This window comes from Haliaeetus leucocephalus, unplaced genomic scaffold, assembly GCF_000737465.1.
Source record: "Haliaeetus leucocephalus isolate CR32 unplaced genomic scaffold, Haliaeetus_leucocephalus-4.0 Scaffold577, whole genome shotgun sequence".
Classification (NCBI taxonomy): Eukaryota; Metazoa; Chordata; class Aves; order Accipitriformes; family Accipitridae; genus Haliaeetus; species Haliaeetus leucocephalus.
In genome coordinates, this window is record NW_010973013.1 from 2080377 (window position 1) to 2151666 (window position 71290).

Genomic DNA, 71290 nt, shown 5'->3' on the forward strand with positions numbered 1-71290 from the left:
CAATTTTAAACTGGAACTAGGGGTTTTGATATCTTGTTCATGAAACAAACACATCATATCTAGGGACAATTCTGTGACAACTTTGGAAGAAAAACCGTGAAGACCTAAACAATGCAAAATGTACAGTTGTGTAATGGAGAAACCAGAAAAAAACACCAGCAAGGAAATGGAAGACAAAAAATTCTTCAAAGAATTTGCTTTCCTCTGTGTTTCACTGGCAACATGTGCCTAAGATCTGGCATGTGAGGATTAGGCCAAAAAAGGTAAGCTTAAATGCTTTAAGAGCCTAGTTAAAACATTATGGTCTTAGCCCAGCACCTCTTTTGAGGTGCTGGATGAGAGCATCAGTTCTCTAGAACTGCTTTTATCTGAACAAATACATATCTGTTTAAATTATGTCCTTGCAGGTGGAGGGTACTATAGCTTTAAAACTGTAAGGAAAGATAGTGAAATAATCTTGCAGTCAGTCTACTAGCTGATGTGCATGTATCGAGGAGTTTTTAAATAAGCAGGTGCTCTCGTTAGAGACCTCTGTGTGGTGAATGCCAGGTGGATGGCTATGCACAGAGCAAGGGAAACAGATTTTTCTTGTCAATATTCGGTGAGGGATAGCTGGGAGAACCCCCCCACCCCCACCCCCCCGAGTTTGCGTTGTATTGCAAAATACTGTGAATTCCTGGCAGCCGTTGCAGTGGCACACTCCGAGTGCCCCAAGCCTGGCAGTATAATCTAAAGGGAATGCAGCTGAATTGTGATCTATTGCTATATAAAAGGGGGCGGGTCACTCTGCTCGTTCCAGCTCCTTTTCTGTCATTACTGCTGCAGAAGCACCAACCAAACGCAGCTGGCACGCCTCTTCGTTGGCTCTTATATAATATGGGGTTTCACAGGGCACTGATGTAGAAATAAAGTCAAACATTTTTGAGGCAGACTCGTATTACTTGTCGTATCACTGGTGCTCACTTCGCTGTGGGGTATAGGGCTGCTCTCAGAAGGGTTATCTGTGGCCCTATTTGAGTGAATTTTAGAAGGTGTGCAGGATGGCTCCAAACAAGACAGGGGATGAACTTGTTTTCTTTGTGAATGGTAAAAAGGTAAGGAAGATTCCAGCTTTCTGTCCAGCTTGCTCCTGGATTGTGGCTTGATTACTTATTTTTCTAGTCATCTTTTTTCTCCTCTGAAGTTTTCTAATACCAGCACAATTGCCATGACTTTTAAATATTAAATTGTGAGGACTATTTATTGCTTTGCTAAGTGGCTTTTTCTCTTCTTTGACTTTACCTTGTGAATTATTCAAAGAGTAACACAACTATATAATGTTCCTTTTACATTTTAGATTTGTTGGCAATAATTTACTGCAATTCTGAGGTAACTACTCTTAAGTAAAGGTGCACTGATTTTATACAGGCATTTCTACTAGAAATAGTTTCAGTAATTACAACAGATCTGGAAAATATAACTCAAATGTAAGCATCCATATATAATTCATATGTTCAGTAAGTAATTCTGACATTTGATTTTTAAAAGGGATTTAAGTAAAATGTTAATTCCATTTCCATTTAAGAAGCTAGAAAACTCTTTAAAATCAAAGCCTATTAGCTGATACTGTTTCCTAGATCAATTGCTGACAATTACCTAAGAAGTGACTGTGCCTCACAGGAGGCTGGGGTGGTCCTTGCACATGCTGGACACCTATGAACAGTTTGTTCCAGAGCCCTCTTTCTCAGTTTGGACTTCCCCTGGCTAGCATTGCAACAAAAGCTTTTAACAAGTCAAGGCTGCCTCTTTTTTTGAACGACGAGTACCAAGTTAGTTCTATTTCTGAGCTCAGCTCAACACTAATCTTGCCCCACCACTTTCCCCTTGCTTAGGTACTTGGGCAGGGAAACTTGTGCCAAAGCAGCGTCCAGCTGGGAAACTTGGGAGGGGAGAGGTTTGCATATCCACTGTGTACTGTGGAGCCGAGAGTTTGTGGACCTTCCCTGTGTGCTGCTTAGAGGTAAATCACATGCAGCCCTAAGTTTGGGCTAGAGAATTATTTTTTTAATTCCTTGAGGGATCGCACAATATTTTTAGTTAAAAAGCTCTGTGCCCTGCCCTACAGACTGGCACAGGATTACTATCAATTTTGCTTTTGTTGATCTTTCGTGCTAATTTAATCAAGTGTAAATGTGGATAAGATTGTTGCTACAATTAGGGTGCTTTAGTTACGAGTTTGGATCCCAAACTGGATTGGAATTTGAACTTTCCAAGGTACTAGAGCATTTGATATCAAAGTTTTGTTTTATCTAAGTATCAATAGTTAGGTGAAGAATGAAGTTTATCTAGGATGGATAAGTTAGTAAAAGAGCTCTCTTGAATCTAATACCGATGTGGAACCCAGCCCTGGTTCTGAGGTTTTTTAAAGAAGGATGACAACTGAAGCTTTGCTCACACAGATCAGTTATGGTTCGTATGTCAACATTAATTGACATATCAGGCATTCATTGTCTCTAGAGGGAGGTGAAAACTTGAAGCTCCAAGTTAATCATGACTAGCTAGTTGAGTCTGGTAATAGAGATCATGAAGCAGTGGCACAGGATGATCTGTGAATTTAATCTGATGAATTTTCTGCTATGATGGGCACAGGTGGTATACCATTAACTTGTCTTCTTGATCTGTGAAGGTTTTAGTGACTTCAGATCCCCTAGTGAACTCCAATTTTTAGAGGGTGAACTGGGAGCTTTTTGAGTCTTGCAGTAGGAGGTTGCCCCAAACGTGTTGGGCAATCAAGACCCTGATACAGGCCTAGTGTACTGTCTTGTTTTCTTTTTCTGGTATGCTCTAATGAAAGAGAATTGTAGTTCTGGTGCCAGACCAGCTAAGGTTCAAAACCAATATGCCACTCATGGTAGGTATGAAGAGTTTATAAACAAATTCCTATACATGTTTACAACTGGTGCTTCAGCATTGGTTGGTGCTCTGTGTAAATTGGTAGAAAAGCCCTTTCTCCTGGAGGAGACTCTTGGCTAACATATGAAAATGTGTATTAGTCAAAGCAAAAGAGAAGAGACTAAGCTGCACAGAACTGGCTCTGTGGGACTCTTTTATGCATGTAGGGTGAGGCGGAGAAGGGGAGAAAGCGCAGCCTAGACCCTGAAGGCTAGCAGCAGAAGACAACCAGTTCCTTTTGTATCTGCTGTCTGTTCTTGCTATGTCCTAGAGCTAACAAACATGCTGTGAATGGCATTGCCTTTGGTGCATTTCAGCAATTTTTATGGAACTGCAGTTCCTGTTTACAAAAGCCACATCTCACAGCTGACCTTGTGCTTGTGCATGTGTAAAGGTGTTTATCACAGTGTGATCTTGGCAGTTGTTGGCTAAAAAAACCCCCACACCAAGGAACGATTAATACTACCAATGGTACCAACTCATTCCACGTGTCAAGGCTGTCTTGGCATTCTTCCCTGCTGGCTCATGGAACCAGCAGTGCTAGCAAAGGAGCAGGTTCGACTTGATCAGAGAGGAGAGGGCTTCCTGGATTGTGCTCTACCCAGACCCTCCAGTGATATTTTTTTTTCTATTCCCTTTTTGGGTGTGCTGCCAAAGTGGCTTGAGTTACACCCCCACCAAATGCAGGTTTAAGAGTGATAATTGGACTCATGGGGCAATCCAATCTGTGGCAACAAATGTGGAGTTTGTTGGGACATTTCTGCACATGAGCAGTTACATGATGGAAGGGGTGGTGGGAAGTGCCTGGGCAATGCTGCTGAAACAGCAGGTAGCATGTTAGGATATGGCTCCATCCATCTGGAGACCTGACTAAATATTTCAGTTGATTAGCTGCAAAGAATGTGATAGCATGGCCAGTGGGAAAAGTTACTGCTGTGTGAATTCGTGACAGCTTGACATTGCTAATGGGCTGCTGATATTTTGTCATAGTACAAAACCGTGTGATAAGAGGTGATTGATAAGATGGGGACTTTCATGGCAGCAAATACTTCTCTCTTGCATTAGCCCAGTCTGCAATGTTGTTAAGAAAAAGTCTCCTCAGAACAGCTGAGCATACTTCACATTCAGGATTGTTTATTTTAAGCCCCTGTTTACTTCACTGGGCATAAAGTTTGGCACACAGCTAGCACAAAGTTAGCTTGATAGTCTGCCTAGACTAGAATGGAAAACAACACACACAATTTAAAGCTAATAGTGGCAATTTCGTTGTCCATAGCTGACAAGTCTGTCTCATGCATATGTAGCACGTAATTTTAGTTCAAACACGTGGAGTCAATGTTTCTATTTCTATCCTGAATGTTAAGAGGGGGTCTATGCTGGAAGCCACATTAGACCTCTTCCAAAGCCTGTGGATGTTTGATTGCAAATGGGACCAACCAAAATACAGTATTTTTTTGAGCTTTGGGACCCTCTGGGTCCTACATAAACAGTGAATTACAAGTTTTCAGTGTGCTGGTTTAAAGCAGAACAAAATGTTCTCATGACCAATAGCAGATTTACATTGTGTGGTTATATTCAGTTTGTTCATCTGTGTTCTAATCCTTTTCCCTAGTAAATGAATTTGAAATCTCTCACTGACTTTAGGAATACACATTCACAGACTTTAAGGTCCTAGGGGACCTTTGCTGTTGACTAGTCTGACTTGCTGCATAGCAGTCTGGCTAAAACCTTTCACCTTCTCTTCTTGCAACTAATTGAGTGACTAGGGACTAGTGACTGAATGGGAGCTTGTCATTCAGAAAAGCATCTGTTTCTCATTTAAAGATGCTAGCTGATGGAAAGCTTAGCATGTTGTTTGGTAAACCAGGAAAGTTTCTATTTTCTTTCCTTTTTGTTCCTCTATTTATCTTGCTCAACTACTGTTCTTTTAAATGGAAAAATCCTTTCTTTAACTTTCTGGGAATACTAATTTAAATAAGATGCTTTATGTTTTAAAGGCAAAGTTATCTGAGTTAGTGAAAGGCAGGTAAAGACAGCAAAAAAATATTCGTTGAGATCCAAGTTTTGTATGTGAAATCATGGGGAAGTGAGCTCAACACCTCTCTGGACCAGCCCACAGGCTCTAAGAGTACAGAGTACTGCTTAGGAATTTGTTCTGTGGAGGACTTAAAGCTTGAAGAACTGTAGGGCCAGGTTGGGCTCCCTGCTGAGATGATCTGAGTATTTAAGATTCCTAGAATCAGTAGACAAATAAATGTGTAGTACAAACACGGCAGTACAAAGCAATTTTGTTGAGAGTCATTTGATTGTCAGTGCCATCCTAACATTTCCAACAAAGTTTCTTTCTGCATTTGATTAATATTTAAGCTACCACATGCAGAAAAATCCACAGTTTTGAATCTGTCAAAATGTAGCCATCAATCTGATGTATCTGGCAATATGACATTTGGTTTAAAAAAAAACCCCAAACGTAAAAACCAGTAACTGAGCAAAAAGGAAATATTTCTTTAATTACAGTATCTAGGTAGGCTGATCCTACTCCCACTGAAGGCAATGGATATAGTTCTGTTTCCTTCTGTACAAGAACACTGGGGGAGGTGAGCAAGAATTGTTTTGATGGGTAAGATATTGAGCTGTGAATCATATTGTTCTGGGCATCAGACAAGAGAAGATGTTATCCCCACCCACAGGGTTTTAAAATATTTTAAGAACAAATCACAGCAGGTGACTGTAACAAACCACCGGAGGAATGACATGTTGGAGGACAAAACCAGCATCAATGGCAATGAACAAAAGGCAGGAATAGTAAAAAGTTTTTACTCTGTGGCCAGCAAGAGAGACTCATAAACAAGCATCCCCCCACCAGGAATCTGAGTGCAAAGAAACGACTCCTTGCTCTCTGACATGTGAGGTTTGGTTTAATCCAGAATGTCCTCCAAACTCTTACCCCTTATCTCCGCCTGATCCCAAGTCTCTGTCTGCCAGCAGATACATAGTTACAGTGGAGTAGTTTTGAAGTGACTGAAGTAGGAATCCTGGGCTATTGGTTTGAACAGGATAAGAGTGCGGATTGTTCAGGACAGGTTCTACTGCACAGTGAGAGCCACTTATGATGAAGTTGAGCAAAGGTTTGACTTTGGGACTTAATACATGCTTAAGTACTTCACTAAAAGTGTGTAGAGCTGAGTGGCTAAATGCTTTGCTGAATGAAGGTTGAGGCCTGCGTTTTATTCCTTAACCTCCTGAAAAGCAGCCATTGGGCCAAACTTTTAATTGCTTGGTTTCAGTCCATAATGCAGTGCTTCTTGGATTCTTTCAAGAAAACTTCCTGAGACATTTTCTTTGATCTAAGCATAGAAAAATCTCAATAGTATTTAACCATCTGGAAAACTATTCTGAAGCTTTTTGTCTGTGCCTGGCTATCTTGGAAGCTGCTTCGGAAGGGTTTGCAATGGCCATTGGCACAGCCCTGAGGAAGAAACTCAGCTTGACAGTGAGGGTACGAGTTGCTGGGAAAGGGTCTTTGCATGTGAAATGGCCGTGAAAGGCCTTTTGTCCACAGGACACTTGTGGTCATAGGCATTTTTGGAATTATCTGCTCATGTCTATTTACAAAACTACCACAGAGAGATATATGTGCTTACTCTGAACCAACTGGTCATGAGTGTGCCAGTGTATGCTTTTACTTGTTTCTATGCATCCAGAAGGTGAGGGAACAGGAGCACTCTGCTCTGATGAATAGCTTATGAATAGAATATGAGTGCTGCATGATTTACAATAAGACATCCCCAAACTAGAAGAATGAACTCTGTTTCCTTGTAGATTATCCCCAATGCAGGAACGAGATGCATAAAAAATGACCAGTTGCGTTTTGTAGCAGCAACTTTATCGGATGGTTCTAAAAACATGGACTCAAATAGGAGGTGTGAACCTTGTCGTTTTAGAATAACCTTGTCACATGTCAAAGGCATAAAATTGAAGCAGTACAGAGGTTGTGAAGGTTTCTTATCAGTAAGAAAAAAGGCTTACACAAATGACCTCTGTTTCAATTTGCCCTTCAAACTGGGAGTGATTAATTTAAATAAACTGTAACTATCGTACTTAGAACTTGCACAATGTAAGAGCCAAGAACACATGATTATGTTCTGGCACGCAGTGCATTTGGAAAAGTTTCTTGACATTCTATTAATAACAGAAAAAGGGGAAGACAAGCTCTGCTGCCATTTGGAGGCAAGGGCAGAACTTTGGTTTCTGACCATCAGGCAGAGGTTGAAGTCAAATCTAATTTTATGTCTAATAGATAACCGCTAATAATGTTGTTCACTAATAGGAAGGAGCTGACTCAAAATGTGCAGAGAAAATTTCTCCTTGGCTGGAATTTCACATTCCTACGTTTAGGATGGCTACTAATGTAATATTGATTGATTTTATGTTAGCAGGGAAGAAAGAGAAACTTCAGGATGATTGGTACTTGCTGTCTGTCCTGCAGCACCTGTATTGGTCATGTTAGGGCTTCCACTGTTGTTTTTTTTTTCTCTGCAATGTCTATTACTGATGCTGTTTCTGTCATTCCGTTTATCTGCTCATTTTCTTTGTGTCTTCTAATAGTAAGAAGGAGAGGGGACAGAGGTTAGTTATGCATGGTCAATAAAGATGAGATGCAATTTGGGGAGATGTCAGGAATTCAAAACTCAAGTGCAAACCACTGTTCTTTCTCTCTCTGCTCACTGCTAATTCTGTTTGCAATTTTTGATGAAGCATTTTTCAAGATTTGCCTGTGTGCCATGGCTGAAAAGCTCTGAGGTATGTAACACATATACTTTTCTCTGTCACAATAAATTCAAGGAAATGTTGTGTCTGGATACGCGACCAACACTGCTGAACCTAGTAAGGGAAGTTAATCAGTGGTTCTGCTCCCTGCTTTGGAAAAGAAGTTGCAGAAAGGCTTTCTCTTTCCAACTAACATGTCTGTGTTGTAAAGCATTCTGTGTAACAGTACCTTTCCCTTCTTGCAGGTGGTGGAAAAAGATGTGGACCCAGAAACAACTCTGCTAACCTATCTACGAAGAAAATGTATCCAGTGTCAGAAGAAACTGCAGAAGGCTTTAAATGCCTACAGCATTTCATAATTGTTTACTCTTCTGCCTGTCACTTGAGTGCTAGGCAGAGCTTGTGCACAGAGTATAAGAGGGAGTGCTTTGCATGGTGTGGTATTTCTTGGCAAAGATTACAGCTGGTATTCCAAACTTAAACAATAGCAAATTTTAAATAATATACTTTAAATAAACTTTAAATCATTTATTAATACTTTAAAGGGAAAACTCTCAGAATTGCTAGGAAATTGAATATGATGGAAAGAAAGCAAAATTGAGATGACAATAAAATTGAAGGAAATTTATGTTTGTTGCACACAAATTGTAAAGAATTTTCTGGCCAAAACGTTAGAGCCACTGGAGCTGCTTGCCTTATCATCCAATAATTTGGATGTTACTGGATAGTTAATATCCAATAACTTGATTATACTGTGGCCTGTTTATCAGATGACCCAGGGATGCAAACTCAGAGGCAGGGGTTCCCACCACATACTTTGGGCATGTCTACATGAGCAGATGAAAGCAGTCACATTTCACTCCTGTTAGAAACTAGTCAACACATGAGTCAGATTAGCTTCAGGAGCTGGGTAGTTATTACTGTGATGACCAGGCTGGCTATACTAGGTCTGGTTCAGTAGGTAGTGTCATTCCATGTTTTCTGAGTTTTTGTCTGACCAGCTGGGTGTGTACATATGCCAAACTGTTCACATCTGTGTTGGTGTATTCCTTAAAAAGAATCATGCATACTTACTTCACCATGCTGCCATGTTCTATTTGACTGGGATCTGAAAGAAGTGCGGGGATATAAATCACACTCCTCTTTGGGGTTTCCAGCAGAACTATCAACAGCCTTATTTTGTCTGACTGTACCTTGGGTAGAAAAGGTTCAAGAGGAAGAATAAGTGGCATGACTCTTCTGCCTGTCTGCACTTACTCATGCTAGACCTTTTGTGTCTAAGCTTGTTAATATCTAATGCAAATAGCTTTGTAAAGACATAATCAGAGCTCTTCAAAACCTTCTGATCTTCTGACAGAACATTCTGGTGAACTTATTTTGTAGATGTCTGGTTAGGGTCAGACAAATACTTTGAGAAACATGTTTTATCAAGCCAGATTAACACTGTCATCAAGAGAAACATTGGATGGCATAGAAAAATTGTATTTCTGCTGAAGCAGGCACATGATTGTATGAAAAGTAGACAGAGTGGTTAGGGACATGGTTTAGTGGTGCACTTGGCAGTGTTAGGTTTATGGTTGGACTTGATGATCTTAAAGGTCTTTTCCCATGTAAATGATTCTATGATTTCTATGTTTCTATGAAAACAGTTCCAGAATCTTTGCAGTGAAGGCAAAGATGATTTGAATTCCCTATATCCTGATGCCTGTTGCTTTTACACAGGCATAATAGGCCTTTTCCACAGGGTTAGTATCTCAGCACAGGCATGTGTTCATTGCCAATGAAAGCAGCTATTCTTTTCCCACCAAAAGTCTCTCAGCATTGGCCAACCTCTTCACAATGAGTAACAATGTCTAAATACTTTCTAATGAATGAAGGAATCAAAAGCAAAAGTGACTTGAGGAATTCTCTCCTGAAATCCCTTTGCAGAACATTTGAAGTAATGCCTCATTGTAAAGTACAGACATGAGCTCTGCAGCCTGTGGAGTAATCTACTTAGGCCAGTCCATGCACTTTGTGAGTTCCCAAGTGTCTGTGCAGTGGTTCTGTGCACCTCTGCTAGTTCTGGCACTCAGTGTCTCCCTCCTGTGGTTTTATGGGAACCAGGTTACTGGGGAGTGTGCTTGGCTGGTTTTGTGCCTAGCAATGGAGAAGTCATCATAAATGGGGCCGAAAGAGAAGCTAGAGTAGCCAGACCATATCTCTTGAGATGCAGGTAGTTTGTGAGCAGTTCAAGTGCAGCTCCCATGTCAGTGCTAAACTGTGTGACTTGTAGCACTGCATGACTGCCCTGCCTGGGTGCCTTCTAGGTGGTACGAATCACTAGGTATAGGATGAAGTCAACCACCACTGGTGAGAGGTGCTGAAGGAGATGTCACCATGCATCTCAGGGATATATCCAGCTCAGCAATTATCAAGTGCTTTGTCTCCCTAATGTAATATCCTTTTCTGAGTCTAATGGAAAGTGGGAACTATTGAAGTTCAGAAATTTTTTGTTTATTCTAAGAGTCTGTTGGAATGTGAACTGCCTCCTTATTAGGGCTCTGGGTGTTGATCTCAAAGCTCACATGCCAGCATTTGAAACTTTGCTTATGTTAAATTAAGTTATTAAGCAGAAAAAATGAGTACTTGGTTTCCAGCAAGAACTTGTTGCTAAGCCTTGATTGACAACTGTTTGAGCAAGCTTCTGCCAACACTCTTCATGTTTTCCTTGATTCCTGTTCTCTCAGTGGGCCTATGTGGAACCAAACTAGGCTGTGGAGAAGGTGGATGTGGTGCTTGCACTGTTATGATATCCAAGTATGATCCCTTTCGGAAGAAAATCCTGTATCCTTTGCAATCTGAACTCTTCAACAGAGAAATGAAATGGGGACAGATCCAGGTTCTTGACATTCCAGATGTGGCACTACTTAAAAAAAAAAAAGTTATATAATGTATGTTTCTGCCAAAACATAATTTTTCACTTTCAGAACATTAACTCAGAAGGCTAACAGAAGAAGCTATCTTTTCCTACAGCATTGCACAGTGCTGATAATTCATTGTGCCCTGAAATATCTTCACTGACTCTAGCACACAGGCTATCTGCCTCTTCCCAATTCAGAAAACCTTTATGTTCCTTTCTTGCGATGTAATGTAACTTTTTGCTGTGATGATGCAAATGATGATTACTGTGATAAAATCTTTATTGCTATTGTATTACTACAATAATCTGGTTTCTGTATGCCGGCAGATACTCACTTTTTCACTACTTCTATTGTAACCTTCAGAATGACTCTTATTTTCTGAGACATAAACTTTCCTCCTGCTCTCTCTTTAGTTAATTGAAGACTGAAGCAATGGAATCAAACAAAAAGGGGAACGGAGAGAGAGGATGAGGCAGAGGGACAGGCCCCAGTTTATTTTTACTGTGAGGAATGGAAAGCACTGAAATCTTGGATGTATTTGGAATAATGCTTGGAGATACTTTAACTTGGGTTCATCTAACTTAGTGGTTCTGCTTAGTAATGTGGCCTTGAATAGGATATCTTTAGGGTCATTATTCTGTCTTGATAGAAATTAAATAAAGTAGCTAGTTCCTATAAGAATTTTGGCAATGTTATTCTATATTACCTTCAGCCTGGACTTTTTCCTCATGTGTACCATCTAGAAATGGTTTCCTAGGTAAAAGGCCAAGAACTCCATGCTCTTAGGTAACTTTGCAAGTGGGCTAGGCCAGCTGTATAACATCTTGGTATTTGTAGTCTGCCCCTATAAATTACTTACATGGGTTCTATAGCTTAACATGGAACGAGGTTGTTTAAAGTTGTTATTTCTCGGTCAAATCCTATGCTGCATACTCAGTTTAAACTTCAAGTGAAGTTGATGAGAACTTTGGCCGAGTAGATGTTGTAGGATTTGGCTTGTAACTAATACCTGTAATCACATCTATTTAAGTTCTCCTATTGTGTCTACTACTACAGTTTCTGAGTACTCTTCAGTCCTTCTGTTCCCTTTTTCCTTTGTTGAGCAGCACTGTCAAATGAAATGACCTTAATTTATTATTTTAGCCACCATACTGCCAATGCTTGCCTCTTCCCTCTCTGTGCCCTGCATCATGTAGCTGTAACTACCGTTGAAGGCATAGGAAACACAAAATCCAGGCTGCACCCAGCCCAGGTGAGCTATTGATATTGGTAACTTAAAAACCCTCTATCCATGTTTTCTTCTTATGTTAATTGATTCTATTCCAGGGTGTTGGAACCTCCATCATAATGTTAAAGCTGGGAGTTTGACTTTCCACATGAGTAGTCTTTACTTGCAGGAGTGGCTAAGTGATGAAATAAAATTCCCGGGTCAGTGCTGCAGCTCTGTTATGCCCTAACAAGTTAACTGGTGCTATACTGGCTAAATTGCTAATACCTTTTTTCTAGGCCTGTGTGGCTGTATCTGGTTCTGGACCAAATCCCAGGAACTGGGAAGACCGATGTTGTGGTGAAAGCCTATATAATGACTTGGAGCCAGGAAATCTGAGTTAGGTTTTGGCTCTCTATGGCCTTCCATGAATGACCTTGGTTTCTCATCCTGCATAGTTAGGAACCTTCCCTGCAGTGGTGCAGTAAGGTTTGGGTCAGCAATGTTTCTGGAGCCCCAGAATATTCTTGGTGGGGAGGAGTGACAGCAATGTGAAACCTTGCTCTTCTAGCAAGGCATTATAACTCGCTTTTTATGGAAACAGACTTGTCTCACCTTCGTCAGAGATACTGCTCCTTTAAGGGAAGCTATGATTCATCTCAGTTTGTACAGTGGGTAGGACTTGTGCCAATATCTATCTGAGACAGTAAACAACAAAGTGAAAAATAAGTTAGACACGCATGAATGGGTGGCAGCTAGTTTGACCTTTGTTTGCTTCTTTTCCCTATGTCCCCTGAAGATTCTAATAGCTAAGCTTTGAAATTCAAACTTGGGTCTATACAGGTAGCCCCAACCTTTCTAGCATGGCAAGTCTAAAGAACTGATCTCATTGGAGGCTTCTAGTCGCCTTCAGTTACACTGGGAGTTCAAAGCCTAGATGCAAACTTTTCAGAGTGTTCTCTTCTTTGAAGTCTGCTTCACAGATTAATTGACCATCTCATCAGAGAACATCTGATGATAGTCTTAGCTCCTCTGATGAGACTGTTGGGGGTTTTTTTTTGACAGAGATGTTACAGAAACAAGCACAACAATGAACTCACCTTGATATTATGAACTGATGGTTGTTGTTACTTTTTCTCAGGAGAGAATAGCAAAAAGTCATGGGTCCCAATGTGGCTTTTGCACTCCAGGCATTGTCATGTCCATGTACACATTGCTTCGGAACAAACCCGAGCCCCAAATGGAGGACATAGAAGATGCTTTCCAAGGTAATACCCATATCCCTGCAGAGATGCAATCTGTTCTGCTTTCATTACATCTGCTTCATCAAATGGGATGGAGGTGCACCTCTGTTTAATGTATTTCGTTACAGATAGCCTATTGTTATGAGGTTAAGAACTAACTTTTCCGCTAGGAGACTGGCCAGGTGCTATGAAGTGAACAAAAATGGTCTCATTGTCCTGAAGCAGGGGCAAGTGGCTTCAGTCTTGGATTAGGACCCCACTAAACTTAACAGAGAACAAAAGGTGGCCTGTCCCTGTGGGGCTTATAAAAGCATCCACATCTCCTTGTTTCTTCATTGCTGTCATGAGAGCCTGCAGAGGTGACAGGGAGCACCTGGGCCAGCCAACCTCAAGGACCAAGACAGCAATATACAATGATGGAGTGGGGCAGAATCCAACTGTCTAAATCATCTGAGACGCTGCTGTTATTGCTGGGGTTATTGCTATTACCATGCTTCTGGCAGTGATCTGAGAGGAAATCAGATGCAGGAGAAAGCAACCTGTTTGTAACTCGGAAGACTGGATAGTTGGTATGCTGATTAGACTTACACAGCTGAGGTAAATGAATACTGAATAAGGCAGATTGAATTTTTTCTAAATTAATTTAAATTTGAAATTTCAACAAAAAGGGATAGTAGGATTGTTGCAAGAATACTAATGAAATTTTCCTCCTCCCAGTTTTTTCATTAGCTTTATCTAGATTTGACAAGCTTTTGTGAGAAACAATAACATGTTCGAAAAGAACAGAAGTTCTCAGCCAAATGACACTAAATCTTTATTCTTTTGCTCTGGCAATGCAGGGAACTTGTGTCGGTGTACAGGGTACAGACCCATTCTGGAAGGATACAGGACATTTGCTAAAGTAAGTGGATTCAGATAATGTTTAAAAAAATCTGGAAGGCTGGCTGTCTTTCTGTTACTAAAATACACCATGAGATGAAATGGGGAGGAAGGAAATATTCATGCTACAACAACCCAGCTCCAACTCTTGACCCCTTTGTACGTGCTTTAGGTGTTCAAAAAGCGTGTAGACGAGGTACTCCATAACATGGTTTAGTGGGCATGGATGATGGTTGGACTCGATGACCTTGAAGGTCTTTTCCAACCTAAATGATTCTATGATTCTATAAGATCATCTTCCTGCTACCACGCTGGAAGATGATCTTGGAGGTGTGGTAGACAGTTCCACAGAAGCATCAACTCAGTGCTCACTGGCAGTCAAAACAACACTTCAAGGCATAGAGAGCAAAACAGAAAACACTGCCATGCCACTTCTGCATCATGGCTTATCCCACACTTGAATACTCTGTGCAGTTCTGGTCGTCTCATCTCTAACAGGGTATAGCAGAATAGGAAAAGATTTAGAGAAGTGGAATAAGGATCACATATGTGGTAATCTGGCTTCCATACAAGGGAGCACTGAGTAGGCTGGGATGCTTCAGCCTGGAAAAAAGATGTCAGGGAGGGGAAGGGGATCTACATAGCCCATGTGGTGGTTTGTGTTGACCTCTGATAGAGACCTACAAAATTGTGACTGGCAGGTAGAATGTGGACAGGCATTGGCTGCTTGCTGCATCTTCCAATACAAGAGCAAGATGTCCAGAAATGAAACTAGTAGGAGTCAGGTGGAAAACAAAGGCAGGTGGTCTGCCACGTACAAGGTAGCTGACCTGCAGAACTCACCAAAGGGTGTTGTGGCACCAAAACTTACACAGGCTTCAGGGGAGACTGAGCAGGTACTTGGATGGAAAGATACTGAGAGTTACTAAAGAGACAGAAAGCACACTGGGCTAAGATAGTCCTCTGAGCTGAATGCAGTCGGATGCTGGTAGAGTACTAGGTTTTCTATGTGCTTGTCCCTTTTACTCTTCTCCGGGTATCTCCTCACAGCTGCACCTGGACCAGAGACACTGGCTGAATGGTCAGAGTAGTTCTAAACCAGAACAAGAGGTTTATCAGTAGACTGGACATGACCTAGCCATCACACTGCAGGATACTACCTTCCAATTGGCAAGGGAAACACCTACTTGTTTGGCACCTTCCATCTCCCATTTCTGATTTGGGTATAATAATTGTGGGATTAATTTCTCTCAAAAGGGAATCAAGCCTACTTAATTTCCTTGGAATCTGCACATTTTTCTCAGAATAGTTTTTGTCCCCACAGGACTTGAACTGCTGTGGCAGAGTAGCCAATGGCACTGGATGCTGTCGTAGTGAGAGGGAAAATAGCATGGTAAGCTGAATTTTAAAAAACATAACCTCAATTTGCAATATGGTATTAGAGTTTTGATGTATTAGTAACCTCTCTGGCTCTACTGTGGAGCAGATATTCAGAGCCCTCTGAGCTGGTTTGAATATCTGTCTCTTGGAAAACACTGTGCTTGCATATGTCCTGGTTAGCATGACTAGCCATCATGACACAGGTTTTACAATAGCGATCTAGATATGTTCCTTCTGAATCTGTGAGGTGCAACAGTTTTGTGAAATAGCAAGGTGACAAATGTCAGCAATGTGTTACCAGCTTCTGGTACACTGAAGCAATCCATCTTTCTTTGAAAACAGATCTAAACCCCAGTTAATTCCCCAGTATGATCTTTCCCAAACTTTGCAGTCCAATAATGAATGAAGTAATTTAATCACCATTCCAATAAATTGTACAGTTGGAACCTTTTGGAACATCTGGAGGAAAAAAGTTTATCACATTTTATGTACCAGTTGAGGTACAAACAATGGAAGGATGAAAACAAGGAATTAGAGCATAAGGTAGTGTGAGTATAAAATGAATTTAGGAAAGAAAGAATATAATGAAATTCTTTGCCGGGAAATTCCAGTGGATTCTTTGCTAGGAAGCATTCAGTGTTGCATGCTCCAGCAATTAAGACTTCTCGGAGTTCTTTTGTCAAAGTAAAGTAGTTTATTAATCAAAAATGTTACTGCAAATTTCTGTGATCCAGGGATTGATAAAAGGCAAGGAATATATCCTGTAAAAGTTGGAATGTTCTGACTTTCTGTAGAATAGCTGAAGCATGCTTGTTTCTTTTTCAGAATGGGGGCTGCTGTGGAGGAAAAACCAATGGTCCAGATTGCTGCATGAATGGAAGAGAAGACAATGTGGTAAGGTGCCTCTCAACTATTAGTTTTTGCTGTTTCTGATGTTTTGAAGTCTTAGCTCTGGCTTGTTCTGTGCCAAAGCCCAATGCTTTTAATTTAGCTGTATTTATGCAAACCAGTTTAGACTAACATATTTTATGCTGGTCTCTACCTCAGAAAAGGTACCTTTGATGTAATTTAACATGCCAGTGTGAAAGTGATGTCACTTTTGATTGGCAAAAACCTGTTAGTGTGTTCAGGGTTCATGTTTCTGACCAGCCATGCATTGTGATCAGAAAAATATGACTGAAGAATCTAAAACGATGGATCAGGTGACATCTTTTTTGCTGTGTTTGCCATTCTTTGCTCCATGAAATAGTAATAGCGATTTGACTGGAAAGAGGAATGAGTTAAGATTATATGTGGATAGCTTTCTCCTCTGCTGCCCAGCCATTTGCATTTTCTCTGTCATAGGCAATGATGTCCTCCAGCCTGTTCAATTCTTCTGAGTTCCAGCCATTGGACCCTACACAGGAGCCAATCTTCCCACCAGAGTTAATGGTAAGTTCATTCAAAAAGAAATAGTATGTGGTTCATTGGTTTCATTGTTCTGCCCAGGGTTTGGGTGTCCACAGTGTCTCTGCCCTGAGGAAACGGCAATGCAAAAGATGGCTGCTGGTAAAAGAAGATGCATGGGCATGAATGCTTCCCTGTTTTATAAAAGGGAAGGCTTTTAAGCCAGGCTGTGTTAAAAGATACGCAGGCCAAGTGCCTGCCCCAGCTGGCTTTCCTCTCTGTTTCTCACCATACATGCCTGCTCTTGGGTTGCCTTCCTTTCTGGTCACTGCCTACCCAGGGGTGGAACAGTTGCTGACATCCAGATTTCAATTTACTAGGTCAGATGTGAACTTCTATATTAAATACGGCTGTATCTGAGCTAATAGGCCTGTGCTCCCTTTATAGTGTAGGAAGACAAATAGGAGCTATGTGATCTAGCTAAATATATGTTTCAACTAGATGGCTTACTGAAAACACCAACTTCTCTCTACTCAGTGTAGCAAGAGTAGAAGCTGGCTGCTCACATTGACATCAAAAGTTAGGTAAGATTAGTTTCTCTCCACGTTTCATTCCTGTCTTTTTCAGGGTAGTTTTCCCCTAAGCAAATGTGTCCCAGCCAGGAATCTAGTCCAGCACATGGCATGTTTACAGCTTCTTTCACAATTAACAAACAACTGAAATTCAGTCATTAGTTCTGCTGCTGCACCCAGACTAAATGTGTCATGAGCTACAGCATGAGTAGGTTCTTGTAGACCATAGCATAATATATATTTAGCTTGAGAAAGGTCCCTTCTGTTTCTTCTCTAAGGTGTTCTCCTGCCTAAGGATTGATCTGATGTTGTTGAGAGGCAGCCATGTTAGTCTGTTTTCTTCAGTCACTGGATGAAGGAATTAAAAAGGGAACCAAAATCTGGCCTTACAGCTGGTAACTGAAATTCAGCAGTGCTAAAGACTGACATTTTTGCAGTGAGATGAGAATGGAAAACCCATTACTTCTAAGACAGCTGGAGCCACAGGCATCTGCCAGAACTTTGGTCAGAAGGAGCTTGCTGGCAGAGGTCTTGCTAGGGAGATGTGGCAGCAGAATGCACCTGGCAATACCAGGAAGGCAAACTTTTGGCAGCATGAAAAAGACTCTAGTCACTGCTAGCAGAAGCATGGGGGATGGCTTACTGCCAACTGTGTGGATATCACAGCCACTTGTCAGTAACTTGACTGAGATGGAGCCTGGCATAGGCATGGGCAGCATGTGCGCAGGGATTCTTGGCTTGATGTAGGATCTGAGCTCTATCTGAATTAACTTTTGCAGACTCAGAATAACAAACAGCAGAAACAGCTGTGTTTCAAAGGTGAGCGTGTGATGTGGATCCAGCCTACAACTCTCAAGGAATTGGTGGCTCTCAAATCCCAGTATCCCAGTGCCAAGCTCGTTGTGGGGAACACAGAAGTGGGTAAGAGGAAGAGCTGATGCTCATTATGAGCAGTCAGAAAACCTCCTACAGAGTATTCTATGAGAACAGTGCAAATGTAAACCTCCTTCATGCTGTTGCTGTTAAATAGCTGTTTAATCTTCAGGTTGTATGTAGGAACAAATTTTCTTCTCAGGTAGAGCAATCTCACAGTGAATGTTTTCCCTATTGTTTGCTGTGTCAGGCAAAAAAAAAAAAATAAAGCTTATTTAGACCTCTGAGCTTTTGTGCTAGTTTTGTGGAATTTTGAGAAGAGGAGAGTGGCACAGTGTAAAGTGTCCTTATAATCAAACGAATTCAGTTGTGAAACCTGCGTTTTGAAAGACTTTTCAGTGAGTAAACCCTCAAGAGTTGAAATCTTACTGTTTTTTCCCCCCAAATATATTCTTCTGCAAATGTTAGTGCTGAGGAAGAGAGTTCAGACATATTTAGTAATTCTGTTATCGTGAGCAACTGGTTCAGGAGATAATCCCCAAACTTTGTATGGTTCGTTGTATACATTGTTCTTTCCTGAAGGATTATGTGCAATAATAGACAGGTTACACAAGTACTAAACAGTGCATTTAAGGTTATTGTAAGCCTAGAAAAGAGTCTCTAAAACTTCCCTACATGAATTCTGGTATTAGTGGAAAACAGCTTTTAGACTAAGTGACCTTATGTAATCTGTGTAACAGATGGTCAATGAACTGACTGTTTATTAAGCCTACTGCCATTTCATTGGGAAATGGCTAACTTAGGCTCTCTGTCACCTGTGTGTAACTGAAGGAGTCTTACTTTTTCTTAAGGTATTGAGATGAGGTTAAAGAACATGTTGTATCCAGTGATAATAGCACCAGCATGGATCTCTGAAATGAACGCTGTTCAGCACACTGAAACAGGTGAGCAAAAAAGAGGCAGAATGCTTGTGAAGTGAGTGAAGACTCCATGAAATAATAAAGAAGACATCAAGGAAAATCCCCAGATTAAAAACTGCTTTATGTATGCATTAATGCCACTCCCATGCCGGGAATCAACTGAGTGATATGTAAAAATCATTTGAGAATCAAAGAGGGCTTTCACTAGAAGATATATTGGACATTTTATCTGTTTGATGCATGGTGTTTTACGTCTATTAACTGGGTTAATAATGGGTTTCAATGGGCAGTCTTTTTATTTAGAAAGATTTTAAAGTTAGTAACTGGGGGAAAGATGTTGGATTTGACAGTCTAAGTGACTAAGTGAAGTATTGCATTTATCTTCGTGGTAGAAACAGATCAACCTTACAAATAGTTAGATCTAATTAGGACAATGTACTGCATGTGGCCCAATGCCTGGTAGCATGTTTAAGGTGTGGAAACTGTAGAGGACTTGGAGTTCACTTCTCAAAGGACAAACCATATACCTAAATACCTACAGGAGGGCAATATCATTCATAATACACTGAGGGAAAAGGGCAGTGGGTTGCTGTCATGTGAGAGGCAATATCACTATGAGCTGTGATTTAAAGGTAAATTTTGTTCCAAGGATCTGATGTTTACATGCAGTGCATACAGAATAGCCTACTGTGACTGAATGTCTTCTCTAAACCCTGCTGTCTAATTAAACTCAGTAGCATCTAAGCTTTGTAGACACAGTTATAACCGTCCTCCTGTACCTTGATGTCTGGGAGAACAACAGTTCTTTTCATTTGTTTGTTTACAGGGGTCACCTTCGGCGCTGCCTGTACCCTCAGCTCGGTAGAGGAGGTGCTGAGAAAAGCGGTGGCACAGCTTCCTCCTTACAAAACAGAGGTCTTCCAGGCTGTCCTTGAACAGCTGCGGTGGTTTGCAGGGCCACAGATTAGGAACGTTGCTGTAAGTGGCTCAGGAGCATCAGGGACTGGAATTGAAAGCTCTGTCTGAGGAGCTGGCCTCCCTTATCCATTGTTGGTGTGCCTTGTGCTTCTCACACAAGAACATTTGCAAACCTAGGCAAAGAAGCAGGTACACATAAACCAGCCCCAGGAACTGATAGCGACGTGGATCTCAGCTGGTGTCTGTGCTACACTGATATCACAGATTTAGCAAGCTAGGGAAATATGGCAGTTGTCCAGGTCTTCCATTGCTGTTATCAATATAAGTGGGGGAAACTGTAGTGAGATTTGACTAATTTAGCAAAAATGTATTTAGAGTGCTTCAAAGAAGCAGGTGTGTAGATTTTTGCCAGCACAACTATGGTAGTCATAGTGTTAATGCATCAGATCTGGCTAATTTTCCTCTAGTTTTAAAGGGAAAGAGAATTTGGGTTCAGTGTGTTCAAACTCCATATACTAAAAGAAAAAAATATCAAGCAAGTAGATGAATCAACCTACCAAACAGAAAATTTTGTTCCACAAGATACCGTGCCATACATTTGTATTGCAGCCAAAAACTTGGGTTCCTGGATATTACTGAAAAAATGCTCTATACTTTCAGGGATCTTCCCTTAATTGCAGCTACAGTGATTGAATTTTGGCATTGTTGGGCACATGTGGTTTGAACATAAGGTAGTTTTGATGCATTACCAAAGACTTCCTAAAACTGTTTCAGGCAAACATTAGTATTAGCAATGGATTTCATGGCTTTTATGTCTTCCCTCTTCATTAAAGGCCTACAATTGCTGAGTGAGCAAAAAAGAATTGATCAAAGCAAACTCAAGCAGAGCTAACCTCTAGTGTATGGTGTATGGACAAATGCAGGATTACAAGATGCTATGGCTGTATCTTCAGTTTTTTTAGTATTTGATGCATATATTATCACTCTAGGCTCTTGGTGGGAACATAATGACAGCAAGCCCAATTTCTGACTTAAATCCTGTGTTAATGGCAAGTGGAAGCAAACTGACTCTGGTGTCAAATGGTAAGTTACTTACATTTCCCTGTGGCACTGAGGGCAGTGGGATAGTCAACAGTCCTCTGCCATGGTTTGTTAGGCCAGGTCAGAACTCGAAAGTGGAAGTTGGCATTATGTAAAACAGGCTTAGTGTGAGTCTTCAGGGGTTTTGCCCTTTTTGAGGCTGAAGTCCTAAGGCTAGGTCTAAGGTTGGCTTCCTAAAGAGTTTTGAACTTCTGTGCCAGAATGAATTTCTGGTACTGTATATGTACTTACAGACACGTCCTTGTGAAGAGCTGGTTGAAGATGCCTGTTCATGAAAAATAATAGGCATGAAATTGTTTCTGTCACTATCATACTTTGATACTTGTGGATTTTTCAGATACAGATTGAAACTTGTTTTGTTTTTTTTCTATGAAGAAAGACAAATGTCTCAATTTGTATTTGCTCTTAGGAAGAATTTTTTCGAAATACTACCCCTAAAGTAAGTGGGCTGACTTTCTCTTGTACTGGTTGGTATGCAGGCTAAGGAAAGGGGAAAGAGGGAATTACATTGCTATGTTGGAAACTGGTCCACCTGGATGCTCTGCTTTAATTAGATAAAGAAGGAGGGAGGTCTCTTTGATCAGTTCCTGTGCAAATAAAACTTCATATGTAGGCAGAAGCTGTCATAGATTTCAGAAGGATCAACATAAATCTAAGAAAATCCTTCCTGATTTGGTGAAAGAGGGTGGAAAAATGAAAACTGATATCATGTCAAGAGTGATTTGTGTAGGTTGAAGGCTCTTTCACACATACTATTGTCATTCTTCATCTGAGTTATTCATTCATCTGCCATTGATCTCTCCTTGCTCTACAGAGGGCAAAAGGACTATCACCATGGATGAGAAGTTTTTCACCGGATACAGAAAGACAGCAGTTAAGCCTGAAGAAATACTTCTCTCTGTTGAAATACCCTACAGCAAGAAGGTAAGCTTGTAGGAAGAGACTTCGATGTCCATGGAGCTAAAATGCTGTTATTTGACTGTTATTTTCAATGTTAGGCACTTTTTTCCTTGGAGACTGACCTCCAAATGCTTATGTAGTCCCAAGTGGACGAGGAAGCAAGTAAATTATTTGGTGAAAATCTAGCAACATACTCTTTTTGACAAGCAAGGGGGGCTGGGCTCTGTGTTAAAGTATGGTAAGCCCAATAAGTTTTCTAGTGCAAGAAATACGAATTTAACTTTGTTGTCTGGAGCTTTTTGAGTGCATTTGGTAATGACGAAAGGTGACAAAATGATGTTCCCAGAGGTTTAAGTTCTGTTTGCAAAATAGTACAGCAAAGATGCTAGCAGTTCCTGAAGTTAAGGTTCCCGGGGTTCCTGCTTAATTTCTGTGAATTGACATGGGAAAAATTGTGTATGCATAAGAGGGAAGTTCAGTTTCTGCATCCTTGCCTTGCAAGACTGAAACCATGAGGACTTATTAGGGCATTTTAGCAATGTAGACTTGCAACTTCAAATAGGCTTGCAAAACTTCCTTCAAATAGAACAATGAACAATGAATTGTTTCAGAATGTCTAAGAGGTAAAACTCTCTTTTTTCTCTTTAGGGCTGAGAGCATCAGACTGTAATTTTATGGCTGTGAAGGTATTTACCTTTTTAGGGCTTGAGGCTATAAGTTATAAGATGCAAGGATTCACCATGTAGCAACACATTTTCTTTAGAAATGGAAAACACTGATTTACTTGAAATGCCATCATATTATGGGATAGAACCAATAAATCCTTTGTCTATCCTTTCTAATTTTTGTATCTAACTATTAAGGGAACACAGCTATTTTGTTTATGGTGTTTTTCCATCTATTTCTGAGTGATTCTTCTTTGATCTTGTGATAACTGCAGGAAGCATTGCTTTTTGCCAAAATGAGAAACGTGCTTGAGATAGTCAGTGGAAAACACCATATTCCTCCATCCATGTGACAGTCATATGGCAATTTCACAAAATGAACAAATGTTTACCAGTAGGGCAATGGCTTCATCCCTAGGTTATATGCAGCTCATTGATCTGAAAAACTAAAACAACTTTTGAACTCTCTGCTTCATGGTTTCTTGGCTGTTCTTTGCTCACAAACATGAAGTCAGGGAGACTAAAGTTCTTCAGGGAATGTCTGAAGGTACTGGCATGTGGCAGGCAAAGTCTTCTGGAACTGATTTCCTCACAACTGTAAACAAGGCTATGTCAGCACACAGCTAGATTGAATTTTTTGGTTTGTGTTTGTTTATAACTGATGTTACCTCTTGCATTGATGTGACTCATTGCAACAAGGGTAGGACTGGTCAAACAACAGAAAGAATTAGACTAAAGAAGTTTAGCAGTTTACATGACTCAGTCTTGTTGTAGGGGGACTGAGCTCAGGGTAGGCTTTATCACAGAGAGGCTGTTGAGGGAGAGGAGGTAACACCTTTTTCCCCTGCTAGTTTGTGTGTCAGATATTTAAGATATTCAGGGAATAAAGATTTTTGAGTCTATACTTGCAATGAATTGCAGCTGAGCAAAGATAGTATTTAGAATAGGAAACTGCTCACTGGATTAAAGATAAAATATAAACAGATTCCAGAAAAGAAAACTGCTTAGCTTTTTGTATATAACAAGGCATTCCTAGAACAGGACATATCCTTTATTTAACAACCCTCTTTCTCTTCTGGACTGTAAAAACATTCCTTGTGTTCCAGCTAATGTTCATAAATGTTATGCACCACTTATTACTCACTTAGTGACCATAAGTTTTTCATGTCCTTTCCCTTGCATACATCTTTCTCTATCACATTTGTCATGATTACTTAATTTTTATGATAATAGTATTGTGTATCACATATACATTTACTGGTCTTCCAAAAGAAAAAGCCTGACAACACGATGCCTATATATTTCTATCTTTGGAAAAAAAAAAATACCTAAACCTACTGTTTCCTCAGTATTACCATCATAGGCTCATAGTATCACAATTTTTGCCCTGCTAAGAGAGAGAAAGTGGTCATGACGTCTTACTTCATCCTTTAAATTAGTATCATCCAACCTTCATCCGTTATTGATCTCTATATTCCACGGTGGTGGACTGAAAAAAATTACATGGAAACAATGTTTTTGCAGTTGTGAATATTGCCTATGAATCTTTTAGAGCCTGTGGCTGAATCTTGTCCAGAAGGGGAGAGGGGAGATTAATCTAGGTCCCTAATATGCAGCCCTTAAGAGTAAGGGTTGCTTGGTTTTCCTATGAGAATAACTAGCACCTAGAAACTTTCACTATGATAGTTTAGAGGGGACATGCACTGTTGTTTTATCAGGAGGTAGGGCTGACATGGGCAACTGATGTGATGGTTACCTTACCTACACTCCTAGTGAGGAAAAATAGAGTGCCTTTTCTCCCACAGGACTCTGTACCAAGAAAACTAAGGTGTCTTGCGAGGAGTGAAGCAAATATTGCATTTATGTTGCAATCATGTTATTGGAAGTCTCTGAAGTGTGCAGTAAGAGAAGAGGCTTTTTTTTACTCTTTGAAAGCTAATTGGTTTAACAAGCAGAGTGGCAGAATGTCCTCATTGGGATGATGCTATTGATGCTCCTCTGCTATTATCTGCTGGCTGACCACTAATTAATTGAATTCAGGAAATGAAACACACCCTTCAGTTCTATCTCCAGTAACAAGTTCTCTATGTGCAAAAAGGGCCTCTTGTGAAACTGTTCTCATTGCCAACAGTAGAGGAACTGTTCTTTACAATAATGAAAGAATTGCTGTCCACTTCTGAGTAGAAATAATTAATGGAACAGACTGCTGTGCTGTGCAGAGTCACTTGGCTAACCTATTAGAGAAGAAACTTGGCAGAAAGCTGTCCAGAAGGGCCGTGCAAAGATATCGGATCTGGTTCCTCTCTTAGTCTGCAGGATGCCTGAACAGCAATTTGTCATAATCTGCAGGACAGGCAAGGGGAAAAACTGGCTGTACTGTGACTCCAGGGTGACACCATCACTTGGTGTATACTGGCAGAGTGTTAATCTCATATTTACTGCCACTCTTCATAGGAGAGCTGCTGAATTTTGTGAGTTGTAGTTGCTGGTACATTTAAAAGAATTTCATCACTCTGTGGAAAGCAGCAGAGGATTCAGGATAGTTACTGAGAATTATATTTGCAGTAACAGATTGATTGAAATTGTCTTATATTAATTAGTCTGGTCTCTTCTAGAACTGTGAGACATTTGTGATTATTGATTTCAGTACTTGCAGAGTTCAAAGACTTTCAAAGGGAAGGGGTTTAGGATATGAGTTTTACTGATGAGGCTTTCAGCTTAGCAGCCTGGGGGAAAGAAAGAGTTACTGAGGAACTGTATGTTTGTTTATGTACATAAAATCTGTCCTGGTTCTTCCTCTCAAGATATGGAAAAAATGTGACAGGTATGAGCAGATCTCTGTCAAAGCTCATTTCCCCCACAGTCCTAGGTTGGCTAGTAGCCACTGATCTAACACATTAGAATTAATCGTTGAATCATGTGAAAATATACAGTGCTGCCTGAACAAACATGTCCTGCTTGGCCCTGCAAGATGAATCAACCAAATACAGTTCCCTGGCATAGCTCATCCATGTAGAGATAGGTTAACAGCTTGTCCATATTTATACTCCAAAGCATGCCAAGGTAGAGAATAAAGAAATATTTTCCTGTCTTCTAGGGAGAATACTTCTCAGCTTTCAAGCAGGCTTCTCGTCGGGAGGATGACATTGCTATTGTGACCTGTGGGATGAGAGTCCTGTTCCAAGATGGCACTAGCCGAGTGGAGGAGATAAAACTAAGCTATGGAGGAATGGCTCCTACAACTGTCCTGGCACTAAAAACTTGCCAGGAGCTCACTGGCAGGTAGGAATTTTTCTGTGATAGAAAGGCTGTCTAATGGAATAGTGCTGATTTTTACAGGAGCAGTTAAAATACCCTAAATCCTCTCTGATAGTACACAGGAGAAAGGTGAAGAAGTGTAGCTACACTTCTTGCAGCTGCTTCTGTTTTGTGTGATGCCTTGCTTCCTCCAGTACTCCTTACCCTCAAAGATCCATGTCAGTGTCTCATTCAGAGAGCTATTTCCTTGCTAAATTTATTCATCTGTTGAAGTGGGCAGAAGCTAGACGTGGGCATGACCTACAAAACTGATTTTCTTTCAAACTGGACTGAGAAATCTGCACTCTTATCATTGAATAGCTTTTCCACATCTTTAGAAAAGATGACGTGAGCCCAAGACAAGAGCAAAGCTGACACATATACTATGAACAGAGATAGAACAGGTGGCTGTTGAGAGCTTGTGGGGCTGTCATGTCAGAAAAGTTAGTCTGCCCCAGTGATATTTAGGGCTGAGCAAGGGCTCTGTGTCACCTTTGTTCCCTTGCAGAGACTGGAATGAGAAGCTGCTGCAGAATGCCTGCCACTTACTGGCAGGTGAGATGGATCTGTCTCCTTCTGCGCCTGGTGGGATGGTGGATTTCCGACGCACACTCACACTCAGCTTCTTCTTCAAGTTCTACCTGACGGTCCTTCAGAAACTGAGCAAAGACCACCATGGCACTGTGAGTGATGCTAGGGAAGGCAGCTCTGGGGAAGGAGGACCTGTATGTGCTGTCTTGGTGGGGAAGGCATGAGGAGCATTGGGTAAACCCATCTGGGCAGCTGCATTGTGGTAGGACACAGATTCAAGCGGAGTCGTACCTAATAACAAACTGCATTTTGCAATAGATGCCAGAGCTACTCTATTCCTTACCTGCATGACAGTGGCTAGTGTATCTTCCCACTTGCTTCTTTGTAGCATCCCCACCTTGCTGTAGAAGAATGCTTATCTGTGGGTTCACAGGAGGATTCCTATACTTCTCCCCTTTGTTGCATAACAACTGCTGTCATGGATCTGTGGCTATTCCTTGCACAGAGCCTGAGCCCTGTTTGCCTTTCACCCAGTAAAAGATGAATTATCTTCACTAGAGGATGGAGAATGGAGAATATCCTGGGCTACTGGGGAATGTGAGAAAGGGACTGGCAAGGAAGATGATTGTTCTTTAATATCTCTCTGGCAGAACAATCTGTGTGAGCCTGTCCCCTCGAACTACATCAGTGCTACAGAGCTGTTTCACAAAGATCCTATTGCAAATGCGCAGCTCTTCCAAGTAAGTAGCAGTACCTGCATGATGTAGACCTGGGCTTTTGTGTAGCTCAAACTGTGCTTCTTATCCTGTTGTCTCCCTGAGTATGGGCAATACATGAACTTATACAATGCCATTCCTGAGGCTTGTATTTGGGTCTCAGTCCCTTCCTTGCTTTAGAATACAATGTTCTTCTGTGTCATTGCCCAGGACTCTTCCTGGCATGTACAGCTTCATAAAAATTGCTGTGGGTAGCACTTTTCTCCTGCAGCCAGCTCCATATCCAAACTGAAATTGCCCTTCTGCTTTCCCCAGTTACAGTCTGCTTTTCTTTGCATCTCTCAGGCTTTAGATTCAGGATATATCTTCTTCCTTATTTCTCCATTAATGACCTGTTCTTTTCAGCTTTGAGAGTAGAAGCTAGCTTCAGAACTTGAATCTTTTATGAAAGCTGTCACATCAAACCCTTCTTTTCCATAGCAGTTTCAAAACCCGAATCCCTTTCATTTCATTCTCTATAGTCCCCTCTGTGCAGCCACTCCATCTTGTTTACCTGCCTTTCCCAAAGGACTGAGCCCCCATCCCATTCCCCATCTCACTAGAATGTCTCACAGTGCTTTTTGCTCTCCTGTCAATGCTTCTGTCCCCTGCAATCTAAGCAGTAGTAGTCAGTCATGTGTTTTACTCCAGGAAGTGCCCAAGGGGCAGGCAGTTGAAGATATGGTGGGCCGGCCTTTGATGCACGTTTCAGCAGCCAAACAAGCATGTGGAGAAGCTGTTTACTGTGATGACATCCCTCACTATGAGAATGAGCTGTATCTAACGCTGGTGACCAGCACCAAAGCCCACGCTAAGATCCTGTAAGTGTTGCTTCTGAGTTTCAGATGTTGGAAGCATCCAGTGCCTGGTGGCTTAGAAAGCATTGACCTGTCAAGTTGCAGGTGAGGGAAGGGTTTTTGCATTGGTGGGAACTCCAGTTCATTGCACGTTGTTACATGGAGGCGAGCTGTATATGTTACAGCTGCCTTGCAAGTCTGCGTCAGTGGGAATATGAGGGAATTAACACCACGCTCAGAGCTTTGCTGAAGCACAAAGCCATCAGCCCTAAGCAACCTTCTTGCATGTCCCATCTCTTATACTCAAGTGTGCAGGATTAAAAAAGGAGCAGGGTAGGAGAGAACCACAATGTCTGAAAAGATGTCATTTTAATCACTAACCAGAGCATGCAGTTTGCACAAGCTTTTTCCTATTTGCCTAAAAATTTAGGTTGTAACATGCAGTTCTGCCACAGCACTCCTGCTGGTGAGTCAGCTGTGTGTGTACTGTCTTCTGGTTTTTGCCTTGCACGGTGCTTGCTTGCTATGATCAAGCCCTCTGCATAACAGTCCTATGTGAGTTAGCTTCAGCTATTAGATGTAGACCTGTTTGTGCTTGGCTGTAGCAAGGTGGGTAAGTCAGTATTTGGAAGTGCAGCTGTCTCTGAAAACATCTTGTCCATGCAGGGCATGACTGATGCCTAATTTATAACAATAATGACTAACCAACTCTAAAACACCTATCCTGGCAGGTAATGCCATCTACATTCTCATATGAGTTTCATGCTGTTATATTGTGGGACTCACTGCACCCCAGAATCCTTAATTGTGCTTACATTGTGGTGGCTCTGCAGGCACTCATCTGCCCTCACCTGCTTTGATGTGGAACACTGCGTTACATTGCCTCGTGTCATCCTCAATAGCCTTGCGATGTGCTGTTCATTCCTTAGGCAATACTTCCTGCCTATTTAGGCTTCCTGTCCAGAGGTTTCCTGCAGTGGTCTAACATGGGACGGGCAGCATGGTGGTCATGGATACACAGATGTAGTAATTGACTCCCAGGCTATGAAAGAAATTGCTCTGTCATCATAGTTAAATCTTAGGTGTTGCAACATGGTCATTGATGAGTGCTGCAAATGCATAAGTACTGCTACTACTACCAGTGCAGATGGAGCAATAGAGAAAGCATCAGATCTATGCTTGCGACCACAATATGCAGTATTTTCTAAAGACTGCTGTACACATTCTCTTGCATTTGTGTTGCGCACTCACGTTTCAAGCTGCGAGCCTGTATTTTTCTGTAGAGGAAGTAGTGGAATATTTAATCAGATGACAGAAGTATTGCAACCTATGATTTCGTCGGTCAAAATACTGGCTCTGGAAACTTCTACTTCGCCCGAGTCAGATTTTGACCACCAAGTGTAAATTAGAAATTATCTGCCTCTGTATTTCTAACTAAGGGAAACTGTCAGGGGATTGTTTCTGAGGCATTACTGCAGAAGCAAGGGAAAGTGAACTTTCCAGAGAAAAATACTATTGTCTCCAGTTCCTGCTGTCTAAGAGTTCATGTGGGAAAGTTCATTCATACATTTAATGTCTTTTTTAAAAAGTCTGTAGCTCACTGGGATGCATAAACAGCTACTTTCAGGCACAGTTTGTATCAGTGTTTCAGGAATCTAAACAAGCATGCTGAAAAATTGCAGCAATTTACAGAAGACAATAAATCATTCAGTTAGCAGAAACAAAGCCACAGCTTTTCTTTTCACAACAGTTCCCTTGCAAAGCAAGACAGTTACATAGCCAATGTACAAAATATTGCAAAAGGAGCTTGGAAGTCTTTTGCAATACATTTTTATGAAATGCTCTATATAAAAATTAAATTATATCGTGCTTTTCTAGTCACTTTCTGTCCTGCTTGTCACTTAGTTTTAAATCTGTATGTGATTCAAGCAGACAAGCATTTTGGTTACATATCTCTTTTGCTGATTACCAAAGAAAGCCTTTCATGAAGCTTTTTGTCTTTTGGAGCGCCATTTCTTTTGCATCCTTTTAAATAACCTGCAGCTTCCTTGTGACTGATATTCAACAACTTCTCCGTGACTCTCAACCACATTTTTCTCTAGAGGTGAACCCACGGTAGATGATATGCGTCTGCAGTAAAATTTCATGTTTATCAATGGACAGGAAGGAATCTTGCCTTCACAGAATCATGGCAGCTAAGAAGACAGTGGAGGCATACCATCACTAACACCAATCTGTCTTTCGTAAAGGGTATCAAAGGATCTTTAGTACATGTGGTGATTGGATCAAGTTCAGATATGTCTTAGGGAAAAGGTATATGATACAGTATAGTCCAAAGCAGCACACTAGTGATCAGACTCACAGTCAGGATTCACATTATCATATAGATCCCAAATGATTTTAGTCTAATATTACATTGCCCTTTCTGCCTTGGTTTCACACGGTATTCATGTGACAAACACCTTCTCTCATACAACCAGACTTCAGGGAATCAGGCCTGAAAATGTGTTGGTGTCTCATATGCGCTGACAAAAAGAAAAATGAGAAATAATAACGCTGCCTTTCCTCCTTTCTTTAGTTCTGTAGATGCATCTGAAGCCCAGAGTGTTCCTGGGTTTGTGTGTTTTGTCTCCGCGAAGGATGTTCCTGGCAGTAATATCACTGGCATTGCTAATGATGAAACTGTCTTTGCTGAGGATGTGGTATGTGGTTAAAAATAGCCTTTTTCAATCACACTGCTCAGGAGATAAGATTTCTCATATTGTCCACTGAAGTCCTCTACCTTATACAGAGATAAATCCTAACTGCACTGGAGTCAATAAATCTTGGTGCCAAATTCAATAAGGCCTGAGACCCTTTGCCCCATGCCCCTCTCTTCTGTGTTATTTGCACTATTCTCCTCTAAGCTGCAGACCACTGGGACAGACTCACTCACTCGGTTACTGTCCAAAGTTGGTTGTGATCATTTTCCATTGACTGATTTTAAATAGACCAGTCTGAACAAACAGATGAAAAACTGCATGAAAGGAATAGATTAAGAGAATTATGATGAGCCTCTCAGTTACTGCATATATACACACCAAATGATGGTGGGTCCTAATCTTGCCTGTAGGTCACTTGTGTTGGTCATATCATCGGTGCAGTTCTTGCAGACACACAAGAACATTCCAGAAGAGCGGCTAAAGCTGTGAAGATTAAGTATGAAGAGCTCAAACCTATTGTCACAATTCAGGTAAGATGGTTCAGATCTGCTTCTGCAGTTAGCTTGGGACCCCCTGGTGTGTAGTTAACTTCTATTGTCACATATGTGGTTATTTAGCCACATGTTTTGTTAGTTTTTGTGGATGCAGCAGGATATGGATAGAAGGAATAATTTGTATATTTAAATATAAATATAAAGAGGACACATGTTTGTGGTACTGATTGGGAGTACATTAACTTGTTCTGTGTTATTTAAAGCTAAAACAAATAAACCAAACTCTAGTAGATATATTGTGCTCAGCACAAATTTGTTTAAATTAACAAGGTTAATGTCAGTTACATTCTTACCCATAGGCGCTTGCTTTCAGTATTCTCTGGTATGACCCTGCTGGCTTCATTGGTATTCATTCATTCTTCATTTGCTGATTTATAACACTCAATAGTAGGGGGTGAAAATGTCTCTTCTAGCTCTGTCACTGCACTGCTTCTTTGAGATTTCTGTAGACCACTTGTCTAGTTTCGAAGCTGATTAAATTAATTTTCAGTAGTTCATTCTCCACTGTGAACATTTCCACTGACTGTATGGACACAGCCAGTAAGTGGCTTTTCTCAAAGCTGAATAAATTAATGTCAACAATTTGTGATAATTTCATGCTTTTTTTTTTTTAACTAGAAGGCTTGTTGACAAGATTTCCTTAGATGACAGTAAAAGCAAATGATAGTATCTAATACAGCATTTACATCTAGAAATGAGAAAAAACTGTATGAAGCTATTCTTATTGGGGACAAATTAGAACCATGGGATTCTAATTAATTTTTTTAATGGTCACTATTTCATACCATGTGTTTTGTAATGTGAATTGTATTCATGCAAATACAAAGAGCCTGTGCATTGTCTAGTACAGATATTGGTACTGTCATCTGTGGACAGAGGTTTAGGTTTGTTTGTATGATTTGTGGGTTCACAAACAACGTGCGAGAACTTTTTCCTTTCTGAAGTTTCTAGCTGTTTATTCAATGAGGGAAGATGAGAGTGGAGCCAAAAATGTGCTGGTTTTGTTGTTGTTGTTTGATCATTCTGTGATTTTTTTTCCCATTATGGAAAGCTTCAGTTTTGGCAAAAGTGAAACGCGTTTGTAAAACTTCCCCAAGAAAGATTATTGTATATTAGGTCAGAAGTGAACTATTTCTGCAGAAGACTTCATCCCATCTGAGAGATTCAGTTTTCTCCTTCTGCCTCGTTATTTTTCTGTGGGGGTTTTTGTTTGTTTGTTTGTTTTTTCCTTTTTCCTTTTCCCCCCTTCTGGGCCACAGACTATAGTTAACACAAGTTGTAAGTCGGCTCTAGTGGCTACAGTCCTGGAGGTTCTGGGTCCATAATGTAAAATGGGTCACAAGGAGCAATCTAAGATTGTCCAATTATGGTGTTTATTGTGAAATTGCTGTGTTGCCAAAAATTATTTTGTACTGCTTTAAGTCAAGTCACTTGGCTATTACTGTAGTTAGTGTCTGATAAGTTCTTGTGCTTTTTATCTTGGATATTTCTTCTCCAGTCAGAGGAAGCTTTGTTTTCATTCCGCTTCCACAAAAATTTCATTGTGTCATTATGTTTCCTAGGAAGCTATTGAAAAACGATCCTTTCTTAAGTCTATAAAGAGAATTAATAAGGGAGATGTGAAGAAAGGCTTTGAAGAATCTGATCACATTTTGGAAGGTGAGAATACGCATTAATACTTCTTTTAAAATAGGATAGTTTGTGACAAAAGAAGTCAAGCTATCAGCCTCCTTTTTATGCATATGATACTGAACTCATGAAAGTAAGGCTTGCAGGGCTAAATTAATTTCATATTAAGTGTCAACTAACTTTATATACAAATAGCTTATGAAATATTTAATTTCAGTTTCAAATGGACTTGGATGCTCCCAGCTGTGCCCCTGTAAATGTAAAACTCTCTTCCAATATAAGGACACATTTTTCTTAAGCAAATATTCTATAAAGTGATTTTTTTTCTTGAAATGTATCCACATAGGAGCTCTTCCCTGTCCAGACATAGTCTGGTCTGAATCTTATAGACAGTCACTTTCCTTTAACCTGGTATATGACTCTATCTTATGAAAATGGGACATACATGTACCTGAAAACCTGATCCGTCAACACTGGTGGCTGTAGGTATCATGAAGAACATGGCACTGCCCTGTAATGTTTTCTCAATGCTGATTGTTGGTCTGTCTTTGAGTATGGGTTTGTTTTGGTGTGCTGCTTGGTTTCATTCAGTTGAAGTCTTCCAAGCAGGTTGTAGAGACATGGATAAACATAGCAGTTATCAACAATTGTTTAAAACCTCTATGAGTTAGGAGGGGAGGATGCCAGAGCTGTGAACTGGAATACTGTTAGACCCATGTCATTGCTTGGTGTATGTATCACCTATCAATAGGTCCTGAGAGGAAGAGTCTCAAACATCAGACCTTTGGAGAACTATGTATTTATGGATAAAAGGGTGTTGTATCCCTCTTACAGATCCGAGAGGGAAGTTAAATCAGTTACAGACACAAAGCCTGGTGTGAAGGGATTATTCTGGAAGATCACAGAGAAGCATGCCCCCCCCTTACCTCCCTGTGGGGGAAGGGGGGTGTTATTTAACTGAAACACCCATTTCCAGGTCTGTCATTTGTTGTATTTTGGTATGCATTGCTGAGACTTTCCTCTGCAGTCAGTGATTGGCGCTGGCGCTTCAAAGGTGTCATAAGCTGTTGTTGAATGTTTCTTATAGTGTACTATAAAAAATGAAAACACTGTGCAAGGCAAGGCAGAAATTGTTCTGAGCTAGAAAAATAGCTTATTTAGAAGGCTGCAATACTGTGTGAATGCCAGGCCAACCCCCTCAAGGAGACAAGAGAAAGGCCCCTGCTACGTACCAGAGTAGGCGTTGTCTCACGCAAATGTGCATTTCTTGCTGATGTACCTAATGAAGGCAGCTATTTTGTTGTTGCTGAATTGAATAAAAGGAAGAGAGGAACAGGATTTTGAGAAATGCTCTGAATATTAATTTTCATGGCAGCTGAATAGACCAGTGCCATGACAGAGAAAGGAAGCCAATTCTGACATTTAATAGTGTGTAGCATGACTGGAAATTGTACCCTCAGTGCTGCCAGATAAGGTGTCCTGGGAAAGAGCCACATGCAGTAACAGAGAGTTGATTCCCAGTTAGATCTTCTTAAGGCATTTTGGGTTTCTATTTTTGTTGCCCTGTTTCAAAGTCTGTAACCTTGTATTTGATCTGCTCAGCTAGACTATACTTGATTTATTTTTATCCTTCATCTCAGTGGTGTTATCAGGGCAGTCTGAAAGGCACCAAACACTGCATCTTAAGGGATGCTGGGTCAATGGCATGGTGTGCAGGCTTATTTTTGAAATGTTAGCCACTTGTGTTTTGGACTGAGGATTTCTAGAAGGTGGAGGGTGGGGGGCCATGTCTGTTTTGTTTTGTTTTGTTTTTAAATGTTGAACCAGAAGTGTCAGTTTTAGAGCTACGTATATCCAGAGCTGGGCAGTGCAAAGGGCTGCCATTTAACACATGTCAAAAGGGCAGTAGCTTGCAAGCAGCATATGATGGGAGACACCTTATAACACCAGGGACACCCTGTCTTTGGGGCATTTCTTTCAATTTTCCAGGAGAGATGTACCTTGGTGGGCAGGAGCATTTCTATCTGGAAACTCACTGTACTGTGGCTGTGCCAAAGGGGGAAGATGGTGAGATGGAACTCTTTGTGTCGACACAAAACCTTATGAAGACCCAGGTACTGTCTCATTGACCTGATACCTAAAAGGTATTTGTTTCTCAGTTTCAGACTAGATAAATGGTTGTTTTACAGTTGGTCCTATCTTGTCTTGAATAAAAAAGGCTTAGAGTTTCGTATGGGATCTAAAGTCCATAACTATCCTATTAGTGTCCTGAATCTGCTTCCAGGTGACAGAGATGTTTCTGTTAGCAGCACATCTTTGTCAACCAGGGTTTGCATGCTTAACCGTTTCTGGAGAGGGTGCCGGCTGGTCAGTAGGCATGGCTGTTGAATGAAAGATCAGAAAGAGAGGTGGTGTAAATACTGACTATATATACTAACTCTGCCATCTTGTGAGATAGGCTACTGACACTATGGGGTGTCTTTGGCCTGTGTACTAATTCACCAAGACTGTCCAAAGATCTCAGAGTGAGGAGAATGGACAGAGTGATATGGACATCAAACCCTGTGCTAAATGAGACCTGTGTCTTGGTAACCTCATCTCATGTCCATCTCTTCCTGAATCTGGTGCTGTCTGCTGAAGCACTGTGTGTCTTCCCTCTTCAGAGATGAAATACCAGACTTATTAGTTCCACTTGCAGGATCAATAGGACATGCAACGTAACAGAGTATTTTACTGTTGCAATGGTTGCAGAAAGACAATGTATTGGTATCTAGTTTTAACACCAGCTCAGCTCTGTACATGTTATGCTGTTTTTTTCTTTAGGAGTTTGCTGCTAATGCATTGGGAGTCCCTTCAAATCGGGTTGTTGTTCGAGTGAAAAGAATGGGAGGAGGATTTGGAGGAAAAGAGACTAGGAATACTATTTTGACAACTGCAGTGGCTGTTGCAGCCTTCAAGTAAGTTTGAGTGTGGGGAACAGGGCTTTTTCCTTTTAGACTGTCCCAGCCTGCCTCTTTCTGGAGCACCATTTGCACTGGAGCACTTTTAAGACTCTTCATGTCTTGTTAATGTACAGCTTATAGCAAGCCTGGGATTTCCCAAAGGAGGTGTCTGATGGGTTTTTAGCTGGTAGGAGGAATTGAACCTGCTCAGAGGGGCTAAGCTTATGCAGGAATGTCAGCTTTTAATAGAAAAGGGGGGGAAAAACCCTTACTCTGCTGTTCCTTTGGTGATCTCTGAAAACTCTTGTATCTCAAATTATCTGCCTCTTCCCTTCACCCCAAACCCTTTCAAAATCCAGCACTAGCCATGCTTCTTGTTTTGTATAATAGAGGTATGAGAGTCTCTTCCTTGCTCAAAACTCCTACTCACCAGCCTTGCACCACTGTTTCTCTGTGCTTCTGCAAACTCTCTCTTTGGATTTTTCCCCAGGAAGGGTGGCAGACCACTGAACAGGAACCCACATTTTCAAACCCCTAAAAGCTCAGGGAATGAACCTAGACTGTAACCATTTGTGAAGCATAGATTGGAAATGTGCTTCTGGTTTCTGGAGTTTTGATATGGAGTCATCTTTAACTGTGCAAGTTTCTGTGTTTGTGAGTGAACATGGCCCCTGAGATGACATTTGTGCACTGCATGTAACACTGCCCTTGTAGGTGAGGATACACTCTGTTGGCAATTCTAGATGGATCTTGCAACACAGCAGCAATTTGATAAAACACCTTTGGAAGAGAACAGCAAAAATGAAGCTCCTGTACTTAAATCAGCTTTATTTTTCCTGTTCTGAGCAAACCACCTGCTTTCTCTAATTAATCAGAAATACATGGGCATTTTTTTCTTTCCTTTATCTCTGCCAACCAAATCACTGTTTTATATTCCAGAGGTTACAAAATAACATCTACGGCATCCCCTAGATATTTTTACAACCTGAAGAGAGGCACTGGAAAGGCAGAATTGTTAGAAAATGAAGAGCAACTCCTCTTCTCCTTGTTTTTCTCCTTGGATAATAAATAAGCAAATAAAAACCAAGGTCAAATTGAAGGCTAGTTAGTACTTTACTTAGCATTATTATATAATTCATATGGCATTCTCTCTTGCAAAGCCAAGAGTGTGCCTTGAGAAATAGTCTGGAAAGCAGTGATTGCTCAGTTACGAGCATCTGTCTCTGTGAGAAACTATACTTGTTTTTAATATAAGAGTCTCTGCAAGAGTTTTCATGAACAGGTCCCAACTTCTAAGGTCTTAATTTTTTTTTTTACTCAATCTTGCCTTTTCTTAAGAGGAAGATATATAAACCAAGCAGTTTACCCCTAATTCCTCATTGCCACTCTGGAAAGACAATGTTCACCAAAAAGAGGAGTCTTGCTCTGTAGGAACTGTATCGTGCGTTTCAGGCTTCGCCTGATAAATGTATCCTTTAACAGAACTGGCCGCCCAGTAAGGTGCATGCTGGATCGAGATGAGGACATGCTGATAAGTGGTGGGAGACATCCCTTCCTGGGGAGGTACAAGGTATGTATACATATGAACTCAATGCATGTTGTCTCAGTTGTGTCACCTGAAACATCAGAGAATAGTAAGATTCTGTGAAAAAATCGCTGCTCTTGTTGTTTCACTGCTGATCTCCCCTGGATCAGGTCAGCTGGATTATAGCATTTTTCCTGCTAATGTCCTGCAGAAGTTCTTTTGGCTAAGATGGTTCCCTTCTTGTGACCTCAGCATAGATACTTCCCTCTTCCTTGCAAGCAAGACTTTGTCCCTGTTGACAATCACATTGCTCTTAGATGCTTCCCCATTTGTTTACAGTATCTTATTACTGTTTGTTTTGTTACCTTCCTTTCCTCTTCAATCTCCATCCAACTGCTTCTGTTTTTCAAAGCAAAAACCTGTTAAGGAAGGTGTGGCTGTGTCAAGTGGCCAGCACTTATTTTAGAAGAGCTCTCTGGAGCAAGATTAAAATGTATACATGGACCCTTTACTGGGAAGCTTCCTCAGTTGCTGCCTGTGCTTGTCCTATGCTGCAGCAGAGGACAGTCAGTCTTTTGCCTGTATGAGGTCCATTCTGGTTTTGGAGGGAAGCACGAAACAGAACATTTTGTAGAAACCTGATTACTGATGAGACTCTCTTGACAGGTTGGTTTCATGAAGAATGGGAAAGTCAAAAGTCTGGAGGTGTCATATTACAGCAATGGGGGCAACTCTGTAGACCTTTCTTATGGCGTAAGTAAAATTTTCTGATGGCTAACTAGGCGGAAGACATTTCCCTGTGCAACCTTTTGCTCTGACTTCAGAGAGTTGTTGTCTACAGCATTGCTTGCACAAAAATTGCCTGCTCGCTGACATGACTTTGAACTGAAACTTCATGGCTTTAAACTGAAAGAGGGTAGATTTAGATTAGATGTAAGGAAGAAGTTCTTCACTGTGAGGGTGATGAGGCACTGGAACAGGTTGCCCAGAGAGGTTGTGGATGCCCCATCCCTGGAAGTGTTCAAGGCCAGGTCAGATGGGGCTTTGAGCAACCTGGTCTAGTGGGAGGTGTCCCTGTCCATGGCGGGGGGGTTGGAACTAGGTGATCTTTCAGGTCCTTTCCAACCCAAACCAGTCTATGATAATGGCCGTAGCACAGTTACATTATGACTGAAAACAGACCTTGATGGGTTTTTGGAGCTTCTACAACTGCTCTCTGAGCCAACTGACCTGCCTTGGCATGTGCCGCATAATTCTTAGTAATGCTGTAATAACTTGGATTAGGCAAAAGTGTCGAGAAAGTTTCCTTTGCGTTACAGAGGGCTGTGATGGGAAACTTGTTGCACAATGCAAGATGACTGATAGTTCTCCAGCTTTGGGGAAAGCTAGTTCCTTGGAATAAGAAATATCCAAGTCAATAGGGTGATGGGAGCAGAGTGCCTAAATCAACAAGCTTGTTAAGGACTGGCTAAATCTAACACTTGGTTCACAAGCACTAAGAAAAAGAACAGGCCTGAGTTCTGAGTTTGTCTCCAAGAATTTTTGTGCTGATGAGTAAAAAACTCTCCTTTTCTGTCATGTGAGTGACGAACCCAATAGCCTTAGTGTCAATCATGTTTATACTAGCTCCCTTTCTGTAGTCCACTAAGTCTTTGATAATTTTCTGCAAAAATGAATCCATTTCAGTAGGAGAGAACTGCAAGAGCTCTCTACCAGAGCCACATTCAGTGCTATAGCAATTGGTTGGTGCTGTGCAGAGCAGAATGGCAGGCAAGCGTCTTTGCATAAACTAAGGGCCTGGTTGAGAGTACATCTGTGTGAATTGTCTTTTTGACTGTGTCTGAATCAGAGGACTGGAAAGCGCTCCATGTTGAAATAAGGTTGGGATGTGCATAATCTCCTCTCTGTGCTGCTGCTGGAGGGGAAATCTGGGAACACAAGCCAGAAGGAAGCTCTGGCCCTTTCCCAGTTTGGACAGTTAGTGGACAAAGATCTCAAATCTTGCAGTTTACTGTTGAAAATCTTTGTTTCGTATAGTTGCCCCCTTGATATCAGCAAGACTTCTTTTCCAGTAACAGATTATTTGGTATAATTAAAAGAAGATTATGGTTCTTCCAGGTGTTTAATGGCATTTAGTAGCAGTTTGGCTCAGCATGAGCCTAGGGCCAACAAAGGACTTTGAAGCTCAATCTGTCCTGGGGTCATAAGTGTCAACAGAGAAGTGCGCTTATTGTCCTGTCCTTCAGGAGGTTACCACCTGACACTCTATTGCAAATGGGAGGGAGTACTGGCTGCACTTCAGTGCTCATCTACCTGTGTTGACTGCAGTACTGCAGGGTGCAAGAGAAAGTGCTGGTTGTTGTAAATTAGCTTCAGAGCTTTCCAGCCAGCTGCCAGCTTTGGCAGCTAGTAAGAAGTCTGACATGTGATTTGTGTAAAATGTGTCCACCCCATTCCTTCACTTCACCAGGTAATAGACAGAGCCCTGTTACATTTGGATAACTCCTACAACATCCCGAATGTCAGCAGCGTGGGCATTGTTTGCAAGACAAACTTACCTTCTAACACAGCCTTCCGTGGCTTTGGAGGGCCCCAAGGAATGATGATCGCTGAGTGCTGGATGAGCGACCTTGCTCAGAAGTGTGGCCTGCCACCTGAGGAGGTACAGATCCACTGACACATTTCAGGGCAGTGCTGCCTTTGAACAAGCTCTGAGAACTGCACACAACCACAGAAAATTATTAAGCATAAGAACTTTTGCTTCATTTCTGCTAAGCCCTTAGCAGGATCTCAAACTTTCTGTATGACAGCCACATTATAGCATGGATTATCTTCTTCTCCTTTAAATTTCCTCAGTAGTCTCAATTATGTAACACCTGCTTTAAGGATAGATATTGAAAAAAAAGTCCAAAGGCAGCAGGTACCTTAATCTTACTAACAATGTGCTTAAGTCCCAACCTCTCTTGAATATTCCCAGCCTTAACGTCTTAGTCCCAATTTTCCCGTAAACAGATGTGTGTCTGTTAATTATACTGTTCTGTAGAGTGAGCAGAGGAGTAAAACTAGGAAACAACATGCTTTTGATGTCATCCATTAAAAAGACCTAGTCTGAAGCATTAAACTTGTCATGCCCTTTATATGTTTCTTTGGGAAGGTGCGGAAGCTCAATCTTTATCATGAAGGAGACCTGACTCATTTTAACCAAAAGCTGGAGGGATTTACTCTACGAAGATGCTGGGATGAATGTTTGTCAAGCTCTAGCTATCACGCCAGGAAGAAACTAATTGAAGAATTCAACAAGTAGGTGTTCTGGAGCTGTCTTGTTACTGGGTGCACCTGTTGCCTACTAACTTCTGAAGTTCTCTTAGCAACTTGAGTGATGTGAAGTCAGACCTTATATTCGCAAAGAGACTTCTAAAAACTTCTCTTTTTGAAATTCCTTCATGCCTACTGTGGGAAGAAAGCTCTATCAGAGAGCTGGTAGCTTAAATAAGGCAGGAATCAGACCTAGCATGACATGATTTTGTAAGGGAAATGTAGCAAAGGAGGGGGGTCTGTTAAGTACAGCTAGGCTTTGGCTATCAAGGCGATTTGTTTAGGCTTTCCACTGCCTTGTAGTTTTTTAGTTGGCTTGTATATACAACTGAATAGTTAATAGTTCAGACAATTGCTTCTATAATACCTGGGGGAGCATCTTCACTTCTGATTTCTTATTGTTGGGACCCATAAACAAAGCCAATCTTTCATAAAAATTACTGATTAACTTGGTATATACTGCATTCAGGTATTTTATTTCTGCTTTGATACCCAAGCTGTCAGAGGGAAGCATAGTATTGAGTTGTGATGAAAGCCTTGTGAGTATATGAATAATGTTCTTTCCTTGCAGGCAGAATCGCTGGAAGAAGAGAGGGATGTGCATCATTCCTACCAAATTTGGCATCAGTTTCACTATCCCATTTCTGAACCAGGTCCGTAAGTGTCATGCATCTTTTCAGTAGAGAAGCTAGGTTTATGCTGCCTCCCCTAAGCCCTCCTCCATTTGTACCAAACTGGAGCTTTTCAAAGTAGTAAATTAGTTAAGAAAGAGCACACATTTTTCAAGCTAAAATGAGCAACGCAACAGTTACCAGTTTATACCGTCTAAAAGAGACAACAATGCAACTATGTTTGCATGGTATTGTGTTATGTTAATTTCCCTGCCTATTCCCTCTTCCTCAACAGTCAAAACGCTGTTCCTGTGTTTGACCTGACTTGATGGAATGTCAGTGGCGTTAGCAAGTTTAGGTGAAGGGTGCATCTCTGTTTCACAGGGGCAGTTTTGGGTTATGTGACCCGCTTTCTGAGCTGAAAATACTGGCTGAGGTTTGTTATGTCATTGGAACTTCTAGTGTGTTGGTGAGACTAAATAAACCAAACTCACCTCAAGTGTGAACTAGTGGCTTTAATTACAGCGAAGAACAACATTGGCGTAGTTCTAAATTAATTCTCTCCATAGTTTGTAACTGAAATCTGCTAAGTACTTCACTAGTTCATTTATGATGACTCTTGGATTAATGTTCACTTTTATAGGCTGGAGCTCTGGTCCATGTGTATACAGATGGCTCTGTGTTACTTACACATGGCGGGACTGAGATGGGTCAAGGACTTCACACCAAAATGATTCAGGTAGTAATGAGTTTGGACTTAACTGAAAGAGACATCGTTTCAGGAAAATTACACTCACTCCACATTATTGCCTCAGAGAGCTTGACACTTCCTCTATGTGCATGCATAGGGTAACAAATCATGACTAATTCCTCTTAATCGTTTCAGCAGCAGTGCTAGATTTCCAGGGTATTATCACAATTGAGTATGAGAATTAGATTCTTTATCATCTTAACTCTTATTATGTAGATAATGCAGGTTATGCTTATAATCTAGCTTCTCTGGCAATTTCATTTCATCTCATAAAACTACAGTTTACATATATTTTATACAAAAATTAGTTGTATTGTAAACATTTATCTGCATATGCTAATGCTTTGTAGTTAAAAAGGCCTAATGTAGCAACACTGCTTTGGCAGGGAAATGAAAGGGAAATCTAATAGGGCTCTTTATCCTCTGATTCTTATAATTGTTGAGAGAAGAGTTTAGTCTCATAATAGTGAAGTGAATGTCTGTCATTGTGGCAAAAGAGTAAGTGTAAGCACACATTCAGTCTGTGAAGTGCAAACTTAATGTTCTGGCTAGCTCTCAGCCATTGAATCAACTGAGTCTTCAAGAAAAATGAAACTTAGAACAGGAGAGGGTAGAGGTTGCAGTGTGGGTCCTAGCAGTGTAAGCAATGAATGATAATGCTAATGTATAAAAAGAGCTGCTTACCAATTGTTTACCTTTGCTCCGCAGGTTGCTAGCAGGTCACTGGGAATACCCACTTCCAAAATTTACATCAGTGAGACCAGCACAAACACTGTCCCAAATACCTCCCCGACAGCTGCATCTGTCAGTGCAGACATCAATGGAATGGCTGTCCATGTACGGAAACTGAGTTATTTAAACTAGTGGGTTATAAGCTAGGACTCTGGAACATGAAAGGTTAATGTGTACTTATCTATTGCTTAAGGAATACATAACCATCAAAAGGCAATTCCAGGCTAAGGATACCTCATAATTTCTTTACCTGTTATAACTACTGGTGGTGTTAGGTGATGAATGACTGTATTTTTTTTTCCAAGTTGTTCGAAGCTCTCCTTCAGTCCTTTTGTAGTTCTAAAATGGAGTGTTTGTGATTACTCAAAATGAACAGAACAAAGCATTCATTTAAATAGATAGTTTCTTAGTAATTATTCCTTATCTGTAACAAATATATTGTGCTGCAAATATTAATAGCAGATGGTTTGTGGGCTGTGCTGCAGAATCAAACACCTTTAAGTGTTGATACAATCAGAGCAAACAAGCTTCTGTAGCAATGGCATGGTCATGACTGTCTCTGACATGGTGGAGTTACCAATGCATATATTTGCAGGGTGTGTGACTTCTCTATTGAAAAGAGGAATTTAGTACTGGTCATTCTCAGGTTTAAAGAAAAGGGGAAGTGTAACCTGTAAAGTAAAATCATCAGGCTGTTTTTATTCTCTGCACAGCTTCTCTGAGTAGGTTGAATTTTGGCAAGAATATTTTTTTTCAGTGTTATAGGATCATCTTGCTAGATATGCTAAGCTATCCTGCTATGACTTGGTACAGATAAAGTTACTGTCTAAATGGGTGGACTTCTGATATTTTGTGTCATGATCCGAAAAGTTCTGTTCTGTATTTGGGATTCCATTCTGCCATCAGCACAGTGATGGCTGAAAATCCTTTTCAGTCAAGATTTCTTCCTATACGGCAAGACATCTGTTAGGTGAACTTTGTTCCTTTTTATGATATGCCAAAGTCTTAAAGGCAATATTGATTTAAACAGAAGGTTCTTTGAAACTCTTATAGGGCTTTTAATACTATAAGCTGACTTTTCAAATCTTAAAATATTGCTTCTCTCTCTCTTTGTTTATAGAATGCATGTCAGACTATCTTAAAAAGACTTGAGCCAATCAAACAGTCTAATCCCAAAGGATCCTGGGAAGATTGGGTAAGCTGTTTGTTATCTGTTGGGAGACAAGTAGACATTGTCAGAGATTGTTTTAATTGGCAGACCCTGTATGCAGGTATATCCTCCAGGTCTTCTGCATCTCACTAGCAAAGATTTGAGCAAAGACAGTGAAACAGAAAGCTGGCAAGGGAAGTAACCAAAGCTTGCACGAGGTCATCCCCAAAACATCAGTTATGACTTTAATACTGAGATTTCTCCTGATCCTGCAGCCTATCTATGACAAACTTGACCAAATAAAAGTCTTGAGTGGTTACATATATCTCTCTAGTCAGGCTACGTTCTAGGACAAGAAGAAACCTGATTTGTAGTGAAGGGATTCTGTGACAAAGATGACTCTGTTGAGCTGCAATCCACCTCCTGTAGTGCTCCTTGACTGCAATATCTCTGAACCCTCAATAATAAGAGATTGGTGTGCTGTAAGGCTCTCAGGCCATTTTCAGACCCAAGCTCTTCTCTTCATGGAAGGAGCTTTGACTTTGTGATTTGGAAGTCAGAATAGGATTTCCCTTGGCCTCACTGAAGTCAAGATGACTGTCAGTTTAACCTTTGTCTGACGTTGAAAGCATAACCTGTAGCTGAGAGCCGAACAAACAGAGCAAGTCTTATCCCCCTGCCAATGGGCAAGTTCTGCCCTTGGTAGCTGCTGACAGAGCTATTTGGGGAAGCAGCTGCATCATGATGTTTCCCTTGGCACTGCTGGTGCTGGGTAGCATGACAGCTGTGTGTCACTGGACACCTTCTATTCATGGTCTCCTGGAAATGTGTTTGGGGTAGCTATTTTGCAGAGACTGGGTGGTCAATTGCTGTTTTCCAACTCTTGTTCACTTTGCCAGATTAAAGCCGCCTATGAGAACTGTGTTAGCCTGTCGGCCACGGGGTTTTATAGGTGAGTGAATATTCACACTGCAGAGGCACAGCTTGATTGCATCCAGGGAAATTCTGGGAGGATTTACAGCCCCTATCCCCCTGTCACTGCTCTAATTTAGGGCTGCATTCCCTTTCCTACCTAGAAATGTTAAGCTGAGGTTAACACTTCCCTGGCTGGGGAGAATCGGTTCCTGATGGAGCACAGCTCTTGGAGCCAAGTTCAGATCTCATGTAAATCTGAAGTAGATCTAACTTCACTCTAGCTGACCTAGGTCTGAAGAGACATAAATGAAATCAGGGTTTTGCCTGGGGCTCTGTTCTGTGTCAACCTTGTGACTTAGTGTTGCACTAGAACTATCATGCAGGGAAAAAGGGGGCAGTGGTTGTCCTTGAGGACAAAGCTACTTATGGCAATTGGCTGCAGCGGTATTCTGTCTGTTGTGGTGTGAGCAGATATCAGTGTTTTCAATTTCATTGTCCTACTTTAAACTCTTGCTGGTTCCTGTGCAGTTCTGAAATGAGGCACTTTCCTTAGTCAGCTTTACTGCTGGAGGAAAACAGAGATCCATCACCTCTGAGGCAGAGGGGTTGACATAAAAAACTAAACACAGTGTTGAGAAGAGCCTATTTAGGACTAAAATACAATATGACCTCATTTCTGTTGCATCTCTGAAATGTGTTTTTCTCTTGACCAAGTGACTGTCAGTATTTTAATAAACCAGTTTTCAGATAAAAGTGTAAGTAGCCAGATACAAAGTTTGCCATGAACTTTGCTTAAAATCTGTTCTTAGCTTAATCCAGTTTCTGGTTCAACTTTATTATGCTCTGAAATTTAATGACGTCCAAGAAATGTTCAACTGCACTCTAAAAGCAAAAGATTTGCTACTGGTTTGGTGGGAATGAGTTCATAATAGTCATCACAAGCCCTGAGATTCATGGGAAAATAAAGGTGGCTAAAATAGTTTGAAAGTTTCAGTCAGGTTTTGGAATATAGACCAGCTTTAGCAGATTTCTATTTATAGTTGTTTACACTTTTCATTTCTGCAGGGGGTTGATGGAAGGGATGAAACAAAATTGAATAAGGATTTTGATAAGTTCCAACGTGTTCGTGTTAATTTTGACGGTTCATGGAATGAAATGTGGTTTTGTTTTTCTTTGTATCAAGAATTCCTGACATTGGCTATGACTTTGAAAAGAATGAAGGAAAACCATTCTGCTACTTCAGTTATGGCGTTGCTTGCTCCGAGGTTGAGATAGATTGCCTGACAGGTGACCACAAGGTGAGGGGGTCAGCAGTGAAATAGCCCTCTGTGTTTAGGTGAACTGAAACACTCACAGGGAGTTAGAACAAATACTGGGTGTCAGCCTGTTCCTAGCTCTGTCATTGGTCTGGTGTGACCTTCAGTAAATTTCTTAACTCCTCTGTTCCACAGTGCAATAATCCGTAAAGTATAATAAAATGATAATTATCTACCCTGCAGGGATATTAGGGCGCTTAATGAATGATTGCAAAAGTTACTGGATTTGCTTAAGTAAGAGATAGCAGTACTGTGTTAGGATGAAAGAACAGAAACATACTGGAATTGAGTTAATCATTAAAAAATAGCACTGAAGACTTTTAGAAAGAAAAAAGGAAAAGATTTCATCAAAATCTGACCTCGTTGGTTATGCTCAGGTACAGAGCACTGACGCTAGCAGCTTGGAACTAATATAAATTGGGTCCATTGGATCTCTGGGGAAAACGGCAGTGAATTCCTTTGATTTGCTTTAGGGATGAACTTGGATTAAAAGTCAGTATGAAGAGTTGAGCTGAGATGGATTGTTGAACACTGGCCAAGTGTGGGTAGTGGTTGGATACATTACTCCTCCTCATAAAAGACCAGTTTCAATGTTCTGTACTGATTTATTCTTTATTTCTGCCTTTTAGAACATTCGCACAGACATTGTTATGGATGTTGGTACCAGTCTGAACCCAGCCATAGATATAGGACAGGTAAGTGAAATAGTGTTGCTATTTCCACCGTGTTAAAGGGATCGCACTACTCTCAGGCTTTTCTAGGTGAGCCATTATCCCTTTCCAGGTTGTGCCTTTGCAAACAGAGCATTTTAAACTTGGGTATCCAGTGAGGCATTTTAGGCTAGCTATGAAAACCAGTTTGACCCGCATTTAATTATGCAATAGGCACAGAATTATGTAGGGAAATATCCTGTTGGGGTTTTTTTTTGCCTTGGATATTAAGACTGCAGGATATTCTCCAGTTACCACCACACTGATGCTTTTCAATATCAGCCTTGCCTGACTAATGAATCCAGATAATACTAATATGATGGAGTAACCTCATCCCAGGCTTAGTTTCTGCAATGTGGCATGTGAGACTAAATCCCACACCTGATTTTTATACTCCTGTCTGTCAAAATCAAGTCCCATTTAATTCACTGAAAATTCTTTTGTTAATAAAGATTTAGCGTGAAAGATTCTGTCCTTCAGCTACTGGCATGTAGGGATCTTAATAGGAAGTTGGACCAGTCACTTAGCTTGCAAATTCCTTGGGCAGGGACAAGCTTACTTCCATATTTTGTGCTGTTATAATGATGCCTCTCAGCAAATAAAGGTAATAAACACAGTGTTGTTTGATATACCAAGACATGAATTGTTAAACATTTGCACATGCTCATCTAGCCATCTTAGCTCCCTGCTAACTCTAGATGTAACTCCAGTGAAACTGCCGTAGGTTTGGGGGTTTACAGGAAAGCACAAGATGCAGAGCTCTGCTACAGTTAAAATGAAACTTCTTTGAAAGTGACATTTTTTCTGAAAGAGACTTTTTTGGAAGTGGCAGAGGGCAGAAGGAGCCTTTCTGTCTTTGCAGACTGTCAGTTTGAGCCTGGGAGTAAAGAGAAGGGCTATATGGAGCCTGTCAAAGAGATGTCAGTTTCCTGTGTCCTTCCATGAATTGCTGCAGAGGATCTGGGGACAGGAGAGAAAGGATGTTGTATGACTGCAGGAACACAAGTACATAGAGCTGAGTTAATGCAAGTTTTTGCCAAATCTTTAGACTGGTCTGCCTGTCAGATCTCTCTGTGGGCACAGAGAGCAGAGCTTCTACATGTGGGGTTGTTCAAGCACATCCTCCTCTCATAGCTGCTCCCCTTCTTTTATTTATTTATTTCTCCTAAAATTTACAGTAGAAAAATTATGCAAAGATGTCTTTAGTACTTGAATGGATGTGGGAGTGTTTTTGCAGGTGTCTGTGCTGGTGACCTGGGAATATGCAGTACTTAGGAAAGTATTTATACAGAAATAGAAAGCGTAAAATAGTTTGTCTTCAGATATGTCATCTTTAGACCTTTTAGTTTTCTTGTCCTTTGAATTATCAGCAAGTACAACTCATTCAGTGTTAATCTGCCTGTGAAGGAATCAATATTTTTGGCATTGATTTTTTTTTTTTTTCCCTTGCTTCATCAGAAAATTCTTGTCCTACATTTACAGCATACCTGTTTGCATGTATTTGTAAATTGCTTCACCTGCCAGGGAAATGCAGCCACATCTGTATGGGAACACAGGAATTGTGCAAAGGTGCCAAGCTTTACTCAGCAGAAGGGACAAAGGTTTAGAGATGAAAAGTGGGAAATCAGTCAGGAGGGGAGGGCTGAAAACTCTGGTGGAAATCATCACTGTTTGTTCTTGTGCAGGGAAGAACAACAACAAAAAAAATAATGTAACCTTGTTTGGATGTTTGTAGATAGAAGGAGCGTTTGTCCAAGGCCTTGGGCTCTTCACCATGGAGGAGCTGCGCTATTCTCCTGAAGGAAATTTGTACACTCGAGGGCCTGGGATGTACAAAATCCCAGCATTTGGAGACATCCCAACAGAATTCTATGTGTCGCTTCTCCGTGACTGTCCAAACAGCAAGGCAGTTTATTCATCCAAGGTATACCTGCAAGATCTGCAGGCCTCTTCCTGCTCTATAATTCTTTGAAGCAGACTGTGATAAAGTAACAATGCATGTGTCTAAATAGTTAATATCATTATGCTGGCTTTATTCTGGGGTCAGGATGTTTTCCCATTCCTTACCAGAAATACGTATACTATCCTTTATAGTTAGGAAGAATTGAAATAACCTGAACATTGCCACCCTGATTGTTCATCAGAGAGAACTGAAGTGGCTTTGCTGTGCCATTTCTGCTGTAACAGAGGCTGCCAGCATCCCCCTGCATGTCAGCCCCCTGGTTCCCTTCCCTGGCACCAGAGCCACTGCTGTGGATAACGTTTCAGCAGTATCTTTTCTCCAGATCTAATATACCAAGATCTTGTGTCTGAGTTTTCACGTTTTGCTTTCTTTACTGTTTCACAATGCTCATGTCACCCTTAAAGGTCTGTTATTAATCCATGTGTCCTTCAGCTGTTTCCACTGCAGTCAGCGCCATTCTCTGCAGTTAGTGAGGGCTGCACAGAGCAGGGCTGGATGTTACAGTATCAATGAATTTGCTTTACTTATAGTTCAACAGAGCATTTAGAGAGGCCACCCAGCATCCTTATCTGTATATGCCTGGCCTGCCTCCTCACAGTTTCCTGTTTCCCCTTTATCCACAGGAACATCTTCATCAATGAGCAGAACTTCTTTGGTGATTAGTACTGATGACAGAATTAAGAAAAAAGGGGCTGAAAGGGACCTCAGTACTAGAAAATACTTGTGTAATCCCCGAGGGAGGCATTCCTGCTGGTTTGCAAGGACCTCTAGTGATGGAGCATCATGCTCTCTGCCCAGACAACTCACCACTGCCTTATCTGAATTCCCTTTGCTGCAATTTTAGCACCATCCAAAGGGTAGTGGGAATGGGTTAGTCCCTTTTTCCTTCATAATACCCTTGCTGTGTCAGAAAGCTTGTGTTTTCTTACTGTCTCTTCTTTAAATGGACTGGGGGTTGTTTTAGCTCAGTCTTTTCTCACTGATCACACCTGGCAGACTGGAGGCTGTTTTAGCTTCGTGTTTCCTCACTGATCACGTTTGGTAGACTGTGGTTCACATCTGGAAGGTAAGGGGCTGTTTTGGCTTGGCCTTTCCTTCCTGATTACATCTGAGAGACTGAGAAGTTACAAAGAAACAATAGAAGAATGTGAACAATGCCTGATTGTCAGATAGGGCTTGCTTATCTTTCTGTTAGCCTGTTAGTCTTTCCAGGGCCAGAACTGTTTTGGGCTGCAGCCTCACTCTTGCTTGTGCTCTGTCTAGGCTGTGGGAGAGCCACCTCTGTTCCTGTCTGCCTCAGTGTTTTATGCCATTAAAGATGCCATCTACTCAGCAAGGAGGGACTCCGGCCTGACCGAACTGTTCAGGCTAGACAGCCCTGCCACCCCAGAGAGGATCCGCAATGCTTGTGTGGACATCTTCACCAAAATGGTAACAGCTTCTGGTTTCATAGTCTGATCCCTAGCCAGCCTACTCCACATGGAGTGTGTGTGCTGGTCACAGTGGCCCAGGTCTGGGATAAGAGCAGGATAGGGAGGCTGTGGCCCTGCTTAAGCAGATGGGTTTTATTTCACGGGTGTTATCCTTCATTTAACCTTCCACCAAATGAGAGACAAATCCACAGACCAGCATTGCTAGGGCTGCGATACAGTATCAATGAAGTTGCAGTTCATCCCTCCATCCTCCAAGTGCTGTCTGTAGAACAAAGGCACTGACTTTTTGTCCTGATGCTCCAACTATCATCTCTTAGGGGATGAGCACCACTAACATATCTTGCAGGTCCACTCTGTGATTTAGTGGTGTCCCTCAGGGAGGGAGGCATAGGAAAGTGTTACTGAAAATGCTCACTTCTCCTGAATGTTATGACCACAGGATCCTCCTTAGAGGCTGTGGGCTTGATCTGAAGGAGTGCAGGAGCCAACCCTGTCACTGTCTCTTCATGGGCTCCTCCTCTGTTACAGTGTTGTGACAGGGCTGTGTAGGAGTGGGTCCCTGCACAGAGTCCTGATGATTCCTGTGTGACCCAGAAAACACAGCTGTCTGTCCATGTGGGCATCCTCCAGGCTTTCGTCAGCTTGAACCCCGCTGTGGTTAACAGCAAAACCTGGATATCTTAGTCCTTCTCACCTAACACCTGCATCACTTTCTGGGGAGAAGGACTTGGAAACGGTTTTGACAATGTGCACAAACTGTTGACCATCAGGCCTTCAGCTAGAGCCAGTCACAGCCTCTAACAGAAATGCCATGAGATAGACATCTCTGTGTTTTGAAAGACTGGGATATGAGCTCAGGTCTTCAATGGTACAAAGTCACCTACCTCAAAGGGAGCATGGTGGGGCAGGCCAGGGCCCTCATTTGTTGCTAACTTAATTTTTTTTCTTTTTACAGTGCCCTTCTGCTGAGCCAGGGACCTTTAAGCCATGGTCTGTGCGTGTGTAAAAGGGAAGTTTGAGGAGCAAACTCTCCTCATGAAAACTGATCTTACACCAGAGGGACCACAAGGCAGTAGGACTATACTGGGGGGGCAAATCTGTGTTCATGTGGTTCATCCACTGATTCATGGAGCTTTCACATTTAATTGTCCAATCATTGTTTTCTCTAGGAGAGGTAATTGCTGCCAGATTATAGCTGTGATGTAAATTCAAATGAAGAGTAAGTGGCAGGTGATGTTATCCAGATGTAATTGAAAAATCTTACAGGTTTCATTTAAAATTGCTGTGAGGATGGGAGACATGCTTATTTACCAGCCAATGTGAAATGGCAGGGTGGTTGTTTCTTTTTTTTCTACTCTGGGGAAAAGACAGATCACCTTGTCATGCTATGCCAAGAAGGACTTAAATGCATTGAACCCAGACAAACAGTCCTCTAGCTGAGATGGGGGAAGGCATGAGAGGCACCGAGGGCTGGACCCTGTTGTGTCCCCTCTGCACACAAAGACAGATATACACTAGAGGAAGATGAGGAGGAGTTTTGATGTTAGCTAACGAAGATGGTCTTACCTATGTAACAAAAGTGGTTCAGAGGAAAACCCTAAAATGTGACCAATAGCTGATTTATCCTGTTAAATGACAATTGCTTTGTCTGCACTGGGGCTTTAATGAATTCTTAGTTCATGTACTACCTTGTCTTCTCTGATTAAAGATAAAAACTAGAGATACCAAGAGGACTTCCAGCAAGATGCTGCTTCATTTGACCCAGCTTTTTCCTGCCCCATACCTCCACATCTTTCCCCATCTTTTAAATAGGAAAGGACATCAAAGACCTTGGAGTAACAGAGAAAGTTACTCGTTGTTCCCAAGGCAATTTATACCAGCCCAGGCAAGGAAAAGGAGGATGGACACAGCTGGGGATTAGTTGGCTCTGGGTGCCCTCTAGGGTCAATCCCTTGCTGTCATGCTATGGCCTTGCCTTCTTTTCAAGACAACTCTAAGTTTTGCTGAATGTAAGAGAATGGGTACGTTTTGCTACAGGGACTGCTTGTCTGAAAAATGTGCTATGTGATGACCTCGTGCCTTCTGGGTTGAATGCATTTTTCATGTTGGATTTAATGCTGGCATCCGTCTTCACAGGTTTTGTCACTGTCAGATTTAACACTGTAGCATCATGTTATCTCTAGATGATGTCAGCCATGTACTGTACCTGCTCATCATGTGCAAACTTTATCCGTTTCTCTGGCCCACAGTTTTATGAAAATGTCCTTTTTCTATTTTTGCACTCCTAGGGCCATCAAAAAAACATGGTGCAAGAGGATGTAACTCCATTGCCTTATATAAAATTTTGCTCACATACAAACTGCTTACAATTGGCCTCCATCTTAGGACTTAACAATGTATGCACAGTTTGAAATATTTTTTTGAAGCACTCCAGGGTATATAGCTTGGAAATGTGTAGATTTATTTCTCAGCTTAAAATATTATGGTTCTACAGCCTAGAAAAAGGGCATTTATATATGTGAATTGCAGAAAGTATTTTGTGCCTGCTGGGCTTGCTATGTAATTGCTTTATTAATTGAAATATGATATTGATGTTTCTTAAGCTCTGAGGTACTGGGCAAGAACACGTTTTTGTTTTCTTCTGAAAGTTGGCAATATGTAAAAAACCTCTTAGAGAAGAAAACGTGATCATTTGTGTGCAAAAACAACTATCAGAGCCTGTGTATTCATGTTCTTGGATGTCCAGGAAGGGATGCAAAATACAAAGTCTGTAAGGTAGATTGGTGTTGGCAGTGTTTCTGTGGCATCCACCGCATGGGATTGCTGGACATGCTCATTCAGACCAGGCCGTGAAGAAGTACAAAGGGAATGTAACGTGTGTTAATGCAGAACATGGGGAGCTACAGGCAGAGTGCGTGATGTCGAGGAGCTTCCAGCATCGTCTCGGGGGAAAGCCACCAGCATTCACAAGATGCCTGTTCCCTGTGAGGGTATGTCACTAGCAGGATGAGTAAGTGCTCTTTATCCCCCATGGTTCTGGGAGCATGTTTTTCATCATTTCAGAATGGGTTTGTGGTGTCTCACATAGCCACAGTGACTGCCTGGTCAGGTGAAATTTTTTAAATTAGATGTATCAAGTCTCTCTCGTTATTCACTTTGTGCACTCATTTGAAGTGTATTTGTCAAGTTATGTGTACATGCAATGGTCAGGGCAGGGTAGTTCCGTGCAGACCTTAGCCTGTGGAGCCATTTTTGCTGCAGCATCAGCGAGCTGCTGTTTCCCAGGCACCAGTCCTTGCCCTCAAGCCCACCCCAGCTCAGGGCCCTCTTATTACCCTTTGACAGCCACTAGCTGATGGAAGGAGGAAAGACCTTCCTTTTGGGGTGCGCTGGAATTGAATGTAAATGCTACCAAACACCTACAGGGAGGGGGCAATGGTATAAAATCAGGGTTGCAAAGGAATCACAGAAACTGGTTTTGAGTGTGTAGGAAAAATGGAAGCTTGGAGACTAACAGGAATTTACAGAGAGATCATTGGGTGAGACAGGGACCCTAAGGAACATGAAGCTGAGATTTTCATTTCACCTCTCAGTGTCTTAACATTTCATACATTGCTTTCCCATGGAACTTAGTGCCAGGCAACTTAGGGAAAGAGTGGGACCCGCTGTGGAGGGCTGGCAGGAAGAGATGGTGCTGCTATAGGACAGGCTGACTTAAAATGCGGTCTGCACTACAAAGCTGCCTGAGAACAGCTCTCTTGTGAGTGCCCAGCACTGTCCTCTGCTAGGTGCTGCCTCAGATCTTTTCACGCACATCTCGCTGCATGGGATTTCAGCTTGCAATTGCTGAAGGGAAAGCTACTTACAAAGAGAAAAATGTTCCTTTCCTAGTACTTTTCAGCAAAATACAGCATGGATGCATGACTCCAATGTTACATATAACTGGAAATTTGCCGCTTCTCTCCTTCCAGAACTGTATCCTCAGAAGAGGAACTACGCCATCTTGCTAGACTGTAAAGTATTACGCACAATAACAGCACTTAAGTAATAATTGCTGTAGCTGAATAGTTTGTGGGAGGGTGAAAGGAGGCCATCTGATGTGATGTCTTAACGCTATTAATCGCATGTCCCTCGATGAGAGAGGGAGGCTAACTTTTCCGTAATTATTTTAAGTCAGTTCTAATCAACAAGTTTCACTATTGTTTTTTAATGAGCATTGTCAAATCGGTGTCTTTGTCACATGAACGTATGCGGAATTCTCTGTGAATGTCACAACATTGCAAAATAAAGCTAAAAAATATTCTGGAAACTAGTATGGTATGGTAAAAGTCTGTTCACAATTTCAAAGCTGGACAACTTCAGCTCATCCTTGGCGTTTGGCAAGGATGGACCCTTCCCAGAGGCTGCGAGGCAGATCAGCTCAGTGGCCAAGGCTGGGAGAGGGCAGGTGATTGCTCCAAGGCCACCCAGCTGGATGCAGCAGGTGAGCCAGCTGGAGAGCCTGCGCCTCCACCCAGCCACGCTGGCAGCCAAGTCCAAAAAAAAAGCAGAGCCAGTCCTTGCACTTCTCTGCCAAGAGGAGCGTACAATAGCCGCATTGTGTTTTCCACAGCAGCACAGTGATGCATCCTGATGCTTCTAGCCACCTCCACGGGGCCCACCAGCTTTCTGAGACAAGGTGGAAGTCTGGCTGTCTGCGTGGCGTGACTGGTACCTGGTCCAGACTGCCATATCCCTGTCTCATTGCTAGTGAGTAGAGCTGAAAGCTAGGCTTGGCCCATTTGAGTCAGCCCTGTAGAGGGGGGAACCTCACTCAAAACTTGCAAATAAAGCAAGCATCCTGTGGTGTCCCCGGGGCCCTCTTGAGCCTAAACATGCAGCAGATGTGAGGTCATAAAACAGGAATGGTTCACACAGAACAGATAACACCAAATGATGGGCCGGGCCCCTCCTGGCCTTCCCTGAGCATGAAAGGATTGGGAATATCACCAGTGGTTCCCCAGAAGGGTGTGCCACCCTGTGCCATATCCCACCCACTTGTGCAGAGTAGACAGACTCCAGGTGAGGTGTTCCTTTGGGAGTGCTGCTTGTTCTGCGCGGGGAGATTTGTCATGAAGAAGTTATTGCCAAACCTCTTGGCCCAAATGAAATGGCAGTGCAGGCAGAGTGTGTGCAGATGCTGCTGTGGTTTGTAGCAGGTCCAGCCCACCCTACCCCAAAACGCTAGGTTTGCTGAGAGCCGTTTACCCCATCACAGTTCAGTTCATGCAGCTTTCCAAGCCCCAATGCCATGGGTTTCCTGATATAGCGCCTGCTCTTGCCATATTTAAACGCAATTCAACTACGTGAAGAGCCTCGATACGGTGTCCCTGGCAGCGGTCCGTCTCGGCTCTCTGACGTGTCTTTTGGAGCTGTGACATGGACAAGCGCGCTGCATGCAGCTGTGGAGCAAGGGTCTGCCTATGACCGAGCTGGCATCTCAAAGTACTTGCATTTGGATTAACGCTCTCCAAAACAGTCCCTTTAGCCCGGATATTTCTACCAGGTCTCTGGGGTGCTGAGGAGATCTGATAGCAAACTGCCAGAAAATGAGAAAGCAGCAAGGTCCCAGCGGTAGAAATGAGTCAGTTGCTTCTTCTGTTGGAGGGACAGCTCGCTGAACATCTGTTCTGATAACCAGCTGTAGGTCCACCGCACTTGGGTGTCAGTGAACTCGGGGAGGTGGCTGTCCACCGGCAGCCCGGCCCGCCGCAGCAGATGACCCAGCTCCTGCCTGAGGAAGCCAAACATCACCACATAGTCATACTGGACGAGACAGGGCTGGCAGAGGCTGACGAGCGGCTTCCAAGCCGTGGGGGCGTTGTGCTGCCCGCTGTCTAAAACGTCCTGAACAAAGCTGCTGAAGGAAGGGCTGCTGCCCATGCCTTGCATGAACGTGGAGATCAGCCTCTGGAAAGGGTCCCTGACAAACAGCACTTTGGTGTAAGACCCTAACATGGCCTCTATCTCCGTCAGGTTGAACTTACTCAGCTGTGTCTCTGGAGCGTGCTGCCGAGGGTAGGGAAGTGGCACCGGGAGCGTCACGTTTTCGTTCTCCTCTAGCTTCTCCAAAAGCTGCTGCCATTCCTCCATCCCTGTCGATGGCACTTGGCAGTAAAGGAGGTCCAGCTTGGTGCTTACCCTCAAATTCGAGAGCAGGCGGGCTCTCTCCTCCCAGCTGCTGGGCGGAGGGGTGACTTTGCCCGATCGGCTGCAGAAAGCTCTCAGTCTCTTCTTCCTGAGCTGCTGAATGTGAAGGAAGGTGTCCAGCGTCAAAGCAAAGCCCTCCTCCGCCTTGAGGGCCACGTCACCTGGGAAACACCATTTGAAGATGGGGGTGAGGAAAGCCCGCAGTGGACCTCTGCCCCAAGCCAGTACCCCAGCGCAGGATGCTGTGGCAGGCTCTTTTCCAGTTATCCCAGCATGGAAAGGATATAGCGTGAACGAAGATGATGGGTAGGAGAAGGGAGACCAGCCCTGCCTGGCAAAGAGCTCAGTTTTGCCAGGAAATGGGTTTCTGTCCCCATGAATTTGTGAGATCATGGACACCCAGACCCCACTTTCCCCAGACAGCCATGTCTGAGCAGTGGTTTTGACTGTAGCTTTGTGCCACGGACCCCGTTCTCCACCAAATCATAATTTTTGCTTTTAACTCCTCGCTTTCGACTGAACTTAACTGAGGTGAGTTTACCAAAGAGTCAGAAATATTCTGAGAGACTGAGGAGTAGTAAATTGGTTCGTAGCTACAAATACATAACCCCCTGCAAACCCTTTTGCATCTGTTAATTGGTTAACATCAGCTATCGAATATATGCGAAAGGAAGAGATTATTCTTAATGGCTCGGAGCGATTTAGGGATCCAAATGACATAACTTCTTGCATCATTTCCGTATGTAATTTTTTTCTCCTGTAGATAAAAAGGCAAAAGCAAATAAAAAGCAAAAAGCAAATAGAAGTGAGAAGACAACAAAGCAAATATAAAAGGCAAAAGCAAATAAAAAGACTCCATGACAGTTGGTTTAATTTCTCAAATTTCAGCTTTGCTTTTTACTCTTTATCATCTTATTTTTGATGTGAAGGGGCCATAGTGGGTTTGCATGCAGAGGATGAATGCCTGCCTTGCTACTTTATTTTTTGTTTTTTATTTTTTTTATTTTTTTTTTAGCAGCAGCACGTCTGTCTCATCTGCTCAGTGCAGGCATTTGGCAGCCCTGGGGAGGCAGTCAGTTTGTTGGTTTCTCCCGAGTCCTTGGGAAGTTAAATATTTCCCACTGATTCAGGGAGGCTGTTGCACAGGGAAGAAAAGCACAGTTAAAATTAGGAAAAGGACACCGGGAACACAGGAAGAAACACAGTGGTGCCTGAAGCTATCCTGGGCTGCTCTTCAACTCCAGACCGACAATGTCTGCAAAATCTAGTGATGATTTTGCCCTGGACTGACCAGGACCAGAGGGGAGGGATGCGTTTTTTAGGCAAGTGAGGCATTAATCACAGATTTCTCTGCCCCTGTTCCCTCCTGCCTCCCCACCAGCATTTCTCCCTTCGCAGCAAAGATTTTAGGAGTTACCTCTAGCAGTCTGACACCTGGTTTCCCCACCACACCTGAGATCAATGACCCCACTAAGGACGTAAAGCTGCAGGGCTCCACACCAAGGGCTTTCTCCGCAGGTTATCCTGCCCTTGGGGCTGTGCAAACGGTATTTTCTGTGCCGTAGGCGTTTTCCCACCAAGAACCTCCAAAAAAAGCTCTGGATCGTTTCCCCAGTGGTACAGAAACGCTGCCAGCCATGCAGAACCGCCGCAGTGCCCAGGTGTTACCTTCATGGCCGGCGGCTGGGCTCCGGAGAAGCAGCCTCCAGCTCAGGAAGGTGCCAATGCCCAAAGCAGCTGAGATGATGAGGCGGGGAAGGAAACGCATTTCTCGGGTGCTGCTGCGGGGCTGGGAGCCGAACGTCGTGCTGGCGAGCAGGTGGGGACCTGGAGGAAGAGTGTTGGGGAACCTCCTGTGTTTATTTAAGAGGAAACACACCCAGAGCTGGGTTAAAGTACTGTTTGGGCAGCAGCTCGCCTAGGGGCAGGGAAATGACCTGAGGCACAAAAGGTGCCTCCTGCCTCACGTTTACAACGTGAGCTTTTGGGGCAGATTCTGCCTTTTTATTCAACGTTCCTGCCATCCTCAGCACTTGGCCACGCCAGATAACTGAGGTCGCTGTGAGAAACGAGCCCTGCACCCACAGCCCCATGCAGGGTCCTGCAGAGCCAGATGGGGTGAGATGTCCCCGGTCCCCTGATACGCTCTTGTTCTCTGCTGGCTTTGCCTCTCGTTGAAGTACTGCTCAGGGCAGTGCCGCTGCAGGGAGCGGCGTGCCCTGGGACCGGGGCTGGACACGAGAGTGCTGGGCCGTGGGTCCTGCCTCCGTGGTGCTGGCGGGTCTTTCAAGGCAGAAGCTGGGGCAGGAGAGGGGACGTGATGGGGCACATCCAGTGTCATGTGGCAGGTCCATGACTACCTAGGGACTGGAAGCACTGAACTGCTGCCTCTGCCCTTTTTGCTGGGGGCTGCTTAAAATTTGTGACTGCTGCTTGTTTTGTGAGAGCATCCGGAGACCCCAGGCAGAGCAGAGGCCCCATTACACTGAAAAGGGAGCGCACGCAGGCAGGCAGGCGCCCGTGCTGCTCTTCCCCTTCCCAAAGGAGCTGCAGCCTGACTGGGGAGTGTGACAACTGTGAAGACCAAGGCAAAGGGGACTGCAGCAGCCTGGGGAGCGTGACACACTCCTGTCCAGCCCCACGGTTATCACGGCTACAAAGACTGCAAAATCCGGGACTGATTACTTACAAACTGCCTTTTCATGGCGAGAGTTGCCGCCTGCCACCAGCAGCATCCCTCCGGCAGCCAGGCCACGGCCTGGCACGTGGCAGGGATGCAGTCTGGCTGAAAGACCCTGCAGCCGCGAGGGGCTATAGTGGCCAAAGTAGAAGGGATTGTTGCCTCGAAGCTCGGGGCGAGCAAGCAAGCACGCTGGGCACACGGACTGGGGCAGGGTACCGAGCCAGGCAGTGCCCAGCCGGTGTGGGCGCAAGGGCTGCGCTGCATGGGGGCCTGCCAGTGAAGCAACCCTGGGTGGTGGAAACCCACCTCCCAGGAGGTCTTGGCTGAGCCCGGCCTTGTGCCACGGGTGGATTATGTTCTTGTTTGGACAACCGTGATTTTTCCACCAGAGGGTGCTCCATGCCCGAGGAACCCCTGCGCACCTCCCAGCCGGTGATGGAGTTGGGCTATATGCAACGCTTCCCCACTGCGGTTTAAAGAACTGGCTTCACGGCCGTCATGGCCACGTTTGTGACTTTTAAGGTCTGCTGGGTCTCCTTTAAGCCTTGGGAAAGCTGCTGGGACTCTGGGAAAGGCTGTGAAATGCTTTTCATCTCTCAGCAAGAAGGGTATATTTCCTCTAGGTGATGGGAACCCATGTTGGGAGGTCAGGTCTTGCAGCCAGACTCCGCTGCATGTGTCACTGCAACCCGTACCCCCAAATCCAGGAGAAGCACGGTACAGCCCGAGGTCAGGCTGTGTGGGGGCAGGAGTAAATGGCCACTCTTTGCTTCCCTTTCCAACAGAAGACACACATTTTACTTTGAGCTGCACTGCCATGCTTATTCCTCCCAGCCTGATAGGTCTTAGGCTGGGAGGGTGCCTGAGTGAAGGATAAATATTAACCAAAAATAAGCATTTCTTGTGTTATCGTAGTGCTGACCACCCCACAAGGGCTGTGTGACCTTTGGGAAATGACTGCAGTGCAGGACTCTGTTCAAGGCAGCAAACCCTGCCTTTTCCCCAGGGCAGGTTAGCTGGTGCGGAGAGCAGCGCCGTGCGCCTTCCCTGCTCCAGGTGGCCAAACTGGTGCTCAGCAGTGCTTCTCCTCTGCAGCTCCCAAAGGTGCTCTCAGGCAGCTGGGCAGCAGCATCCTTGCTCTGGCTGCACACCTGAGCAGCTGAGCCCTGCAGGGGCTGCAGCAGGAGCCCGTCCAGCCGTCAACGGACCCGGCTTGAGTACAAGAATGTCCTTTTTATTAATGGTCTGCAGCAAGGTTAATAAATAAAGGGGCAGAAGGAAGTCTGCAAGTTCTCTTAGTTAAGCAGGTGGCAGCAGCATGTGTCTTCCTGCATTAAAATACACCATTTCAGCAGGGACTGTCCCAACCGCAGCCCAGGCGAGCAATAGTGCAGCTGAAACTGGTAGGGAGGAACACAGTTTATTTTTACTTTACAGTCATAAGGTGAAAGCAAAGAGATGTTCTCTGTCTGAGGGACAGAAAAAAAAAAATAGTGAAAAACCCCCTTTGCTCTGCATTGCAAGGAAACGGCACTTATAAAGATTTATCGGTATGGGTCTCTTCAGCAGAGCATGAGATATGGTGTCTGCTGTGCCTTTGTGACCAGCAAACTGCTGAAACTGCTCTTGAGCTGCTCAGGACTGGTTTTGGGGAGCAGCTGCTTTGCCATGGCTGCTTCAGCTCAAGGACTGCCTGGGGTCTTATGCCCCAAATGCAGATTTCCCTTTGTTAATACAGTATAACTGGTTAAGTTTGGTAACTGGAGGTCCCTCTCGGTGGCCGGCAGTGCTGGGCTGCGCTAAGCCCTGCCGGTCAGTGATGCCCCTTGGGCATTAGCATCCAAACCCCGCTCAGATGCCTGTGTGAAACCCATGTGGTGGTCTTTGTCTTTTTTTCCCCAGGTTTTCTTTTCTTTTTTGGTGCTGGAAAGTTTTCTCAAGTGTCTGTAGACACTTTAAATTTAAACTTACTGCCAGGCTTTCCCTGCTCATCTTCCACTGACTGCTTAGAAGTGGTCAACAAGGCTGAGACTGCAATTCTGGAACTGAAAAGCTTCCTGCTCTATGCTGTAGGGAGGCAGCACCCTTTTTGGGCACAGAGGCTGAGCCAGGCATGGAAACGCACTCATATCCCACCATTTAATGCAATTACACAAGGGAATTCATTAGGGAATTCATTCGAAGGTTCACCTTATTTAGGAAGACTCTTACTGCTGTGACTGTGAGAAAAAGCTATTCTCTTTTTCTTTACACCAGCAATAGGATTGCCGGAATAAGGATTTCCAGATTTAGCCCCACTGATGGCTCAAACTGTATTGCCTCGCGCTCCCTTTTTTTTCACATAGGACGCAAACCCTTTGGAGATATTCTTATATGTTAATAAACATCCTCATCTTCAGCCTTCCCGCATTCCTCCCACACTTCCAAATATTACAAAGTATTGTCTTGTGTGACCGTGACCCGCTGGTGTGCCGGTGCCCCCCCTTGTTCCTTGTTCCTCCTCGCGCCCGCCTGCGCTTGTGGGAATGTGAACTTTGCAAAGTGATGGCAAATGCCGACTCATTCGGCGAGGGATGTTTTTACATTGCGAGTAAAGGAAGAGCGGATAGGAAACCTTCTTCTTCTCTTGCTTCTTGTTTGGAAACTGGGATACGACGTCTATGTTTTGCATGTGAAGTTGGGCCTGTCACTTGGCAGAAACGCGGGAGCAGCCGGAGGAGGAATAAGCTGCCCCGCTCCCAGAGCATCATTTAATGTGGAAAGAGTTTCTTGCCTTTGGGAAGGACAGTCCTGAGAGCAGGGCTGCTGCGTTGCTGGCTGGGGATGCATTGCATTGAGTGAAGGGGCATTCCTCAAAATCAACCCAAAAAGTCAAGGGGGAAGTGGGTATTTCTGGATAAACTGGGGGTGCTGCAAGCTGAGTGGGTAGCCTCTTCTCCATCACATCTCCTGATTCCCCAAGCTACTCTGTGTGTGCTCGTGGAGAAGCTTGGCTGCCCAGCTTGCTTCAACACCGGGGCACAGACTTACCCCATCGCCTGCCCGCTGGGTTGCCTTAGTCGCAGGGGCTGCTCAGGGCAAGGTTTAGCACTTTGATGCATGAACCAGAGCACGTCTGTAAACATTGGCTTCTTTAGCCAAAAGCGTCCGTTCTTGGCTGCTTCCTGGTCGGGAGGATTTGAGATTTTCTTCTATCTAGCTCCTGCCAGATGTGGGCAGCTGTGGGGCGAGCCAACCTGCACAGCGCCCTGGGCCCGTCTCCATCTCCTCCAGCACTTGCATTCAGCACTGCTGCCGAGGTGCCAATGTTGGCGGTGGGTTAGAAAGGTGGATGTTTGTCCTTCTGCTTTGGACAGAGAGCACCAGGCTGGTTTTAGGCAGGCGGGGAGAAGCCGGAGGCCGCAGGGACTGTCCCGTGCGGCAGCATCCTGGGACTGGCCAGTGCTGGACCAGAAATAGTTACGCAAGGCGGAAAGGAAAGCAAAGCAAGTTCACATCGCACCCAAGGAGTGGAGCAGGTAGGACAATGTTTGGAGTGGTTGTACAACTCTGGCGCTTCCTGTTTTCCCGCGGGCAGGAGCTGTGATTGTCACTTCTTATTCAGCTCCTCATCCTGGGAGGAAGACGGTATCGGGCTGTCCGGGGGCAGCAGGATGTTTATGTGGTAGGCTGAGTCAAGGTGCTGCTTTTAATACTCCCCGGAGCAGAGTCATTGGGGGAAATGTACATTTTAGATTTTTATTTTTATTTATTTTTTTTTTTTAAAAGGCTCATAAACATCCAAACTGCTTTGCAATTGCCATGTGGGCTGTGCGGCTTACTGCCAGCGGTGAGTGTCATTTTTTGCTAAGGCTATTACACGAGGATTTTACAAGGTGCCGTGAACTATTGGTAATTTAGGGAGGATTCGTGTAATTAGTGATGCTATATTGAGAGGCTTTGCTTAATTACTATGTAAGCTGTTAAACTTCGCATCGACTCAGCCGGGCCCGCATCAACATGAGCACCTGACCGTGGCGGAGAGAGGCTGAGGCAGCCGTGCAACCTCCACCACGTGCCCACGCGGAGGACCCCTCTCTCCCCGCCTTAGGAAGGACAAGGGCATTTTCCTGGGAGAGGCAGACCTGGGGACTCAATGAGCCTGAATGTCTTAAAAACTAAGGGGATTACAGCCATCATCTCCCTGTGGTAGCAGATGGGAATCCCATGGAAAAAAAAAATAGGGTGTGTTTCGATCCACGTGCGCAGGGGAAGGATGCTCATGGGACTAGTGGCCATTGCCTCCATCCCAGCAGCTCCCATGGGAATAGCAGCCATCCGTCCCATCACCTCCATCCCATCACCTGCCCATGGGACTAGCAGCCATCACCTCCATCTCAGCAGCTCCTCCATCCAGGTAGTCCCAGAATTCCCAAGGGACTAGCAGCCATCACCTCCATCCCAGCAGCTCCTCACGGAGCTTCATGGTGCCACCCAAATAATGCAGGACCCTTTACTGCTGAGCATTTCTCTAACCAGACCCCAGTTTTGCTTTGTGTCCCAAGCACCTCCCAGCTCCTCCTGGCCTTCCTCTCTCTTCCTCCGACTGTTAAAATGCAGTGGTACCCCAGGGAGAAACCCAAAGCACTCACAGACAAACCACGCAGCACCTATGCACGTCTAGTAATTTGGAAAATGTAGTCCTTCACTATTTCTTCCTCATTTATTTTTAATATGAAGCAAGCCTTGTCCTGGCTGTTATGCTCCTTAATAACATGTGCTGTAGGGTGTGACTCTCAGCTGCCCTTTACATTTTAGGGCCCTGACTGCAAGGAATCAGTGTAGGCAGATGCTTTTTTATTCCATCCAGACACTTCTCTTTGGACCACTGTTGCCTTTGGGACCAGTGTAAGAGGGTGATCCACAAACCACCCTTGGGATCCACTTCTCCAGCCCACAAACATGGGGCCAAACCTTGTGCTTGACCCCCAGCTTCATGGAGATTGCATTTTTTTTTCTTGAGTGGCCACAGCAGCACTGCTGGGGGCTGCACAGAGGAGATTTGGGTCTGAAATGTCTCAGGACCTCCTGGAAAAGAGATGGTGGTGGTGAAAAATGTTGGGATGGTGGGAAGGAAACCTCGGATGTAAAACATCACTTGCTGGAGCCAGACTTTGATCTCCCTCTTGTGGGAGGAGAGAGGGAAGGGGAGGTGTGGGCTGGGGGGAGATGGGCAAGGCAAGATGGAATGTCATGGGATTTGGGCTCGTGGCTCCTCTTTCCTGACCCTCAGCTCCCTCACTGCAAAACAGGGACCTCTTCCTCAGGCTTCACGCCCTGCACCTGCCCTATTTTTCAGGGAAAGTACTTTTGCTTTATGTTTACGGCAGTGTTTTCCCCTTTTATGCCTCATTTTTTTGTTGCTGCCTGGCCGGGCAAGGCAGGCTCTCACATGCTTCTGTTGCTGGACATTGGGGGATGGTTTCTCAGGCAGCTTTTGGCCCAGGGACTGGCTTTTGCTGATGCTCCCCGAAAGCTGAGCTTGCTTGAGAGCGCACCCAGACATCTGCCCATCGCTCCGGGCCTCTCCCGAGGGAGCGCTGCCACGTTACGCTGCCGGCTATCACATTTTCTTGGTTGTTTCTATTATTTGTGTAGCCATTCTTCAATTATTCAGAGATCTCTGTCTTTTTCTGAGCAACTATCAGAGGAGGCGGCAGCAAGGCTCGCTTGGGCTACCTCCACACCTGGCTTTGCTGGATGTTATTTCTGATGAGCGAGGTTTTCGGGAACTCTGGGGTCTCTGGTCCTGACTGGTTTACTGTACCAGAAGTGGCGGGGGAAAAGGGTTTAAGGTCTGTTTGTTTTACTTTTTTGTCCAGACAATAAGACAGCAAATACTCCCAGGTTGTTTATATTTGGATAAGACTGCTCTGCGTCCTGTTAAAGGAAAATGACACAACTACTTCTCCTGGGGAGAGATGGTGTGGGACAAATGGACCCGGCTGCTGGCAGGCATGGCTGCCAGAAGCCTCTTGATGCCACTCGTGTGATGCACGGGGTGGTCTGGGTGCTTCGGTCCGGAGGGTGAGGGCACAGCAGGGGCACGAATGCTGGTTTTATCCCGTTGGTGGCACTAAGGCTGGGGGCAGATGCACAGTAAGGGCAGAGCTTGGCCCCCAGCGCCAGCCCCGTGCTGCTGCCTCCTCCTCCTCTCCCACCAGCTCCTGCGGTATGCGGGGCTGTGGACACTGGGAGGCGGCCTCATCAGTCTTCCCATCCAACAAGTTGTTTCTGGAGCCTGTGGGATGCAAACCACAACCCCAAATCCTTCTTTCCTGCATTTTTTCCTAAAAGCACGGCCCCTCTCAGTGTGGCGTTGCATGGGGAAAGGGCAGGAGGCATCACGGGGGGGTTCGGTTTCATGGCTTTGGGCTGGCTCTGCTCGGCTCCCACCACTCCCTCCCTGGGCACCATACCCCACCCAGAGACACCCAGTTTGTCGTGCCTGCATGCCCCCATCCCTCACCAGCCCTGAGCCTCACGCCGTCCTGCAGCTAAAGGGATTTACCTGCTGCAAACGGGACCGGCAGCAAAGCCGGGACTGAGCCAGCGCAGGTCGATGCCCGGCCCCGTCCAGCCTCAACACGAGCCTTGTCCGAGCGTGAGCGACTGCAGGATTCATTTGGGGGTACGCCACATACAGCGTGATACCTCTCTGGGGCTGGGTCTCGTGGGTGTGGGAGTCCCTCGCCCCGTCCAGCTGCGCAGAGCTGAGGGATGCTCTGCCTTCCTCTCCTCCAGGTCGTCAAGCTCCTGCAGACCAAACGCATACCTGAGATGTTTTCACAGGAGATGGGCAGCCCTTCATGGCTAGGCACAAGCAAGAAGGTTATACAAACAATCCCAAAACTTTTTTCTTTTTTTTTTTCATTTATTTTTTAAATTACTCACTTGTGGAGAGCGCTAGCTGCTTGCCCGACAGGGAAAGGTCAGGCAGAGGGAAGAACGTGCGACCCCAAAGCCCAGAAGCACCACTGGCACTGAGACACGTGAGGGGAGAGGAATTTTCTTGGCCGGGGCATCGAGTGCCTGCTTTACCCCCGGGAAGCTTCGGCAGCTCCCGGAGCAGCTCTGCCAGCCTCACCCTGGAGCAGGAGCTTTGAGAAAATGCCAGGAGCTTGTAGCTCCACCACAGTCTGTAGCTCCAACTGGTTCCAACATCCTCCTTGATCTCAAAACTGGTCAGAATTTTTTTTAATTTTTTTTTTTTATTTCCTCAGGGTTATTTTTATCTAAAAGTGAAGCAAAGAGAAACTTCTCTTCCTATTGTTTTTTCCCAGAGTTTTTGGAAGGAGGAAGAGGGGAAATGACTACCATCCCTCATTCAAAGCTGGCAAACACAGCCAAAAATTGCCGCCTCCTCCCATTATTTTACGTTTATTAGTAAACCTCGCCTAACTGTCTGTAAATTGGGCATTTCTGTGGATATTTTTATTCTGTGAAAAAACCCACTCCCCTGCCTCTTCTCCTCTCTGAGGATCCTACAGGTCGAGGGAACTGGTCTCCACAAGCTCAGGGCTTTGATGGTCCCATCTGGGGGTACTTGGGGAGATGGGAATGTCAGAGCCCTGCACTTCTCTCACTCCTGTTTATCTGTGTCTTCCTCTGTATGTCTCGGTTGACAAGAAGAGTTGCCCCACTGCAAAATCTTCTATCACCCTGCTACCTGCCACCCTCCCAGCCACCTCCACCTCTCTGTGAAGGACATCAGTTTTGGTGCCCAGCCTTGGTACTGACCACGGCACGACCTCCTCCTTGGTGCTGCCCCTTCCATTGTGGGGTGCAGCAGTTGCAGCGTGGCAATGTAATGTCTTAAATTACATTGATTTAAATATGTTGGGGTTTTTTTCCCCTTCAAATGGTTATTCTCAAACAGTTGTGACAACATTATTCAGAGAGATCGCACTTGTCTCCCTCCAGGTGCTGAGGTGCATTTGACTTAAATCTTTCCAAACAGGCTGGAGACCAGGGAAGCGGCTTCTCGTTACCTGCAGCACCACGTTTCTGCAGAAAAAAAACATGATGTTATGAATGAAAGGGCCTGGAAACACTGAAAAATCACTGAATAAAAATGATGCAAGCGAGAAAATCGCCATGCTTTCACACACAGCCATGATTAAAGCAGCAGCAGATCCTGGAGTCGAGGCAGTTTCGGGCTGAAAAAGCGCAAAGGATTTCAGCTATGCTTCCTAGTGCAGGGCACGGAATGCGGCAGCTGTTAAAAGTCACGCTCTGGTGCTCCACCTGCCCCGCATGCTTAATTCAAAAGTAGGCAATGAAACTCTTAACTAACAGGGCAAGAAAAGCACAAAATGGAGGACCAGAGACCGTGCCTGAAGGACAGGTCCAGGAGGGGTGAAGAGCTGTTTCACCCCAGCAGCCGCCTGACACTATGAGCCTTTGTCTTCCCTACACCTATTTCCACTGAATGTGGCATGTGGGAACGAATCACATTTTGGGAGCTCTTTGGAAGCAGCAATTTCAGATGCCCCATCGCTAACTCTTACCTGAGACCTTGCAGCAGGTTTTGCCTCTGGGATCTCGTGACCCCAACCGCTTGCTGCACCCTGGTTGAGCATCCTCAGCTGATTCTCCTGGTGAAGATGAAGAAGGAGATAAAGAAGATGGGTGACGGAGAAGTGGCTCCCTTGGGAAAGACACGCGCGAGCAGGCATCCATCGCTCGCGTCAGCCCCCGAGGGAGGGCAAGCCAGCAGGGAAGGGGTGGGAAGATGCTGTAGACCCTGTGCCAAAACAACGCTTTCAACATCTCCCGAGTGGTTGGGAACTGGCATCGCTGCTGGGATCCGTGTGGGAGTGCTGCCCCAGCCCTTGGGGTTTAACTGGAGCGGAGCACTGGAATGGCCCTGAGACCTGGCTCTCGGGTCCTCCTGAGGCTTTTTTAGACCCTTGGCTGGTGGTCTGGTGTTGCTCCAGCACATTCCCGCTCCCTTACTCCTTCCCCGGCAGCCCCTTTGTGGAAGACCGTGCTGGTGTCCCAGGAGAGCTGCCAGTGCCAGCTGCCTCTATAAATACTCCTGCTATAAATTCAGAGAGCTCGGTCCCTGGCAGGCACAGCCCTGCCTCTGATCGCCGTGTTGTAGGGTGCCGGGCTGGAAACTTACAGTCTGTGAGCACTGCCACAAGAGAAACAGCTATTAACGTCTTGTTAGAAGGCTTACGTTTTGATTTTCAATTGATTAATAAAAGTGATGCTATGGTGGCTCTCTGGTACTGCGACATTTCGATTCCCTTGGTCTTAAGTCAAATATTTTAATTTTCGTACTGGGATAAATTGTTTTTAGAAAGCAAACTAAGACATGCATGCACGCAAAAGCACTGCAGACTCTGTGGCAATGAGCCTGGGGGCTGGCGTTAGATGTTGGCGTGTTGGAGTCAGACCTGAGGGTCTTTGTTTCGCCATTTCATGGAGGAATCAGCACGAAGCTTCCCACGGTTGCAGGATACATCCTTCCATTTCGAAGGCTCGAGCTTCCCCAACAGCAGGGGCCTGAAGGCAGGTCTCACCCCCCTGGCCCCCTTCGCTCTCCCCAGCCTGGGGAATAGCAACAGCGGTATTTCTCAGGTTGACCTAAAGGGACATTTCTTTACTCTATCCTTGCTCAGACTAACTTTCTGAGCCTTTTCACATGGTGAGGCCAAGTCCCCAGGCACGGCCCCGTCGGATTCAAACCCACGCGAGGAGGAGGAGGAGGAGGAAAGCCTCGCTTGCCTGCGTGTGTCTGACAGCCCCCTGCCATATTAAAGGATATCTCAGGGATGGGCTGCAGGCAGAGCTGCTTTCAGTCCTGAGCGCTGTATTTTCTACATCCACAGCCCCAGTGACAGCATCAAGATTTATTCTTAAAAGGAAAAAAATATGCACTTTTCCTCTTCTCAGGGAAAACTCTCACTCCCTTTTACGCCCTTGCCAGGAGGAATGGCTTGCGGGGGGTTGAGGGAAGCTTCTGCCTGAGACCCAGGAAAAGCGTGAATTCCTCTTCACGTTCCTCTTGGCGCATCTTTCAGCACTTGAGGATTTCTCCCCTGGTCGCAGAGAAAAGCAGGCAAGAAAAGAATAGGAGCCGGTGGGCGGCAGAGCCCTTGCCAGCATTTCCCTTTCATAAACAATGCTAGTGACCTTGGTGGCTTTGCAATACGGTTTTGGTGTGTAAGTACCTGCCTAGGGCAGACATAGCTAAGAAGAGCGATGTTTTTGTGTTACAGGAGACTGAAAATCATTGGCGTTCAGGCTCGAAACAGCCTGTCCTGAAATTGTGGTACTCCTGTGTCCTGGGTGGAGGTGAGGAGCAACCCCCCGAGGCAGGTCCATACGTACTGCTCCTCCCCGTAGCTCCAGGATCTGTGTCGGGGAGCGTGGGTACACGTGTGTCGGGGAACGTGGGTGCCATGTCATGGGGGAGTGGGAAGGGTGGGAGGAATGACTGTTCTCCCGCACTTATATTTATCTCCTGGTTGATGACCAGGCTCAAAAGGCAGGATACGCCTCCCTGGAGCCTGACAAACTCACAAACATCTACCTGGGAAAGATGCAAACCCGAACCCCGCTACTAAAAATATTCAGGCAAACAGATTTTTCCAAAACAGAATTCCGGAAATGCTAAATTCGGTGGCGATTTGTTGAGGGAGAGGGGCACAACTGCTTTATTTTTTTTTCCCCTAAGGCAAGTAGGAACAATGTAAATCCCGAACGCTGTTCGTCCTACCCCCTCGGCTGGGCTGTTGTGCTTTGAAGCGCCCATCAATAACCTCGTAGGCACCGGCTTCCCAAGAAGGCAGACCTGCCGCAAAAACAGGAATCCCTTATCGGGCGGCAGGAAATTCTATTTTTACATGAAGTTCAGATTAAAAATAAAAGAGAAAGATGCACCATGGGTGCGGGCTAAAATTAAACCTTGAGCTTCTCCCCTGATGGCTGGCTCCTGCTGCTCGCCTGATTGAGCAACCGATGGTGAACGCCAAGAAGGAGCCCGCTGTCACTGGCTGCTCTCGGGATTTGCTCTGCTGCAGTGCTTTTCTCCTCCCAGCGAGCTTTATGAGTGTGGCTTAAATAAACCAGCTTGGACCACTGCTGTGGCCAAGGCCTGTGTCCTGGGCAAGCGGGAAGAGGCGTTTTTGCATATTCTTCACGTGGCTCCTTGACATATTTCTGAGCCAAAGGCTTCAGTTTCTGACTGCCCCGTGGGCTGCCCTGACCTACGTCCAGCCCAAGCCTTTCTCTGACCAAAATTTCAGCATCCAGGTGGTCTGACATGATGTACTGATGTATCACGAGGGTTTGTCTTGCCCGAGTGACTCCATCGTTGCCAGCTTTGGGTCTGCTCCCCTGCAAGGGAGGGTCTGGCACATCTGGTCTGGATTTTGAGCATTGCCTTACAAGTTCTTTGGGATCCACAGTAATGAAACAAGCCCTGAGCCACAATCCCCAAATCTCTTCCTTTCCTGCAGTCCAACACTGAAAAGCCACTGCCAAAATAGCGCTGTGGCTGTGTATTTTCATTACCGCTCTCATTTGTACAACAAATGCAACCCATTTGCAGCCACACTTTTGTTCTTCTCAGGGTTCTGCCAGCTGAAGCTGCGCTTGGGGCTTTCCTCTGAGCTGCACCAGCTTTACCAGCTCTGCGGGCAGGGTGGCACTGGGACAAGTCCTGCAGGGACCGTCGGTCGCAAAGGTGGCCCTGATGGCACCTTGTCAGCTCTTCTGTCAGGCAGCTCATTTCAGGCTCATCTGTATTGGACTTTGGACCAAAAGGCTTTTTGGTTTTTTCTGCTTGGCTTGCAAAATGCAATTAAAATGTACCCAGAGAAGTCACCTGGTAAAGTGAACGCACGAAGTGCTTATCTCCTGACTGACCACGCTGACATTTTTTTATGCAGGGGCTGTGTGTGCATGCATGTGTGTGTGCATATATATATACACGTATAGGTACAATCTACCTCCTGCTTGGGCAAAGTCCTTTTCAAATGTCTATGGAAAGCAGGAGGCCTTTTGAGCTCAGGTGAGGGCTCTTTGAACCATGACAGTGTTTCCAGCTGGGTGAGAGATGCTGAAACCCCACGGAGGGCTATAACCAGC

The 71290-nt window shown here is 43.9% G+C and overlaps 1 protein-coding gene across 1 annotated transcript; it reads left to right on the forward strand.

Moving 5' to 3' along the window:
* The first annotated feature begins 1067 nt into the window (after positions 1–1067).
* Positions 1068–51572, forward strand: XDH (xanthine dehydrogenase). The gene is made up of 36 exons (XM_010577748.1): positions 1068–1094; positions 7947–8004; positions 10431–10527; positions 11748–11856; positions 12953–13079; positions 13895–13956; positions 16140–16208; positions 16659–16745; positions 18052–18193; positions 18997–19089; positions 19892–20043; positions 20973–21066; positions 21899–22008; positions 25747–25931; positions 26455–26629; positions 27128–27217; positions 27884–28053; positions 30608–30731; positions 31142–31261; positions 32848–32944; positions 34904–35028; positions 35738–35871; positions 37339–37426; positions 38048–38134; positions 39852–40043; positions 40536–40681; positions 41268–41349; positions 41951–42046; positions 42767–42895; positions 43911–43985; positions 44840–44892; positions 46039–46153; positions 46801–46866; positions 48617–48805; positions 50108–50275; positions 51233–51572. Exons 3-36 carry the CDS (start codon positions 10490–10492, stop codon positions 51281–51283), a joined length of 3840 nt encoding a protein of 1279 aa, XP_010576050.1. The 5' UTR covers positions 1068–1094; positions 7947–8004; positions 10431–10489; the 3' UTR covers positions 51284–51572.
* Positions 51573–71290: the final 19718 nt, after the last annotated feature.

What these genes read in the sequence shown, in the direction of transcription:
- XDH (XM_010577748.1), top strand. Translation starts at nt 10,490, where the DNA reads ATGATATCCAAGTATGATCCCTTTCGGAAGAAAATCCT. An exon ending in TCGGCCACGGGGTTTTATAG is followed by an intron (nt 44,893 to 46,038) that starts GTGAGTGAATAT and finishes CTTTGTATCAAG; the next exon opens with AATTCCTGACATTGGCTATG. An exon ending in AGGCAGTTTATTCATCCAAG is followed by an intron (nt 48,806 to 50,107) that starts GTATACCTGCAA and finishes TGCTCTGTCTAG; the next exon opens with GCTGTGGGAGAGCCACCTCT.